This window comes from Antechinus flavipes, chromosome 3 (genome assembly GCF_016432865.1).
Source record: "Antechinus flavipes isolate AdamAnt ecotype Samford, QLD, Australia chromosome 3, AdamAnt_v2, whole genome shotgun sequence".
NCBI classification, from domain to species: domain Eukaryota; kingdom Metazoa; phylum Chordata; class Mammalia; order Dasyuromorphia; family Dasyuridae; genus Antechinus; species Antechinus flavipes.
Genome location: NC_067400.1, coordinates 119,680,057 through 119,752,145, shown reverse-complemented (window position 1 = coordinate 119,752,145; position 72,089 = coordinate 119,680,057). Strand labels below are relative to the sequence as shown.

At 35.0% G+C, this 72,089-nt stretch overlaps 1 long non-coding RNA gene across 1 annotated transcript; it reads right to left on the bottom strand.

The window, feature by feature from the left end:
* Window positions 1-28,014: 28,014 nt before the first annotated feature.
* On the bottom strand, window positions 28,015-52,563 carry LOC127553313 (uncharacterized). Its single transcript, XR_007951720.1, has 2 exons — window positions 52,299-52,563; window positions 28,015-28,161 (listed from the first exon to the last, which is right to left on the bottom strand). It is a non-coding gene; the product is annotated as an uncharacterized LOC127553313 (long non-coding RNA).
* Between the last annotated feature and the right edge of the window lie 19,526 nt (window positions 52,564-72,089).

Genomic DNA, 72,089 nt, shown 5'->3' with positions numbered 1-72,089 from the left:
ACTTATAAGAAAGCCTTTTCACTATATTTTACAAATCTAGAATATAATGCTAAATAAAAAGATATTTTTCTTAAAAGACAGGAGTTACAGAATATCATTGCAGATTATAACTTGTAACCATCTTCTTAGCATAAGGATTCACTGAACTTGGAAGAATTAAAAACACACTATTATATTTTTGTTGGTGAACTGCTAACCTATATAGTCCTAAAGCAGCTGCTCTTTTTAAGTTTTTTTTTTTTTAACTTCTAAGTTTAGTTAACAAGAACATAGAATAAAAGGATTTAGAGCTGGAAGAGACATTAGAGATTATCTAGTTCAACCCCTTCATTTTACAGATGAGGAAACCAGGGTCCAGACAATTTAAGTGACTTTTTCAAGGTTATTTCAGTTCTCCCAAAGTAGACTTTCCCTACATGACAGATCTTTTGATTAAAGATCAGCCTTAAGATAGCGTCTTCTTTTAAAATACAATCAAATGAAAAGAAAAAGACAAAGAAAGAACATGATGTTTTGTTGTTGTTGTTATAAGGAGAATGATGCTGTTTGGAACCAACTTCCAACTTGGGTCAAGGAAAGCAGTTTTCCCATTTTTAAAGATTAACAAAGAATTTTAAAAATAGCTTGGGTGTGTGGGAGTATGCAAAGTAGTATATTTTAAGCAAACAATGAGAGACCAAATATTGTGAAGGAACCATTCATTCATGCATGAGTTTCAATGTTTGTTAAGCATCTACCATGTTCAGGATCACTGTACTAGGTCCAATGGAAGTTTGAAGTTAAAGAATATGGCTTCAAAACTTATCTCACATGCTTTGGACAACCCTTGAACAACTTCCTCACCTATAAAAATGAGGGATATGTGTTTTCTGTCATCTCTTCCAGGATCTTAAAGTATAGAACTAATTCTTGCACTCTCTGAGTTAAAATATATGCTTTTTATGTAGCTGAATAAAAGTATTGGAATAAAAGTCCATTTTCTGTAGACTATTGAAAAGCATTTTTGAGACAACTCCAGTAGCAGGTAGGACAACAAGGATCATATGTATTATCATTCTATTCCTATGTAGTTTTGATTTTTTTTTTTGCTATTTGAATTTTTTTCATTGCCCATAGCTTGAGAACTGTGAGTATTTGGTGTGGTGACAACTCTTAAAATGCCTTTCTTATCTTTTTTATGGATTAATGTTATGTCCAAGCAGTTATGAATAACTATTCTTTCTGTCATGATTCTCTTGTTTTTTGGAAAATTGACTTGTTGAATTTATAAGAAGATTTTGAGGTCTGTATTTGAAGCATGGGGATTTGTCATCAGTTTATGGTTTATGAAAAACAGCTTTTGAAGTATTAATCTGGCCATCGGGCTGTATCTTGTTAGGTATTTGGTTATGGTTGTTGCTATTATTCTTGGTTAACATTCATGTAATACTTTACAACATACAAAACATTTTTTACAAGCATTACCTTTTTACAAGTTAGGAAACATAGGCACAGAGAGATGAATGACTTGCATATAATGGAAAGTCTTGGTTTGGGGACATGAAGGATTGTAGGATGGTGACTTATAAATCATTAAAGAGAAGGTCAAGGTTAGGTATGGAGGCAAGTAAAACCAAAGTGGGAAAAGGGGATTGAGAGATTAATCAACACATATTTATTTAGTGCTTCAAAATATGAAAAGTATCTTCTTTTTTCTAAATTAATTTTTTTAATTTATGGACTAAAACAAGCATTTCTGTAACATAGTCCAATAAGAAAGATGATTGTATATGAAACTGCAAAACTGCCATGTATAATTTGCTATTCCTTTCAAATATACAACAAAATTAACCATGTATATTTATTCTTTTATTCTTTCCTTCTCCTTTTTTTCTTCTCCCTGCTTTAGAGAAAGCTACCATTAGATACAAATAGGTGTTAGTCAACTACAAGAATTATCAAATGAGTAAGTATATATGTATGCATATTTGTATAGATATTATATATATACACACACATATATATATATTTATATATATAGCTACACATACATATCAATAAATATACTTATTTTTATCTTGTGTTACATATATATACATATATACAAATTATTTTATTCATACTTCTATTTATCAGTTCTTTCTATGGATGTAAATAGCATCTTTCTAAATATGTCATTATTGGTATTTTGGGTATTTATAAGTCAAAATAACTTATTTGTTCAATGTTGTTCTTAAAACAATATTGCTATAAGTGGTATAGAATGTTTTCTTAGTTCTGCTCATTTCACTCTTGATTATTTCATGCAAGTCTTTCCATGTTTGTCTAATATCTTTGACAAGTGTCTTCTTTGCAACAATTTTGAAATGTAGGTCACACAAATATTATTGCTATTTTACAACTGAGAAAACTGCGGTTATATTAAGGGGAAAGACAATGGCAATAAGTGATGTTTTAATTGTACTAAGCTCTTTACATACAACATTTAGGTTCTATAGCTTTGTGATTCTTATTTTACATTTTGCGTTTCATAACACAAGAAAATAAAGATATGATGAATCTTCATATTGCTTGTGGTAACATAGCAAAGGATAATGTTCAAACCTGGGTCTCTTCTGACTCGAAGTTCCCTTGGGTTTTTGATTACACTAAGTTGTCCATGAGATTATATTTTCTTATTTGAGTTTCACTGGATTTTTTGCATAATTAGCTGCCCAACCAGTTGGCCATTCAGTAAACATTTATTAAACACTTAATTTATGCCAGGCACTGTGCTAAGTGCTATGGATACAAAAAAAGGAAAGATAATGGCTGCTCTAAGTCAAATGATAGAGAATATATTCAAATAATTATGTACAAAAAAATCCATGTGCAAACAAGATAAATTATTAGAAATAATCAATAGAGGGAAACCACTGGCATTAAGGGGAATTAGGAAAAGTTTCCTGTAGGCATTATTATTATTTCTTTTTTACAGGTGAGGACACTGAAGTTGATAAAGGTTAAATAGAGTTGCCCAAGTCACACTGATAATAAATATCTAAGAAAGTATTTGAACTTAGGGTTCCTTAACTTTAGATCCAGGAATCTCTTCTTTATTGCAGTAGCCTAGGTGTGGATTGATTCTTATTCTCAAATGTCCAATTGATGAGACCTCAAAAACATGAAATTCTGCATTTATATTTCTTGCATGCTCCCCTTCTCATGTGTCTGATGAATTATTAAATATTCTGATTCTGTTTCTAGCCATCTCCAACTCATGATTATATTTGTGACCTTGGACACATCATTCACTTTCTTTGCAGAAGCATCTCCAGTTATTAAGAGAGAAGGACAACTACCTTTAAAATCTTCAGAGGAGGATACTTATAGCTATTTGTGAAATATTGACAAGATGCCTAAAGAGCTATAACATACAAAGAAGGTAGTTTAATTCTGAGTGTGTAGGATTGAGATTCTCTGTTGAATTTTATGCATCTTGAAAGCTTAGCAATTATTTGAAACAGGTCCAGAAAGAATAATTTTTGTCAACCTGAATCTGGTAATGAGCTCTGTCTTGACTGTTGTGAATTAGAATTGGTCCTTGTCCATTAAGAGTTTAAAAGCAGAGACAGATAATGATGATGATGATATGACAGAGATATATTAAGGACTTAGTTGATTCAATTAAATTCAACAAACATTTTAAATGTACCTTCTTGTTCAAAATAAAGCACTATGTTAGGTGGGAGCCATTTATTCATGTTCATACATGTTCAAGGTATTGTACTTTCTGATATTATTTCCTTTTAATGGGATAGGAGCTCAAGTTATAGTTCTTGCAGGAAAAAGAAACATCATTAAATTAAATTAATACATCATTAAATAAAATTCAGTTCATATATCTATTCAATAACATAAAATGCAAACTTTTATATAACAAAAACTTTACCAGTTTTCTGCCCATAAGCCAATAATATTTAAATCAAATTAATGAATATTTCCTGTATGCCTAATATATTTAAAGTACTAAGAAATGTGCAAAAATTAAGACACTATGGCTCTAAAGCTCAACACTTCCATGGATATCATTTGACCAAATTTCTCATGAATTTCTCAAGGTTCAGATGAATAGATACGGACTGATAGTACAATTTAGGTGAATTTAATATAAATGGTTGCATTGCCAAACTCAAAGAATAGTCACTAATATGACAGTATTTCAGTAAGATATTTCTAATGGAATGACTCTGATCTATGTTCTAGGCTCAGAGCTTTTTAATATTTTTATCAATGATTATTTAAAGACATAGATGACCCTCTGTAAAATATGCAGATGTGAGTCGCCGAGGAGTTTAAGTAACACACTGCATGATAAAATCAGGATCCACAAACATCTTGACAAGCTAGAACATTGAATTGAAATCTTATAAAATTAAATTTAGGGAAAGGGATTAGGCCTATGATTTCATAGGTATAGAAAACTCCAACAATCATATATATTGAAAGTCCTTTCCAATGTATAATAATAATAGTTAACATTGAAGTAATGCAATTTAAGTATGTATTAAAACCTTTGGTAATTTTATACATTTTAAATATATTTTATATATTATTTTTATACATTAGCACTACCACTAGCAATCATAGTGGTAGCTACAAGTGGTAGTATAGTTTAAGACAAACAGTCAGAGACAGAGACTATCAGAGAGAGAAAGAGAGAGAGAGAGAGAGAGAGAGAGAGAGAGAGAGAGAGACAGAGAGAGACAGAGAGATAGATGGAGAGACAGAGACAGAAAGAGAGAGAGAAAGAGAGAGAGAGATTTGTATATTTGTATAATTTGTATATTTGTATAATTTTATAATTATCCCATTTATTCCTCAAAACAACCATGGGAGGTAGCTGCCATTTTATTTTGACTTGACATTTGAGGAAACTAAGAAAAACAGAGGTTGACTTGCCTAGGTCATACAATTAGGAATTATCTGAAGTCATATTTGTAGTCAAAATTACTGACATCAGACCTGATGCTTTATCTATTGTGGCAGCTGGGTACCCAACTTATGGTCTTAGGAAGTTGTCTAAGCTACTAAGTAACTTGGCCAGATTCATGTACCCAGTATGTGTCAGAGGAAAGACTTGAACCTGTTTCTTGCTCTGCAGCATGAGCTCTCTTTCTCTGTCTCTCTCTGTCTCTGTCTCTCTGTCTCTCTGTCTCTGTCTCTCTCTCTCTCTCTTTCTGTCTCTGTCTCTCCGTCTATCTCTCTGTCTCTGTCTCTGTCTCTGTCTCTCTCTCTCTCTTTCTGTCTCTGTCTCTCTGTCTCTGTCTCTGTCTCTGTCTCTGTCTCTCTCTCTCTCTCTCTCTCTCTCTCTAATAGTCTCTGTCTCTGACTGTTTGTCTTAAACTATACTACCACTTGTAGCTACCACTATGATTGCTAGTTAGGGAGGCCTTCCAAGAAGAAATGGCAGCCTTGGAAGAGTCAAGCTTGGTGAAATGGGATGCAGAGGGCATTCCAAGTCCTGAGATAATTTTCAGAGGCAAGAGTAGCATGAAAAACAGCTGAGCTTCCATATTATCCTACATTTTCTAAGTCCAAAAGAAACAATCCTCTTGGGCCACAGTAATTTCACTATTGTTTTCTTATATGACCCATCACTCCTCTCCTAAGCTTGTGTTTTTGTGAGCTAAAATTAACAATCTCTCTTGCATGGTGAATTCATCCAGTTAATCTTTTGCCTTTCTCTCTTCCCCTTCCTACTTTGCTTTTCTATCCCCAGCTGTGACTGTTTGCTGCCTCAATTAGTACAGTAGGAGATTGGGGACTAGGAAATCAGGAAGGGGAAGAAAGTACACAACAGTGAAGGTCAAAGTGGAAGAAAACAAGCTCCTTAGGGAAGAGTCTGAGAGAAAAGGCAAGTCAGAAAGGTTGAAGAGAAAGAGAATGTGAAAGAAAATGGGAAAGAGAAAGCAATAAAGACCTATCATGAAAAGGGGGCAAGGGGTGGAAAAACTGTGCGTCCAGAGAAATCTCTGAGGGGCATTCTCAATCCTCTAAAGGTTATTCTCTTTACTATGTGTTACAAAAGGGAATGGATGCTCTGCATTTGTCCTCTGCTAGGATACTTATTCATGGAATAGAATTGTAACAAAAAATAGAATTGTAAAAAATAATATTAGGGAGGAGATAGTCCATACAGTATTTGTGTATTTTTCTCTCTGTATCCCCTAGCTTAGAACAGTGCAGTGACCAGGACATTTTCCCAGAGTCCTTGTTCTTGTTCCTTCCACATGTTCGATTGGTTACCAAACCTTTCCATTTATACATGCACAACAGTTCTCCAATCCCTTTTCTCTACTCATATAGCTCAGTTCCTTATTGCCTCTCACCTTATTTCAACAGTCTCCCAATTGGTCACCTTACCTCAAGACCCTTATCATTCTAATCCATCTTCCACATAGCTGCTGAAGTAATTTTCTTTAAGCTCAGATCTGCTATGTCACTCTCCTATTCAATCAACTCTAGTGGCTTTCTACTGCCCCTGGGATCAAATACAAAGTCCTCTTTTTAATTTTGGAAGCCCTTTAAAACCTGACTTCAACTTTCCTATCTTCACTGGGTGTCATTCCTCTCCCACATTCTGTGAAAATTCCAAACCATCATTCTCTTGTTCTTCATACATGGTATATCATCTCTATCCCTATACCTTCTGTTGGTCATCCCTCATACCTAAAAAGCACTCCCTTGACTTATGCGATTTTAAAAGGGGCAGCTAAGTGTTGCAATGGTACAGTGCTTGGAGTCAGGAAAACCCATCTTCCTAAGTTCAACTCAGGTCTCATACTTAAAAGCTGTATGACCCCAGTTAGTCACTTAATTGCTTGTTTCAGTAAAATGTATAATGAGCTGGAGAAGGAAAAGGAAAACTACTCCAGTTTCTTTGCCAAGGAAACCACAAATAATGAAGAGTAGGACATGACTGAAAAATGACTGAACTTCCTCTAAGAGGCAGCTCAAGCATTTCCCACATTAAGTCTTTAGGGATTCTCCAACAGCTAATGTCCTCCCTCCCAAACTATCTTGTATTTAACTATTTTGTATATATTTGGGTTGCTCACTTTACATTTAGGCTTGGTATATCTACATGGATATCTATTAGAATAGAAATTTTTTCTTTGTGTTGTTTAGTACATTGAGATACACATGCTGTTGTTCAGTTTTGTCTGACTCTTCTCATGACCCCATTTGGAGTTTTCTTGGCAAAGATAATGAAGTGATTTCCCCATTTTCTTGTTCAGTGAATTAAGGAAAGTGATAGCAGGAGACAAAGCCTGAGGTCACATTTGAACTCAAGGCTTCAGACTCCAGACCTAGCATTCTATCCCCTGAGCCACCTAGCTGCCTTTATTGGCACATAGTAGGTATTTAATAAATAATTGTTATGTGATTGATTAAACAGGAAAAAAAAAAAAAAAACCTTAACTAATACTTATTGAATTTAATTGAAGCCCAGGTAAATAGCCCTGGGCTGCATTATAAGATAATGCTGAAAGGAAATTTTGTAAAAAGACAGACTTTTACTTCCTTCCCCATCCCCAAATCTTTTGAATCCAGAGTTTCTTTTACAGATTTAGGCCATATCACTCCTCTGAATGACATCTTTTGTGACAGGGATAAGTCTGCCTGGTCTGACTTCTGACAGTTTGGGTAACTCCAGGGTGATCTATGTATCAGAGGACTCTTGACAATTTCTAAAGATATCAGAGTCAGTTCAGTGGAGAAGTTTGGAAAGGGAGGGAACAGGAGACAAAGGATCATTGTGATAACATGTTAAGTACAAATATTTCTTATCTCCATTATCTTGGTATTGGTTTGTCTGAAAAATAATCACTCTAGTCTAAGCAGAAGCAAGATCTGGTGAAAAGAAATTCTAGGTAGCATCAGCTTTTTTCCTAGTCTGAGTAGGAGGTGTTGTTTGTTGTAATTTGAGAGCTACCCAGAATACTCTCCCCTTCCTGCCCAAAAACCTCACCTGCTTTATGGTATCTGAAATGGCATCATCATTAGACAAAGATTCTGTTGTTTTGAATTTTGAATTTTTAGTTTTCAAGAAGATTTTGTTAGTGGATGGATAACATCTTAAACCCTTTTCAACTAGTAGAGTAAGCTACAGAAATATTTATACTTTGAAGTTGTATAGTTCTCTTTAAAATTTTAAAAGCTTTATTAACCTTATATAAGTTAATTTTCACATCAACCTTGTGAGATTTTTCTTTTTTCTTTTTTTTCTGCCTTTATATCTTGCCTCACATGTGATAGATGCTTAATAAATGCTTATAAATGACTTCAAATAGGACAAATATTATTATTTCTAACTTACATATTGAGAAACTGAGGCTCAGAAGTATTCACTGATTTTCCCATGGTCATCTGGTTGGTACCTAGGTAAGCCAGGACCAGAACTCAAGGTTTCTAATTATGAGGTTAGTGATTTTTTTCACCAAATTGTCCCAAAAGGATTTTTTTCATTAAATTGTCCCCAAGGATTTCACTAAGTTGTCCCTAAGCAGAGTCATAAACAAAACCGGATGAAAAAGACTTTGTCCTAGGATGCTCACATTTGGAAAGTATATGTTTCCTTCCTGGCACATATGTCTTCATTCCTCTGATGACCATTGTCACCTTATGAATGTGGGACTTACCTGTACCAACCAACCCCTGAGGAAGTGAGATCTTGATTGTCTTGGAGATAAATTAGCTCTTCTATTCCAGAATGACTATCCCATAAGACTCTCTTCTGTACCCCTGTTCCTCTGCTTCCTTGTCCTGTATCACATCACATACCTTCCCTCAAATATTTTTGTCCAAGAAGAAAAAAGTTCTTAGTTATGGGTCTATGGAATGGTATATAGAAAAAAAAATCCAACCAAGGATCCTTAAAAAAAAAAAAAGCATATAAGGGAAAGTATAAGGCACAAATGATCCAGCTCATGATTTTTCTTAGGGTAGATCTTGACTAGTACCAGTAATCATGCAGCTCATGCTCAATAAGACCCAGCAGTGAGATGTGACAGTCAAAAAGCTTATGTAACTTTAAGTTATACAATCATAGAAATAGAGTGCTCAGGACTAGAAAGATTATAGTCCCACTGTTTTCTGCACTAGTCAAACCACTTTGGTAGTATTGTGTCTCTTTCCAGATTCTATTTTAATACACTGAAAGCACCCTGGGGATCTGTTTCTAAAGCAAGAGAGGTGCATCAGACCAGTGGGGGAGGGAAAAGGTGAGAAGTGGTGGACATTTATGATTCTAGTCCCTGTTTGATCCTGAAGGGTGTGTGTGTGTGTGTGTGTGTGTGTGTGTGTGTGTGTGTGTGTTAAAGAAACGAGTCTGGGAGAAGATTGATTCTGGCACATGTACAAGAGAGCAAGCGAGTGAGCAGCAGTAGTCACCTCCAGGGGAGATATTGATGTACACGCATGGGGAGCATGGGCTGCTTTCGTTTTCCTCTGCAGCTTGTTTGATGTGAGGTAAACAAGGAGAAAAGATCCATTTTAAATAGATTTCAAATTAAAGAGTTAAAGAAGCTTCAAATTGCAGTTATTGAAATCACCTATCAAATGACCATATCTAACTGAGGAAAGAAAGAACAAATATGATTATAGGAAAAATGAAGACCAAGATAAGTAAAGTGATAGTAAGAGACAACACAAATGCTTGCTTTAAAAAATAAATATTGATATTTTTTGTTTTTACATTACTTACATTTTCCATTGTCACGCTTTTCCTAAGAACCATTGTTTATAATAATTTTTTAGAAGAAGAGGATAAAAATTTCACAAACTAGACTATGCATCTAAAATGTTGATATGGTATATTTTTTGTTCTACACTTATGGTCCATAACTTTGTTTAGAGGAGGAAAGGGAAAAGAAAGGGGAGGAAATGAGCTAGAGGAGTCTGGGAAAATGGCAGAACAGATCAGAAAATTCTAAACTCTCCAGATTTCCTCCACAAACAAGACACATACAGCTCCTCAGAGTGAGTGTAGAGTGATTAAAAAAAAAAAAGATATACAGCTCTGCATGTAATGTATGATATAAGCTTTCTTGAAATTGGAAATTTATTATTTCATATTTTGTTTTTTTTAATTTTAATTCAATTTTATTTAATAATAACTTTGTATTGACAGAATCCATGCCAGGGTAATTTTTTACAACATTATCTCTTGCACTCGCTTATGTTTCGATTTTTCCCCTCCCTCCCTCCACCCCCCGCCAAGATGGCAAGCAGTCCTATATATGTTAAATATGTTGCAGCATATCCTAGATACAATACATATTTGCAGAACCGAACAGTTCTCCTGTTGCACAGGGAGAATTGGATTCAGAAGGTAAAAATAACTCGGGAAGCAAATCAAAAATGCAAATAGTTCATATTCATTTCCCAGTGTTCCTTCTTTGGGTGTAGCTGTTTCCATCCATCATTTATCCATTGAAACTCAGTTAGGTCTCTTTGTCATAGAAATCAACTTCCATACGAATACATCCTCATACAATATCGTTGTCGAAGTGTATAATGATCTCCTGGTTCTGCTCATCTCACTCAGCATCAGTCTATGTAGGTCTCTCCAAGCCTCTCTGTATTCATCCTGCTGGTCATTTCTTACAGAACAATAATATTCCATAACATTCATATACCACAATTTACCCAGCCATTCTCCAATTGATGGGCATCCATTCATTTTCCAGTTTCTAGCCACTACAAACAGGGCTGCTACAAACATTATTATTTCATATTTTGAATCCTTTCTTATATTTTGCTATGCACATAGAAATTAATTTTTTTCTTTTCTTCTTTTGGTATTTAAGTTCAAATAAATAAATAAAAACAGGAGAAAGCACCTTTTCTTACTTTTTCTCTTAGGCCAAACTTGTAATCATAATTTTACAGTATTCAGTTTCAATTGAGTTGTTATTATTCTTTCCACTTACATTGTTGCATTTAGTGTGTTTATTGTTTGCCTGATCCTGCTTGCTTCACTTTGTATTAATTTGTATAGTAATCCAAGAATTCTTAATCTTTTCTATGTCAAAAAAAAAGATGAGAACAATATTTTTAAACAAAAGAAAGTTCTGCTAAATTTCAGTTAGAAAGTAGTGAAAGTGAAGATATAATTTTTCCCTAACTTCACAAACTACTTGAATCTGTATTAATCATTTGTCTTCAGTTTTTCCACCCAGTAACTACCACCCTGAATCCCTTCCCCATTTTAGTAGTAAAGTTACTAAAACTCCAGCTGGGTCAAACTTAGAGATGGCCTCTTTTATCAGCTTTTATAAAATCATAACAATAGTGCATGTGCTATTTCATTAGGTACACACACACACACACACACACACACACACACACACACACACTCATCTCGTAGGAGCGTTGCCTTACAAGGAGTATTAAACAAAATACCCAACAATATCGCATATGTTGTAAGCTTTCCTTACAACATCTATGTTTTCCTTACAACATCTATAACATGAGTAATGTGGATTTTTTTTTTTGACTGGACATTTGACTTAATTATTATAAGAAATCCTCTGATGAGGAAACTCCCTCTATTAATACAAATTGTCATTGACTCAGAAGTTTATAATCTTGGGAAATTGAAAGTTTATAATCTTGGGAAATTGGAACAAACTTGAGGACCCAAGAACAGATATTTCTGATTCAGAGATTGGCTTTCTATTCACTATGTCATACTACTTCTCTAATGCAAATTTTATCATTCCTATTGTTTTTTATATGAAGAAACTGAGACACAAAGTGATCAAGAGGTTACAAGTCATATAGCTAGTTAGAACCAGAATCCAAATATAGTTCCGGTTGCCAAGTACAGAGTTTTGTTTTTTCCCTGACTCATAATTATAGCTTATATACAAATATTTGTTGCAAATTATTAATCAATTGAGAAATTCTAAGAACTTGGCAAGATATATACAAAAAGACAGTATGTTCTTTAAAAATGGTTGAGATAATTGTGAAAGTAGATATTGAGAAAGTGAATGTTTTAAAATATAATTTAACCTGAAAAAAACTTGTACAAACTGATGCAAAGTTGAAAGAGCAGAACCAGGAAAACAATGTACACGATATCAGCAACATTGTATGGTGATCAGCTTAATGGCCCAGGAATGATCCCAGACAATTACAAAAGACTCAGAGAGGAAAATGTTCTCCATGTTCAGATAGAGAAAAGATGGACTCTGAATGCAGATCAAAGCTTTTTTTTCCCCATTTACTTTATTCTTTTTTGTGATTTTTTTCCTTGTGATCTATTTCTTCTTTCACAGTTGTGATTAATATGAAAACTTTTTATATAATAATACATAAATAATCTATATCAAAGGAAAAGGGGAGTGAGGAGAGGGAGAAAAACTTGGAACTCAAAATCTTGAAAAAATAGAATACTAAAAATTGTCTTGACCTGTAATTAGTGCAAAAAATAAAATACTATTAAAATATATGATTTAAGACTAGATAATAGAAGAAGACAAAAGTTTATGTTCTATTTAGAAACCTCATGTTAGCATAATGTAAATATTTTCTTCAAGGAAAGAACTAAAAGATATTGGATTTGGCCAACAAAGAACTACTAGTAAAAAAATGAAATCCTAACCAATCCATGATTAGTTATGTAGACAGGGAAGCCATTACTGAATCAGCTACTCCTGAAAAGTTGGGTCATCAGCTAATTAGAGTAAAGATTAAAACAATACTAAAAAGATTAGAGATAAAAAGAAGATACTAAGATTAGAACAGCTCCAAATTGGCCTGGTTAAATGATTTGCTAATGCCTAAAATAGGCAGTGGACAAAAAGCAAGAACATTAACTATAGCTATCATCATTTCTTTTACTTTTCTGTTTTTTAATCTATTCTGCTATTCACTTCTGTTTTATGGGAGAATCCATCCCATTCACATTCACAGTTATGATTACCAGCTCTGTATTTCCCTCCACCCTATTTTCTCCCCAAAGTATACTTTTGTTCTCTCTTTCCACCTTGCCCTTAGTAGTGTTTTTTTTTTTTTACCCACCCCATCCACTACCTAATCTCCCATCACCCCTTTTCCTCTTCTCTTACCTTTTTCCCCAGTGTTTCTGCCTTCCCTTCTATCCTGCCCTTCCCTTTTCTTTCCTCTTTCTCTTCCTACTTCTTTATAGGATTAGATAAATTTCTTTCCCAACTGAATGATTAAGTTATTCCTTCTTATGTCCAAAACTGATGAGATCAAATTCAGCCAATGTGCATCCTCCTCCTTTCTTTCCTTCCATTGTAATAGGTCTTTTGTGCTTCTTCATATAATATAATTTCCCCATTCCTCTTTTTCTGGTACAGACCTTTTTCCAAGCCTTAATGTCTTTTTCATTGATGTCATCCAATCAGAGTCCATTCATAGCCACACTCTCTGTCCATGTGATGTCCCCCTCTATTTGTCCCAGTGACAGATACAGTTCCCATGAGTTATAGATATTCTTTTCCCATCCAGAGATGTAAAGGGATTTAAATAATATATATTTTTCTCTTTTTTACTTTTTTATTCTTTTCTTGAGTCCTTTGTTTGTTGATTAAATTTTGTTTTTTTCAATAGAAATGATTGAATGTCTCTTACTTCATTGAAGATCCATTGCCTCCCCCGAAAGATGTTGCTGAGTCTTTCTGGATAGTTAATTCTTAGTTATAACACTAGGTCCTTCGCCTTCTGGAATATGGTATTCCAAGCCCTTCAATCATTTACTGGACAAACTGCCAGATTCTGCATAATCCTGACTGTTGCTTCTTGATATCTGAATTGCTTATCTGGCAGCTTGCAGTACTTTTTCCTTGAGATTGTAGTTATGAAGTTTCACAACAATATTCCTTGCATAATCTGTTTCTGAAGATGATCGATGGATTCTTTCAATGAGCACTCCCTCCTCTGTTTCTAAAATATTGAGCTGTTGTCCTTAATGATCTCTTGAAGGAAGCCATCTAGGCTCTTTTTTCAGTCATGACCTTCAAATAGTCCAATAATTTTTAAATTGTTTTTTCTGTATGTATTTCCTAGGTCAGCTGTTTTTCCAATGAGGTATTTCACATTTTCTTCCATTTTTTCATTCTTTTTAGTTTGTTTAACTGATTCTTATGTCTCACAAAGTCATTAGCTTCATTTGCCCTGTTCTAGTTTTTAATGTGTGATTTTCTTCAATTAGCTTTTGCATTTCTTTTTCCATTTAGTTAATCCTACCTTTGAAGGTGGTGCTTTCTTCAGTGGATTTTTTCTTTTGCATTTTGCCAATTGTATTTTTTAAGGAGTTTTTTTTTTTCAGCCAATTTTCTTTTTCTAAGCTATTGATTCTTTCTTGTATACCTCTCATTTTTTCCCATTTTTTTCATTTACTTCTCTTATTTGCTTTTTAAAGTCTTTTATGAGCACTTTCAAGAAGCCTCTTTGAGCTTGAGACAAATTCATATCACTCTTTGAGATTTCCTATGTGAACATTTTGTCCTCATTTGAGTTGGTGTTTTGGTCTTCCTTGTCACCATAGTAGTTTTCTATGGTCAAGATTCTTTTCTATCTCTTGCTCATTTTCTTTCCTTTTCTTTTGGTATTTCCAATTTTTTTTTTTTTTACTTTTATGGTTGAGCTCTGCTCCTGGAGTAAAGGGGGCACTATTCCAGACTTCCTGTTCAGCTCTGAGCCTTGACTTTGAGCATAGGGTCCCCTTGTGTTTTCAGGGGTAGCTTTGCTTGCTCTTTTCAAGAAACAACCTGGTTTCCCAGAGTTTGCTTTCTGAGCTGCAAATGGAGGCTTTCCCACTTGTCAGCTGCTCTACTGAGCAGACTGAGGGTCTCAGTTGCTGATTTGTTGTTGTTAAAACCCTTTCTTGGCTTTCCTAGAGTCTGTCTGAGCTGGGCTGAGCACCCTTTTCACCTAAGTGAGAATGACCTTTCCTGAAATTTCCCCAGTCTATCTTGAATTAGAGAGTGATTTCATTCTGTCAGACTCTGTTTAGAGGCTTGGTTTCATGGGATTTTCAGGGAAACTATCATTATTTCTCAGAAAAGTTTAACTGAGACTAGATGGCTCCACAATGAGCACAAAAAAGGAGTCCAGAAAATATGTTAGCCAATTCACAATCTCCTTGCCACAGAGAAAGATATGAAAGCCAGGGACAACCATTAATAAGCTCATTTGGAAAATGTTATTGGGAAGTACAATGAAAAAATGCAAGCAACAGAATCATCTAAAACAGTGAAAAAATGTTGAAGAGAAGACAAACCTCTGGAGAGAGTTTCATATAGAACCCAATTACAATAGATTTTCCTGAAAGCATTTTGAAATCATTTAAAACTTTCAGGGTGATTTGTTATTACTTAGGACGTTCTCACTAATGGAACTTGGGAATTTGTGTTTCAATATCTTAATGTGTTATTAATTTTGTGAAGTGTAATGGATTAATAAGGGGAAATCACCATATTAATTTGATGAGCTTCCTGAGTGGTAAGCTTTTGTTTGGAACTTTTGAAAGCACCTCCCCAAAAGGGTGTGGGCTTACTCACTGGGACCTTGTTGGGAAGATAAAAGGCAACTCCAAATAAATCCTTAGTGATTGGGACTACTCCAATATGAGTTGGTTGGATTGGTGCTGCTCCAAGATGAATTGGTTGTGTTGCTGCTGCTCTCCCTGTGCATTTCCTAACGGATGGTTATAATGACTGTAGCTGCCCCAACAGTGAATTGGTTTTCTTAAACTCTTAGGAAGACAAAGTCTTATTAAAGAAAGAGATACCAATATTTTTTATTCTTATGAAAGAAGTCTGTCAACACCTTACATTTCACTTTGTTTCTCTTCTTACTTCCAGAGAGATCAGGAGCACCTCAAATGTGTGTGTGTGTGTGTGTGTGTGTGTGTGTGTGTGTGTTGTGTGTGTAAATAAGTGTACCTATATATATGTTGGAGGAGTGGATTTATCTCCCATTCACCATTGTCCCAAAAGCTATTAATGATTGTCTTGGAGAGAAATACAGAGAAACTATCTTTATCCATGTATCCTTGGAGGAAGTTCATGAATGATGTCATTCTTAAACCCTTGTTTCCTATTTGAAGAAGGAAGTTTTGGGGCATGTGATAATAAAAAGGTTCAAGAACCATAATTTCTGGGCAATTTAACAATTTTATTAATAAGTCCAGCACTTTTATTAATAAAAAGATGGTCATTTGGCCATCCCTCTTGAAAAAGACAATCATGGAACTGCGCTCGTAGTTTATATACTGTCAAAGAGTAAATGAGAATGGGAATCAACACTAATTGGTTAATAATTAATGAGAGAATGAGTATTGCAATGAGGGATTGGATCTTTGATTATATCGATTTCTAAATTCCCCCCAGCCTTAGCACAACACACTGATTACTCTACCTGAGTGGAGTCTGAACAAGGAAGTTAGTCTGAAATCATTAACAGCAATGTTCTTCAAGAGACCAAAATTTTTAAAATCAGAAGTTTAGAAAAAGGAGGGGAACTCTGGATCTTTCCAAATTATTGGTTATTAGTAATCATTTCTTTTAGGCAGCATGACCTTACTTTACCTAAGGGAAGGAAGTAAAGATTTTTTTAGAAGAATAATAGCTTTGGGGTGGCCTCAATTAAAATCAAGTATAAAAATTTGGTGATTTAGTCTTCTATTTACAGAATGAGATTTTGCTGAGCAATATGTTTCTTGGAAAAAAGAGATTTGCTTCTGTAGCTAGAATATTTGGGAAAATGGAAGCTATAACATAGAGGAATACAACAGTGTTGTATATGAGTCTGGAGGACTGGTATAGGATTTTGTAAGAAAGAAGGATTCACCAGGATATCATGATGTTGTCCTTCTAGGTACTATCCTAAGGTCAGTTCTCTCTAAAGCAAAAATACACAGTGTTTTTGAATCTAAAGGAAGATTGTGTAAAAGTACAATTCATTTTAAAAAGAGAATTATGTTGATTATTTATGGGCCATGGAGAATTCCTTTAGAGGCTTTCTTCTCTTGTTTATAAGTATCTTTGAATTTTGAATATTTTCTCTAAAGATGAAATAAAGGCTGTCCTTCATGCAATGCTGTTTGCTATCTAGAGCTCTCATGCCGGAATATGTTATCAACAACTGTGACACCTAAACAGGAACTATACATATGTGTTATTTGGAAATATCTAATGTAAATTATGGGCCAGGAAAAAGAAAATAAAAACTCAATGAGAGAGTAGTCTTTTGGAAGTAACAATCAGGATGGAACCCAGATCATGTGAGCCCAGAACCAGGAGTTCCTGTGTTATGGATTGTAAAGAAAATGGTGATGACTCTTAAGAATCGAAGTTAAATGAAATAGATAGACTTGAGTGAATAGTTACAGAAGAAAGAGGTAATGCAATTTTAAAATCAGGTACCCAGGAAATGATTCCTAAGAGGAAGATCCTAAAAAAAAATTACAGATGGTGTACCAGCTATCTTTTCATAGTTCTCACTGAAATTACAATTGAACCATTGATAGTTTTTTTAAATGTATTTGAACAGAATCTGATGTATTGATTATAGTTACATTTTAAATTGAGAAAGAGAGGGAGAAAGACAGAGAGAGAGAGAGAGAGAGAGAGAGAGAGAGAGAGAGAGAGAGAGAGAGAGATGAATATAGAAGTTCATGTTTTCTGGCTGTCACATTAATTTTTTTTTTTTTTTTTTACGTACTGTATATCCCAATAGAATAAAAGCTCTTTGAGGTTAGGATCTTTTTGTAATTTTTTTGGAGAGATTGGGGAGAACCACAATGCCGTGGATATTGTAGATGATTAAGAATTGCCTAATTGAATTTAAAGCTCCTGAGATTCACTCCATTGTAGGTAAGATATACCTTTCTTTCAAAAAAAAAACAACCAAACAAAAAGAGATTCAAGCCTTTTCCCCATTTTTACTATGCTTTCTTCCATAAAAACAATCAATACTGAACCACTTCATTATCAACTGAAAAAGAGTATCCTCTGGCATTACTTGTTAGCATAAGAAGAGTTTCTGGAATATTAAGTAGTTATTGACTTCTGTGCTGCCTCTATATCACGAATGCTTCACTTGAACATGTCAGAACTGTGCTTATTCACAAAGAACCTGAAGGTACTGAGATAACAATTGCTTACTATTCCAGAACATTAACATGCACAGAAAGGAACTATAAATTAAAAATTAATCTTAAAAGACGGTATGTGCAAATAGGGTTAGTATTTCTAGATCATGATTTAAAATATAAGAATAATGAGTTCTTAACAGGGATGGACTGTACATACTGAGGGCCAGCAAATATACATTTATTTGGATGCTTAAGGATTTGAGAAGGCTTTAACCTTAAAAACAAAAAAAAATTAAGAACAAATTTTAATGGCAAATATGATTTTACACAGGCTTACTCTGATAACACATTCTGTCATTCAGATGATCCTAGGTTCTCAAAAGTCAGGCCAGTGGAATGTAAGGACTGTCACCTTGTATCTGTCAAGGATGACTTCAAGTGTGGTGCTGGCAAAAAGCTGTTTCTGCTTTCTGAGGACCAGTCTCATTATGTGTGCAGAGGCTAATCACCTGTTGGCTGTTCATTTCATGATGAATTCTTTGAGCATGACATCCCATGAAAAGGCAAATATACCAAATGTTCCTGAGTCTAGTGTGATCTCCTTTTTCTACCATGTTGATGATAGAAGGGCAGAAAGCACTAAGAAGTCAGATAGAATTTAATCCATCTATAAATATCAAATTAGCTGCTTGTATTCTAAATGTGGGATCTTTATAAAGTGACCAATGAATCTATACATATTTGAACTGAATCACTTCAGTTGACATTCTTCTTATAAATGAAATCATTAAAGTAAAAGGAAATTATAGTTAAATATAAAGATGGCTCATAGGTTTCTCTGGGAGAGACAAGGGAGGAGTTGGTGAAACTGGTTTTGTTTTGTATCCAAAAGAAATCAAGAAATATCCTTTAATGGAATATTTGATCATCTCATCTTTCAGTTCATGGTAAATATTAGCAAAAAGCTGAAAATAATTTTGAATAATATTGGATAAAATGAAGAGCAATAGATGATCAAGTTGAAGAAGCATAGTCTCAGGGAGTTCAGAATTCCAATATTTTGGTTTGATATTTTCATATTTAAGAAGTGTATGAACACATATATCCATATGATTATATGTACAGATATACAATGCAGCACAATTAGAACTGCAAGATATAAAAAATGATAAAAGCTAAATGTCCAATAATAAGAGAATAGATGAAGAAAGTTATAATGTATTAGTGTATTAGAATATTATAATTCAATTAAGATTTGTATATATATGTGTGTATACACACACACACACACACACACACACACATATATATATAAAATTGTTAGCACTTCAAAGTTTGCAAAGAATTAGTTATATACAATACAATTCTAGGAATGAACTTTATAAAACAATGCAAAGTGTATGAAATAGAAGAACTTGGGATCATTAAACTAACTAGGAGTCTTAAAAAAGGAGAGCTATGTAGATATGAATGAACAAAGGAAACTGATGAAGTCTCAAGGAGACTGACAGGTTGTTATGAAGATCTGATAAATTGAAATTCATATATTCAAATGTTAATAGTCATAAAGAAAGCATAATTTATTTTCTTGATATTTAAAAAAAATTTTTCCAAGAAAAAGAAAAGATCTCTAAACTGAAAATGAAGCAAGAATAAGAAAGTTGTCAATATATTTGTTAAATCTGATGCTATACCTAAGAAAAAGAATATAAAAATATGTGAAACAATTTCAAAGAAGAGAGCCAGAAATAAAATCCATGACCCCACATATCTATATAAAGATACACAAAACTTGGGCAAAAAATAACGTGAAATAAAAAAGCTTAACACAGAATGATAAATTTAACCTTATGTATTTTTATGAGATAGACTCCTGATTGAAATATGACTGTGCGTCAAATTTCTTGTACAAAACGAAAGGCTAGAATAGATAAAAGGCTAGTGGAATTGTTTTGTAGATTAAGTAAATAAATTCTTATGAAGAAACCCAGGATATTGAAGGTGGATACCACTTGGCTGTGGATATAAGGAGATAGAAGAAATATTGTGGTAGAAATATACCACAGACACCAAGCCAGGAGGGATTTGATGATGAGTTCAAGAAATAGATCACAAATCCAGCCACAAGATAGTATATGACCATGGTGAAGAATTTCAGCTGTCTGGACATCTGCTAGAGCTTCCTCTTTGCCAAAAGAAGAGTGGCTAATAAATTTTTACTTGCCTTAATGATAATTTCATTTTTCTAAAAATAGAAGAAACTGAAAGGAATTGCTATTCTAGATCTGCTTCTGTTGAAAAGGAAGCACTGGTTGCTGAAGCACTGAGAATATTGGGTTTATGTGACTCTCTCTTGTACATGATGGAGAAGAGGAAAGTTGAGAGTTGTATGCACACTCTGTTTTGGATTTCAAGAAATCAGAGAAAGAAAAGGTAAGATCTAAGGGTCTAATTTCTAGTGGAGTTCTGCTACAGAGATATGAGAAGTCATCAAGAATAAAATTCTGATGACATGAATAGAAATGGTTTTAATGAGGACTTAAAGGAGAGTGTTTAACTGCAGATGATTATAAGAAAGCAACATAGTCTTAGAAGAGTAGTATTTGAAGGGCTAAAATTTATAATGATCTGATGTTGGCACTAATTGCTAAGGATAATTTTTTTTGTTGCTATTTTAATGAACTGGGGATTAAGATCATTGAAAAGGTTAGAATCACTGTTTGACATGGATTATAGTTGGTGAAGAGAAGATAGAACTAGTTTAATTTTGCTTCTGTTTTCCATGGGAAAAAAAATTGATTTTTGTATAAGAAACTTGTTAAAAGGGAATTGAGATGGGAAACCAAGAGAGCAAAAAAACAGGAAATAACTCATTTACTCCCATATACCGTCGCCACAACGTTCTAGAAAATAAACCAGACCAAGTCCTGATTGGGAAATCTAAGAAAAAAATCACAGGGAGGCATTTTTTCCAGTTCAGATTGAATTAGGGAAACAGAAAAGTGTGTGAAGATTGGCAATGAAGAATGACAAGAAAGTTCAGCATAGAATGAGGTGGCACCTGGGAACTGAAAAACAACAACAACAGGAAGCTGTATACTTGGACAAAATAAGATCCCATAATCCGAAGCAGGGAGTCATGATTTCTTTCAGGGTAAGGATGCCAATTGGCAGCTGGCATTCCCTATGGGGATATGGTGGTAAATGTTTAACAGTTGGGTCTCTCTCCAACAGCAGAGCATACTTCTAAGCTTAATTTGCATTATTAACATTTTTTTCACATCATTTTCTTCAACCACAAGTAACAGACAACCACAAAATAATAAATCAAACCCTGATTTGTATTTTACTGATTTCTGAGGTATAAATGCTCACTCTGAAAAATTAACCTTCAACATTTAAGGAATTAGTTTCAGTACATCCTAGGAATCTTCTGAGCAGTTCAGAAGGATCCAGCAACTGTGTGACTTTAACCTCAGGAGCAGAGTGGAATGTCTCTGGCTTCCAGCCTAATCTGAAGTATACAATAGAATGACTAGGACAAGAATCTCAAACCAAAGAGGAGCCTTGTTCTATAGAAGACTTATAAAGCTTCCCTTTATAGGGATAGTAACTGCATGCAGAGGTAGTCTACCAAAATGTCTAATCAGGGACAGGCCCCATAAGAACTTTGCTCAGATTCAAATTTGTATCAGGGATTTGCTGAGCTCTTATCAGTAAGGCAGTATTCAGATTTTGCCTCTAAATACTATGCCTCCAAGAAATATTACCACCAAAATCCAGAGTTTCCAGATCAAAGCAAAAAATTGATGAAATCTGCCAGACAGAAAAGAATTCAAGTATTGAGGAGCCATAATTAGAATTATACAAGTTTAGCAGACAGAATAAAGGAATGGAGAGCTTGTAATGTGACATTTACAGGGGCCTCTAGGAGGATTTAGACTCACAATAATAATATATCCAGAAAGACTGAGTATAATATTATACGGGATAAAATGGATTTTTAATGAAAAAGAGGACATTCAAGCATTCCTGATGAAAACATCAGAGATAAGCACAAAATGTGAATCAGAAAAACTATGATCAAGAGAAACATAAAATGGAGAATATGACAGCAATCATAAGAGACTAAACAAAGATAACTGTTTATATTCTTCTATAAGTAGAATGCTACATGTATCCCCTCAGAACTCTACCATCATCAGGAGTCAAAGAGGCAGTCTAATTAGACAAAAAGTCTTGGGAATAGTTCTAGTATATGTTGATGATCATTGAAAAATGGAAAGGAATGGGCAGAGGAATATACTAAAGAGAAGGGAGGGAAAGGAAAGATGAGGAAAATTATTTTATATAAATGGAATATGCACACAAAAATTTATGCAAATAAGAAGGAAAGGGTGTGACTTAAGAAGAACTAGCCTAGTTGAACAGGTTAATAAGGATATTCTGGAGAAAAAAAAGTATATTAAGACTTTATAGTTCCAAAGCTGTGAGTTTTTTTGGCCAAGTATATTCCCTACACATGTGCCTCACTACTATAGTACTTTAAAATTTGTGATCACTTTTTCTCCAGGATGCTGAGTGCATTTGTCGAAAATTACGTCCCTAAATATAGAAATATGTTTAGAATGATTGTTGGCATATCAGATTTCTTACTGTGTTGGAGAGGGGGAAAGTAAGACTGAGAGGTAGAAAAAAATTTGAAAACCAAAATCTTACAAAGATGAATGTTGAAAATCATCTTTACATGTAATCCAAAAAATAAAATACTATTGAGAAAAAAATATATCCCTGGTACTAGGAAAATTCTTTCCTCCAGCTATTGTCTGGGAAGAGAGTAACTTCTGTTTTTTTCTATACCTGATCTGGATTGAAATTATGTTTTTCATATTTTGAGGATCCCTAGAAATATTATCTACCTGGGACTTAGAATTTTTAACATCCTAATTTTGGAGATACTAGTGAAATTGACTGTTTTTTTTTTTTTTAACTGACTTTATTTTAGGCTGTAACTATATAATGATCTTTCCAGAATTTCTTTTACTTATAGGTCAGCTCCACATGAAATAATTTTTAACTTTTACATTTGTCAATTTGGTCAAAACTTAAGTACTAATACTGTATTACTGAATCCTGCCAACTACTGATATTGAAGCCAATATGAGTCAATTATTCAGTCAATAAACATTTATTTAGCACTTTCTAAGCGTAAAACATTTGTGCTAAGTGCTAGGGATAAAAAGAAAGACAAAGGACAGTCCCTGATTCAAAGAATTTAAAATTGTATAGGTGAAGAAAGTCACAAAGTCACAAAGAAGCTGAAAAACCAGGGAGAAGGGACATGGAAAGGAGTATAAAGAGGAGGTTCAAAGAAGTCCAAAAGGAATACTGGACTCTTTTTAAAGATAGAAGTTTTTGAGCTCATGACTTTGTCCTTTAGTCAAAAGTTGAATCAGAGGCTTAGAGGATACAGATGAGATGGGAGTACCGAGGTCAATTCAGTTTTTTAAAATAAATTTTTATAGATGTTTTCTGTTTCTTACATCACTGTAGGTTTTCCCCCCATATATCTCTTTTATTCCCCTCCTCAATTGTGACTCTATAAGACAGATAGAATTGTTTTAGAGAGGGAAAAAAAATCAGCACAACTGATCAATACTATAAATGAAAGAGTTTAAAAACATACCTATGTATATAGGTATATAATACCTATGAACCTATAAGGTTCATAAAGTGGTAGATTGAAGATATCTTCTTTATTCATTCAAGTCCCATTTGATCTTTATAATTTTATTACATTTACTTTTTTTTTTTGCTTCAGCTAAAGCATAATAGATTCTGCTCCATTCCCTTACTTTTATTCTGTATGTGTCTCTCTGTTTAAAGTGTGTTTCTTGTAAACCACATATTGTAGATTTCTGGGTTTTGATCCATGTTGCTATCCACTTCCATTTTACAGGAGAATTCATCCCATTTATATTCATAGTCAGCATTAATATTTTTTATTTCTCTTCATCCTATTTTTTCTCCTGTCTGTCCTCTCTATCCTTTCAAACTTTTCTTCCTCACCAGTATTGTGCTTTTATCATCTCTCCCAATCTATCCTCCCTTTTGTCAGTATCCACTTCTACACTACTTTACTCTCTTCCTACTTTTCTATCAGGTAAGATTTATTTCTGTATTCAATTGGTTGTGCATAGTATTCCCTCTTTGAGCCAATATTGATGAGAGTAAAGTTCAAGTGATGTCTACCGCCTTCCCATCTTCCCATCACTGTAATGGGTCTTTCTTGCCTCTTCATGTGAAATAATTTATACAATTCTACCTCTCCCTTTTTTCTGCACTCAGGATACTCCTGTTTCTCATCCTTTAATTTTTTTAAATGTTATTCCTCAAATTCACTTATATTCATAACATCTGTCTATATATATTCCTTCTATTAGTGATAGTTTTTTTTTTAAAGAATTATAGATATCATTCTTCTGCATGGGGATAGTTTTGTTCTATTGAGTCTCTTATGTTTTCTTTTTCCTTTTTACTTGTTTGTGTTTCTCTTGAATCTTGATATTAGAAATCAATTTTTGGTTTAATTTTGGTCTTCTTATGAAACCCTGAAATTCATCTATGTCATTGAATGGTTATTTCCCCCCAGATGTATTATGCTTAATTTTGCTGGGTAAGTGATTATTTATTGTAATCCTAGTTCTTTGTCTTCTGGATATCATATTCCATGACCTCTGATTCTTTAATGTGGAAAGTGACAAATCTTGTATAATCCTGATTGTGACTCCCTGATATTTGATTTACTTCTCTCTGGCCACTTGTAGTATTTTTTTTTTCTTGACCTGATAGTTCTGAAATTTTTCTATAATGTTCCTTGGAGTTTTTATTTTGTGATCTCTTTTCCAAAGAGGTGAGTGATGGATTCTTTCAATATCTATTTTGCCCTCTGATTTTAGGATATCAGGACAGTTTTCCTTGATAATTTCTTGAAAGATGCTGTCCAGATCTTCCTTTTGATTATGGCTTTCAGGTAATCCAATGATTCTAATATTGTTTCTCATGGATCTATTTTCCAGTCAGTTGTTTTCCCTATGAGATATTTTGAATTTTCTTCTACTTTTCTGCATTCATTTGAATTTGTTTCTTGATTCTTGATGTCTCATAGAATCATTGTCTTCCATTTGCCCAATTCTAACTTTTAAGAAGTTGCTTTGCTCAATTAGTTTTTGTACTTTCTTTTCCATTTGGCCAATTGTATTCTTAAAGGAATTGTTTTCTTCAGCAGATTTTTTTTGCATTTCTTTTTCCATTTGGTCAATTCTACTTTTTAAGGAGTTTTCCAAGCTGTTGATTTCTTTTCATAATTCTTTTGCATCACTCTCATTTTTCTCCCAATTTTTCTTCTACCTCTCATGTTATTTTTAAGCTGTTTTTTAAACTCTTCTATGAGTTCTTTCTGGTCTTGAGACTGCTTCTTCTTTACCTTTGAGTTTTTGTCCAGAGGAGATTGAATTGTTGTACTCTTCTGAGTTTATGTCTTTGCCTTCCCTATCACCTTAACAACTTCCTATCATCAGATTTTGTTGTTGTTTTCTCTCTTTTTTGCCCATTTTTTTTCTTTTAAATTTCGGCTCTCATCCCAGGGCAGAAAGAATACTGTCTCAGACTTCTTGTGCCAGATACTACAGGTCCTGGCTATTTGCCTGGTGATGCATTGATGTTGCTCTGAAATCCACACTAACCCTTGCGTCTGGTGCTGCACTGAGAGATTGGTGAGAAGGTGACTAGTGCTACTGAAGGTGTAAAAGTCTGGCAGCTTATGCAGCAATGAGGTGGGGTCCTAGTAGTATTGTTTAATGTGTGCTGAGGTCCAGTGTTGTATTTTTGCACATGCCTGGTGTAGAGGGCTGAAACTCTTGAATCATTGCACTGAGATAGGTTCAAGTACTTAGGGCTAATCACCAATTGGACAATACTCTATAGGCGTGTGTTTGGGGAATGGCCCTTCCCACTATCCTGTGCTAGCTCGATAATTGGTGTATACTGAGAATTGTAGGAGGGACTAGGGGGTGAAGTAAGACTAGCCAGGATCACCCTCTGGGCGGGAGATGAAGAAGGAAGGTTGTGGTGATTCTGCTTCCATCCAATTCAATCCTACCCCTAAAGACCAAGAAAAAAGACTAAGGACTTTTGCTTATCTTGACTCCGGCTGATTCTAAGGTATCCAAGGTGCTAACGTGGTCATCACAGCCTGGGACTACACTGAAGTACATGATAGTCCAGTCATTGGATTTGCCTGTTTAGCTCAGGGTTATCTCAAAACATCATGGTGGTTCCTGGAGCTGGACTCTGCCAGTTCCAAGGCACTTGTGGGTTCATCATTTTTACCACACTGGCTCAAGATTTCCTGCTGGTTTGTTGAGATGGGGCTTGTTGCCAGCATGCTAGGAAGCTTCCTGTGCTAAACTGCATCCTTTACCTGAATGAAATGGACTTCTCCTGATGATCTTCCAAGTTTCTGTCTAAAAAGATTGTTTCACTCTTTCTCCTTGATGGTTCTGCTATTTCAGGACCTGTGTTGAGACACTACTATATGTTGGCTGGAAGCGAACATGGGAGTGTGCCAGCATCATTGCTCACTCAGTCATCTTGGCTCTTGGAGGTAGTCTCAGTAGTCTTATACTTATAATTATAAATAAATACATTTATTATAAAAATAAAACTTTTATTTTAGTGTTATAGTATTGACAATCATAATCATTGTTATGTTGGTATTTTTAAAAAAAGGTTTTTTTGTTTGTGTGTTTCAGGGAATAGTTTGGAAACACTGAAGCATTATATAATTTCTATAGGATAATATAACCAGTTTTCTACTTTTTATTCAAATATGGGACCCGAGTATTGTCCATCTTCAGTGCTTATATCAGAAACTGACACACATGTATACCTGTTTATATGTATATCTCTCTATATATACATATATCTAAAACATACATGTATTTACAGATGTGTATATTTACATACAGGTGTATTTACTGATATTGAAGATATACATGCACATATATAGGTGTATATGTATACATATATGTTTATATGTGTGTATATACATATGTATGTGTGTATACACACATCCCTTTATCTCTCTATTTCTCAATCTATCCTGATGTTGTCATTCAACTACATGTAATAGTCTGGACAATAGGCATATTTTAGCCATTAACTTTTTTCTTGTAGACAATCTCTTTTGAGTAATCACAGATAACATGGAGGAGGTCCAGAAATATTCTCAGACTTAATTCAATCAGTGTAATATCATCTAGAAAGACAAGAAAACCCTGGAAAGCCTTACCATTTATAGGGAATACCTTATTCATTTAGAATCTGTGCAGGAATATTTTATGACAATCAGTGGTCAATGTCTTGATGAATCTGCCTCACCTTGTTTTATCCCCCACCTAATGTTCATATTGTAATCAGAGAATTGTTAAATTCTCCCCAATTGTATTCATTTTATGATCTTAACATATGCACAAGATACTCCTTGCTTCAGGAGGGCATTGCCTAAGGCTGTGCTCTGTGAAGTCAAATACTTTGTGACAATCAACAAACAGTAAAGGCAGCTGTTTCTTGTTTCCTTGCACCTTCCAGTCAATTATCTGACTGTAAAGATGATGCAAAATATAACTTGTGAAAATTTGCTTGTTCCTTTTCATTCTTTATTATATCATGTATATCTTCAGTAGCCATGTAGCATGAACCAAAAGATTTGGTAGATTGACCAAAGAATGCATTTATTACTGTCATAAAGTAATTTCATAAAGATTTAATATAAATGAAAAAGTAAGCCTATGTTTTGGGAGTTAATGACCTTTTGTATATCTAGACAGCACAGTGATAGAACATGGGACCAGAAGTCAAGAAATTATTCATTTATTTCAATTGTACTTGATTTTTTGTGACCACATTTGGGTTTTTCTTGGCAAATAGTGGAGTGGTTTGGAGTTCAAATCCAATCTCAGACAGTTGATAGTTGTGTGATTCTTTTTTGACAGTTTCCTTATCTGTAAAATGTAAAAAAAAGTTAATAGCAAATAATTTCCTTATCTGTAAAAGATGAAAAGTAATAGCATCTACCTCCTAGGGTTGTTCTGAGAAGAAAATAAGATAATATTTATAAACTGCTTTATAAATCTTAAAGTGCTCTATATAATGTATATTATACATACTGGTAACCTGGTTTGTGAGGGCAGGGGTGGATAATAATTCTATTGATATGTTTTTTTTCCAATTCTTTTAACACCTTTTCCTCCCTGAAATAGCTCATAAAATAATCCCTAAATGTTTTCTAAATTATATCTAGTACCGATTTCCATGGTGTGTGCTTGGTCAATATCTCTTTCCAGCTTCATCTTCTCAAGTGTCTTTGAACTTCTGTGTAAAGCACTTTGGGAATTAATTAGAGTCCAAAAATGATGGTTCTCAATCCTGAAATCAGGAGGACTTGAGTTCAAATTTGCCCTCAGACACTTGTGTAACTCTGGGCAAGTCACTTAACCTCAAATGCCTCAGTGGGGAAAAACCCCCCAAAAGGATGGCTCTGCTTTTTTGAATGATGAAAACAGATCACCACAGAAATGCTGATAATCCCTCCTCATTCCCTTTGCCCCCTCCACCACACACATTCCATACTTTTTTGTCTCATTGCTGCTAAGGTCTTCAACAGGTCTCAATTTGACTATGGGCCTGCCCTTTCAGTAATTAAGGTCAGGGGGCAATTGAGGCAAAGAATCACCTAGTAAAAAAAAAAAAAAAAAATCTAAATAAATAAATAAATAAATAACATTGGGAGGGGAAGATCTTCATTGTTTCTGGCCAAAATAGAAATTATTGCAGTTAACATTTACTTCCTTTCTTCTTTACTTTCCCTTCCTTCCTTCCTTCCTTCCTTCCTTCCTTCCTTCCTTCCTTCCTTCCTTCCTTCCTTCCTTCCTTCCTCTTTCCTCCCTTTGTCCACATATGGTATCATACCTTTAGCTACAGATGCTCTTAAAAAGTTTTAGCTGTTGTTTTGGATCCTCTCCAAAAGGCAAAGAGAGGTTTATTGGCTAAATCTCTTTCTTATGGACCATACCTTAAGCCAAACCACTCTGACTCTCATTGATTGGCCAACAGTAAGTTTCAGGCCCAACCCAATTGATCATTTTTTGGGGTCCTGTTGCTACTTTATCTATGAATGCTCTGTAAATGATGTAATTTATTTTGATTCCCACCAAAGTCTGTATAAGTTCTTTTCACTTTGATTGTCTTTTTTAAAAAATAAAATAAGATGATACGGTTTATGACCTTCTGCTCTCATATTGTTTTGAAAATACATTTTCTTATTCACTGTTGATATGTCTTTTCATTTGGTGAGGAGATTAAATGTTTTCTGGCTAAGATGAGTTTTGTGTTCTTAATTTGATTCTTATGGTAACTGCTTTATATTGGTTAAACTTTTGTAGGAAATGATGATTTTCAAGCTTAGTATCTTTGTCTTTTTCCATTTTTGTGCATTGGTGGCTTGTTTGAAAGAATCAGATTGAAATTGTAATTATTCACAATTCCTTTCTCATATCCTTTCTTCTAATTTGATTTTGATCTTTGCTGTAACTAGTCAATAATTTAACTGAACAGTTGATTCAGATATGACTCTCAGACCAGTAACTCCGGGGTGAAGGGAGGAAGGGAGGGAGAAACCAACTTCAGCCTCAGACTGATTTATGAAGAAATTATACCAAAATAAGCACAATGTTATATTAAACCACTAAAAACTAGTGTTTGCAGGTCTCTGCCAAAATCCTTCTATGAATAGAACAAACTTCTATAAAATAAATGCAGTACAAACACCTAAACCAGGGAATTATAAAGCAGAGAAAAAGAATAATAAACCAATAATATTAATAAAAAATTACAAATTAAATACTATGAAATAGACTCTAGCAATATATTGGCCAAATAATTCATTGTGGCCATAAATTTTTATCAGAAATGTAAGGGTTTCCAAATCAGTAAAATAATTAACATAATCTATTATATTCATAACAAAAACCCAACACTCCCCCCCACCAAAGGAATACAATAATAAAGGTCATGACAACTTAACTTTAATTTCCTCTTTTGATAGCACTATTAAACTAGTAGATCAGTTGAATGCTATAGAAGTCATGCATATTTTAGCATTTAATGAAGTATCTTATGTCCTAAGTCAAAGGGAAAAGGGAAGGATGAGCTGGGAATTCATCTCTCACAATGTCAGAGAATTAGCTTATTGGACTCTAACTTTCCTTAGACTTATGATGACTGGCACAGAGTCATTATGGACCAATGGTGTTGGTTTTCTGGCTGTTCATTCCAAATAGAGGGATGTGATGGATAGAGACAATATGGAACTCTGAATGTGTAGGTCACTAAGTAACTGAGGTCCCAACATTTCACCACCTCATTGCTAGCCTTACTCATTCTAAAATGTGGGGCAGGAATGATGAGACACACCAAAATGATAGACAATCTCAGTCCCTAAAGTTGTACAAACTACTATTGCCTGGTAATTTAATGATGTGGAGTTCATGCACTTTTCATGCAAGTTCATGAGATCTTAGTCTTCTTCAGAGCAGTCCCTCCCTTGGTGCTTTGGGCCTCAGATATTTTGTAGAAAATTCTATAAGTGAAATAAATAAATAGAAAATACATAAATTATAGTTGCTATTATTACTATTATACTAATGATTTAATTGTGATGGATTTCATTAATATATTAAAATCTTAAGTTCCCATCTAGCCACACACACAAAAAAAAAAAAAAGAAAAAAAGAAAAATTCATCAGTCCTATGCATAGATAGTGATTTCATTTCTTCTGGGGTCTTTCCTTGTTTAGTCTTCCTGTAGTTTGCTTCCAGTACAGCTTTTGATTTGTCTGTCAACTGCCAGGTCTGTCAGTTATGCTTAGACAGCTGTATGCTCTTCCTGAGATGCTTATATTTCCTTGTATCTTTTCTTTTCTTTCATTATTTTTGCAGGTGCTATCGATGAACATTGTGTTATATATCAGAAGCACTGGAAATGCTATTTCCAGTTCTCAGAGCATATACCTGTCACTCATCTAAATAGTTCCTAATGTCCTCCTGCCCTTCACTGACTCTCAAATAATTTCTCTAAAATATTTCCCTAAATAGGTTTTAGTCTTTCCTAGGGTTAGCATCTCCCCAGTGATATGGCTAGTAGGCACTCAATAAATACCTTACTGAGTGAATGAATATAAGAAAAAATTATAGGACTAAAGCACTACATCTTTGAATGGTAGGAATACAGGAACATTGGGTTCCTTGATAAGCATCTAAGTCTGCCTTTTATGGCCATACTAGATAGACAGGAAGAATTCTATTTTTTGAGAATCTTGGAGTGACCCAGAAGTTCAGGAACAGAAGGAAACTACTTTTTTGTGTGATTTTGGAACTTCAAATAATCCCTTTCTCCAATACATGTTTCATCATTAGTTTTAATTCTTTCAGGCCAAGAAATTACTATCTTGCAAATGACTGCCATTTTCACTAAGTTGGGCTGAAATCATTAAGGCTTTTTCCAGATTCTGAACAGACATCTGGCTCAATGTTTGCCTTTTTCTAGGCAGCAGGAATCAAACATTCAGCAATATTGGTTTTTTGGTTTCTCTAGGGAAGTGGTTCTTTCTACAATTGTCATTGTATGCTTTCTTGTTTGCCTTGTTTGGAAATTGGACCTCTTGGACAGGCAGTAGAATTTCTATTTCTCATGGCTGTGGGTCAGGGATCTGACCTCCATGTGTTTAAAATTCTTCAATTTTGAATAAAATACATTTACACAATTCTTCTGACACTGCATTGCCTAGACTGTGCAAAGGCTAAATCTGGAAAGGTTTAACAGATCAAAATCAGTTCTTCCACTTATGCACAAGGGATTAACACAGGCAACTCCCATTAATGTTAATCATCCAAACCTCTCAACTATTAAAGTTTCACCGCTCTCAGGGAAAGAAATCACACATTAGAAGGAAGTGGATAGGAAAGTAAATTATTCCCATACATTTTAGTGCATAGGGATGGAGTTAGGGGAGAGGAAAGGTATATGTATAGAAGACACATTGGGGAAATTCAGATGTTTTCAGTAAAGAATAGTGAAGAGAAACTTTCTCACCAGGTCTTTCTGCCTCCTTTTGGCTGAACAATCCTACCATCTGTGTTGGCAGGAAGTTTGCCCTTAGCTGTCTGGTGTCATGGGGTTTCTCAGTTCTTGAGTACCTGCCCTGGTCCTGGCATTGGCCAAGCTGCCTTTCTGGACTGAATTGGCTGAGGGTCCTTGGAGGGAGAATTGGACCAATAAAGACCCAGATTCTGTATATCAGCTCCCACTGGCCTACCATAAAGCCCTGGGCAAAGCATTTAGCCTCCGTGTACCCACTTCTTCTTCCCCAAGTGGGATTGAGGATCATTTCCCTCACAGGATGGGTGGGATCCCCAGATCATATTTCAGCACTTGGGGGATACATGGCACTTTGACTAGGCGAAGGGAAGGATAAATCATTGGAGGATATGTTTGCCAAGAGAAAGAGTTGTGCAAATGTGAAATAACATGGTCTGTCAAATCTGTTTGGGCCTCCTTTAGGATGGATGATTAACACATAAATCACCACAGTGGAAAATTAAAGGCTTCCATGGTTATGGATCGATTGGTATAAAAACTGGCAGTAGTATTTAAAGAACACAGACGGAGCTGTTGCCCATCCCACATCCCATTTTCTCTATTCACTCACCCAAGGTCTGATGAATCCCTCTCTATAATTAAATTCTCCTGGTACTGAAATCCTTTGGATTTAATTTTTCTTTGTTGTGATTATTTTGTTTCTCTTTAATAGAGTGTAAGCTCCTTCAGGCAGGGACCGTGTCCCTTTTTCTTTGTATCTTCCTTGCCTAGCACATAATATATACTCAATAAATTCTTATTAAATTGAACTCCTCAAATTCTAAACAGTACAAATTCTACTCTACTCTAATTTTGGTATTCATTCAAGATAGTTAGGGACTATCATTTTATTGGTATGAATTCCCTAAACTCTTTCTACTAACAAGATTTGTTATTTTTGCTACTATTTATTGGTGTAGAGAGGTGTCTAGAGCATTAAGAGGTTATATGGATTCCCCAGAGTGAGAGGTGGGACTTGAACCCAGTTTTTTTTTTTTTTTTGACTATGTTTTAACTCAGACAACTTAACCTGTAATATATGTTGTATGTATTTCTACATTCTATGATAGATGTATTCTATATATAAACATTTCTACATGTTCTATGTTGTCCCCCCTTCTGGTGATAGGAATTTCAGTTTACCCAACTAGGATAGGTAGAGAAGAGTAGAGAGGGCATTCCAGGTCAGAGAAGTCCCCTCTAAAACCTTCCTCTCCACTCTGTCTAGTTCTATCTTTCCCAAGTCCCAAATCTAGGTACTTGACACTGAGCTAGGAAGCATCTGTATTTGTTTCAGTAGATTTAGGATTTTTTTTTTCTACTTTAAATACTTTCATCTCTATTTTTTAACCTATTTTGACCAACTAAAGAGGTAAGCAGACTATTTTTACATTTCTCTGTGCCAATACCACAACTTCTTATGAAATATTGATGTGATTTCATAGGAAGGGAATGAGGTGGATCAGAGTAAATGCTAATTGCTAGAGGATAATCCCAGGTAATATTTCAAACTCGTGGGGACCCATCCAGTCTTTTGAAAGCATATACAGTTCTGTGGGTCACTGGTGACTATGGTAATCTATATGTAGGAATAGTCTGTATTCCTGACATGAATAAAATGAAAAACTTGGTTTGGTGCTTCTGCCAAGATTTCCTCCTGAAAGCAATTATCAGAATTCACCATATGATTTTAATTCTTTGTGGATTTCAGAGGAAGAGTTCCACCATTTATTTTTGAGCAGGGATCCAGGTATGAAGATGGGTAGCTTGTATGCATTATTTAGAGACTGTCATATCTCCATCTCCGCTGGCAAAGAAGAACAAAGTTGTCACAGTGGCCTTCAACACTGGAAATGGAGAAAATAGAGAAAAATCGCTCCTCTAAATATAGGCAATCTAGGAAGTTGTATTTGGATTACTATGAGTTTAAATGTTTTTCCACCCCTCATCCATGATAGATGTCTGGTATGGAATTTAATGTTTAAATTTCAGTCAAATTTGAGAATCTTATAATGAAAATACAAACACTTTGGTGTAGTTTTGTCCTTGGTTGTGCACATGCAACTTCAAAGGACACTGTATGAACAAAGCTGACAGCAGGATTTGCCTCATTGTTATTCTGAGTACCACATAGCACTATTTGGCTTGGCCTTGAGAAAAGTTTCCAGTGTAGTGTATGGGGATTTGTCAGCAAGGCTCTATGTCTAGGCATGTGTTAAGGAACTATATACAAAAGAATTAGTATTGCCATATGGGTGGTGAAGAGGGATAGAGTTCAACACTTAACCATTGATGTAGCCTTGGGCATATCAATTTTTTTCTGTCTGGGTTTTGCCTTACTTTACAGATTGTTTTTAAAGATTAAACACTATATTTTTTAAATACTTGGTTTTTAAAGCAGTGTTCTCTAAACATTTTGATAAGAAATCCTATAAATAAAATTTTTTGAATGTATATGTATTTTTTATTTATTTTCTAATTTATAAATTATATAATAAAAACACCATAATTTATAATTATATTATCTATTATAAATTATATATTTATTATAATTTATATGTGTATATATAAAATATATATACATGTATGTATATACAAATGTGCATATACACACATACCTATATGTGTATATATATATATATATATATATATATATATATACATACACACACATTCTATCTGTCTGTCTATCTATCTGTCTATCTATCTATCTATCAGTATCTATCCCAAAGCTTTGGCTTTGGGAACTGGGGATCACTGAATTAATGGCAGCACTGGGAAATGCCTTATATCAACCTTGGACAAGTTGTGTGCAAGGGACTTCTTTGCTATTTTAATTCAAATGGTTGAAACTTATGACTGGGATCTATGGTGAAGATAGAAATATTGTCATGTATTTGGTGCAACTGATGTTCCTAGTTACTCCTGGCCATCATCATTAAAAGATTAAATCCCAAAAGATTATCGTGAACTGCTCCTGCCATCACTCTCTATTTTAAGAAGGTTGAATATTCTGTTTTGCATTTTTTATCATTTTTTTCATATGTTTTAACCTGATTCCCACATCAGTTTTTTTAGAGTTGCTTTATGATTATTTTATGAGGATGGAAGATCCCCTAGAGAATTTTTAGGATCTTTTCAGCAAGGGGTGGAATACGGTAGGTGCTTCCCATAATTGGGCAAGGGCAGCTGGTCCTTTTCCACCACATAAGACATTGAAGGCAATCTCCCCAAACTGTTGCAGCTGTAGCTGATTATCTGACCCCACCCCTTGGCTCAATCCCACCTGGCATCTTATATACCTGGCAACCTGAATTTTAAAGGGCTTAATTTCTGGTGACTACAAGAGCTATATTTTATATCCATTTTATTCTTGAATTATACACTTTTAATGCTTAAATAGTAGAGTTGTGTTTTAATTGGATTTTATGGTCCATAACAGCTTATTGCATTTTGCACATTTTAAATATAGAACCTGATGGACTAGCCTAATTTAAGGAATACAATAGAAGGAAGACTTTAAAATCACTTGTGCATTTTGTAGGGTAAGTTCAGTTAGAACCAGATAATATAATTCACAAATCTACTTAACTGGGTCCATGTAAACTGTAATATGTTGCAATAGATTGAAAATTATTAATTACTTTATATTGTGTAACTTTCACTCATTTCTCAAGAGACCTTTCATTCTTTATGTGACATAGGATCATACAACAAACTGAGTGAGAATATAAGTTTACATATTAAAGCTTAATTTTTTCTTACTTTTAGATAAAAGAAAATAGAAATTTTAATATTTTCTTTGGGTACCCCAATGGATTAGCTTACTTGAATACCCCCTTGGTTGTATGCATCCCACTTGGGAGATTTCCTTCATAGTAAACAAAAATCACATATCACATCAATTATAATCACAAATCACATTTTTTATGCCTCAAAGCTTATACAAAACTCTCTCTTCACAACAATATTGTGGAACAAAGATAGTTCTTCCCATGTGGAAAAGATGTTCAAAGGAACTTTTTTGTTTTGTTATACAACTAATGAATGTTCAAGTCAGGATTTGAAATCAGGATTTGTAATTTGATGATCTTTGATATTTTTTTCTCTCCCCCCACAGTTCCACATTATACTCTATATCATTTTCTTACTTTATTGTATAAATAGGGATAAGGATGAGACCAGTGATTTTATTAGAATAGAGAGCTCCAAGGAGAGGGATTTTTTTTCTACCAAGTCAGGTTGGCACTTTCCCTATAATTTATAATCTTACAAATTTTACTCCTAATTTACTGAGTTAGTTGCTTAGAGTATTGAGAGGTTAAGTGATCTGACCAGGGCCACAAACCCAGTATGTTCTAGGAGGACTTAAACCCAAGTGTTACTGATATCAAGTTGTTCTATATGGACATATTGCTTTTCTTTCCATAAATATTTTACCAATATGTATTGTGTAATTTTTGAAAGACACTGTGAAGGATTCAATCCTGCACAGGGACATAGTTCACTTCCTCAAGAGGCTTATAGTCTACGGTTAGCCAAACTCTTTTTAGGGCTGCTTATCGACCTCTGGTATCCATCTTTCATCCAACTCTCATTGTGGCTCCAAGATGCTATAGCGTGTATAGCAGCCACACTCTGGTCAAATCGTCTCAGTAGTTGGATTAAACCAGATTGAGAGTAACTTGACAGGTCTCAAACCCATTAATAATTTAGGGGATGTGATAGAAGTAGCAGATGAGAACAATGTTTTCCAGTGATGATAAAGGCAACTAAAATAAGTGCTCTGAAGTGCTTAAAGGTTGTTCAGACATCAAAGACACTAAGGACATCTATTGCCTCTGGTCCTTCTCAACTCTGCCTAATTTAAGTCTAATTCACACATAAGTAAAGACATTACCTTGTGATGTCATGGATCCTTTGAAAAATTGAAAAACAAACAATAATCCCTTTAGTTTATCACAATGTTTAGAGCATTTGTTGTAGACACTTAATAAATGCTTGAATTGAATTCAATGAAAGGCTTCTAAAGTGGGGCCAGAATGTGGATTCCTGTGAATGCCTGGCGAAGGATTTGGGAATTTATTTAGTAAGCAATGAGAAACAGGGGAGATTCATTTGGCAGTGGAGAGAAGAACATCGGAAACCAGAGAGCCAAGTCTGCAAGTTTTTGCAGTGGTTCAAGTAATAAAGTGATCATGGCATAGGAGATAAAGTGCTTGACCTCCAGTGAGGAAGACCCGAGTTAGCATCCCAAATCAAATACTTAACAGTAATGTGACACTAGAGAAAGTACTTAATATTTCTGAGATGACCCTCAGTTTCCTTGTCTGCAAAACTAGGATCTCTAAAGTCCTTCCCAATACTAAATCTATGATATTTAGGCAAGGGTGGTAGTAAATTGTAATCTAAAAGAAGGAATGTATCCAAGAGACTTCACAAAGATTTCAGAAGGGACTCCAAAAGGTTGGGGTCACAGACAAGTGTCTTAAGGAGTCTCAAAAGAATTTGAATCTATCTCCAAGTCAAGGAGCAAAGTTTATTGTAATTTTAACACCAATTGAAGTGGGCTAAGTTCCAAAATAATTTAACAAAGAACCCAGAGCAAGAAAGCAAATTTATCCAGTTCTTCACTGATATGCTAATTTTATGGCCTAGAGATAGAATTGAGGAGGGGTCTCAGAAATTTGATTATCACTGACAACCAGATTATGTTTCTGACAGTCAGCAATATTTGTAGGATTATCCTAAGGCCAAGAAGACTTTAGAATCATTAACAGATTGTTAGAACGATAGCACTCTAAGGTTAGAAGACCTCAGGATCCATAATATATCTTCCCTGAAGTCTAAAGGGAGAATTATTCTTATATTCCTAGGCCAGACGATTTTTACAGTCATTGAAGGACAGGTTGTTAGAACACTAAGATCAGGGGACCTCAGGATTACTGATTATAAAGTCAGAGGACTTTAGAATCATTGACAGATGTTAGAATAGAAGCACTCTAAAGTCAGGGGACCTTAAAATTATTGCTATATTTCCCCTCGAAGATGTGCATTATCAATATCACTTGGAATTGATTGGGTGAGTGTGAAATCAAAGATGATTTTGAAATTTTGAGACTAATAGGAACCATTATCAGAAAGTTCATTCACCTCAAGTATTTCCCCACTCCATGTAACTTCCTCTATTCAGCTACCAAAGTTATTTTCCTAAAGTACATGTTTGTTATATCCTCTGCTCAATAATTTCCAATAGCTCCCTATTGCCTCCAGCATCAAATACAAAATGCTTTGTTTGATTTTCAAATTCTTTATAGCCTTACCCCTTCTACTTTTTTTAGTCTTCTTATATTTTATTCCCTTATTCCCTACTCTTTGATGCAATGGAACTGATCTCTTTTCCTTCCCATGAACAAATCCCTCCATCTCTTAGTGTGCTGGACATTATCTTTGGCTGATTCCCAAGCCTGGAATTCTCTTCTTCTTCATCTTCTCCTACTGACTTTCTTCAAGACATATAAATTTTCTACAGGAAACTTTTTCTAAACCCCTTTTATTCTAATGTTTCCTTCCTTTAATTGTTTCCTGTTTGCTGATTGTTTGTAAAACATCTGTTTTCTTGCTGTCTCCCCATTAGATAGTAAACTTCTTGAGGGCAGGGACTTTTTGCCCTTTTTTGTATCCCCAGCACTCAGCACAGTGCCTAGTATTTAGTAGGTGCTAAACATATATTTATTGACTGACTGAAGTTAAAAGCAGGGGCAAATTTGGGAGAAAGATGATGAGTTTGGGGTTAGATATTGATCTTTTGGGGGTGCCTGGATCCCCTTCAGGAAATTCCAAAATTGGGGAAAAAAACCTTCAAAATGATTCCCTTCAATTGAAGATCTTGGTCTGATAATCAGCTCAAACTGCCCCCAGCTGGCCAAGATTTGCTCATAAAATAGATTTCTGTTTACATGCTCTTTGCAAATCTCCTCATTAGGGATTTGTCAGCTTAGAGAGCTTTTTAGTGAACAATAAAATTTCCTTTTTGCCACAGATTTCAGGGTTTGAGAATTCTTTCCCTTTTGGACCTGCAGCTGACCAGAGGGGATTCCCTGCCCCAATTCTCACCACTATCTGCTCAGCCACTAACCATATCAGTGTGAGTCTGCAGAGTTGCTTATTTATTTCTATATTCAACAAGACAATCTCAGACTGATACTGCTGAAGTATGTATAGAGTCATCAGATCTTAGGGTTTTATATATATACAAAATATATAAATTAACTATATGTTACATATAATATAAATATTTATATGTTTGTATGTATTATATATACACACATATATACATATATGTGTATATATGTGTGTGTATATAAGTTATTATATATATAATAGCTTGGTGCCCATTACAACCTGGAAATGCTTAATTGTGTGTGTCTGGCTTACTGGCACCGACCATGGATGAATAAAGAAACATGTTTCTGGCCTTAGTGTTTTGCCTGTTTTTCCTGGAACTCAGATAATTAACATCACATCATTGGGTTCTGAATTCTATAAAAGTAAACCCTAAGGAGTTATACAACTCACATTCAAGAATAAGCTGGGTTGTAAACTCATACTTCCATGGTCATGTGATATTACTTGATTCTGCAATTCTGTCTTGATCTGAGATATAAACATTTCATCCCAGTGGTAATGCATCCTTGTTCTGATTTCTCCAAATGGCAGCTTCTAGGTTAATAATAATAATAGCTAACATTGATATAGTGCTTTAAGGTCAGTAAAATTCAATGGCATTTACTTCAGGGTCACACAGCTAGTAAGTGTTTGAGGCTGGATTTGAATTCAACTTTTCCTGACTCTAGGCTCGGTGCTCAATCCACTAGACTGACTAGTTACCTTGCTCTATCTTATATTCCAGCAATATAGTTTTTTTGGGCAAATAGAGTTATTTTCTGGAAATGCTGAATAAAGATATTATTTATAATGTTTTTATTTTTCTCATGATTAAATGTTTATGTTGTACACTGCTCTGGTGCTTATGTAATCTGTAGAAAGTTAAGTCAAATATTCTGTTAATTGGATTATATTTATTTTAAACCAACACTACTAAATTTTATCCTAGGTTTGTAGTTTTGCATAGGAAGGGATGTTAAAGAACACCAAGTCCAGTCCCCTTATATTACAAATGAGGAAACTGTACCAAAATTCATGATTACTCAAAGGTAAGAAAGGTAATAAATGACAAGAATCATAAATGACTCCAGATAAATCTATTGAGCTTTCACTGTGTCTTGCCACCCATCAACTTACCACCATAGTAACTAAACTCTTTTGATAAAGAAAATAAGAAACTAGTATATGCATTAATTATTTGATGGCCTTAAAATTTTAATTTAATTTAAAATATAAAAACATTTTTTCTATTGCTAAAAATCACTAAGACTTCTGAACTCTTAGGCTCAGCTTTTAAAATCAGAATCTGTGATTCACAACCCAGCATAGGGTCTTGTAACTGAATGTGGGAATGACAAGATTATAATTTATTATCAGTAAATGCTTGGTTTGTAGATCTGTTTTACATACCTATATACCCAGGATCATGTAAAAATTTCTCAGGTGAAAATGAGTCACAAATGGAATAAGTTTAAGAAGTTCTATTCTAAAATAGTTCATTTAAAAATCTTTATATCAGGCAGGAAGATGCATTTAGTAGATTCATCTTCGAGGGGAGATATGCAATGTATACACCCAACAATAGTATTAGGAAAGAAGACAAAGGAGTTGAAAATAATCCTTTATCTCATGATGAAATTACCGGTCAGAAACCAAACAGTCCATTTAATTTTAGATTCATTTTCAAATAGATATTGCCCAAAATAATGATTGCTAAAATAAGAGATAATGGGACGAGGGGTTATTCTGATTATTAAACTGAATAATTATGAGGAAAATTTATAATCATTTCTCTTTTCTCTACATAGATTTATAGGACTTTAACACTGGAAGAAATCTTGGCAATCCTCTACCAAGGGAAATAAACTCACATAGTAGGCCAAGTCCTATTCATTGTCTACCAGCTAAAAGTGTTTTTTTATATTTAAAAAATAAGTGTTATTGTATGTAAAAATATAAAAATTATTTTAAGCTCACCATTACACAGAATCAGACCTCAGAATGTGGCTCTTCATTTAATCCAATCTTTTTTATTTTATAAATTAGGAAATGGAGGCCAAGAAAACTGAAAAAATTTGTCCAGAGTTTCAGTCAATGACAGTTTGATTCCCAATACTTTCTCCCCACATCTCCAGGGGAAAAAACATTATTTCTGAGATATTGTGGTATCCACTCTCTTGCTGCCATTTCAGCAGTGCTGTGAGCCATCCATGTGGCTACAAAGGTCAGGGGAACAGGTAAAACTCCCATTGCAAGAGACTATATCCCTGGATCCTGAGGTCTCCATTTTTTCTTTTTCTTTTTTTAGTTCTCACTATTCTAGTTCCTGGAGTATAAAAGATGCCTTTTATTTACCCTCAAACTACCTAGCCATCAAAGCGTTCTTCTCACTAGTCAGCCAAGGGCAAGTCAGACATTCTTACTCTAGCATTTTTATGTCTGCACAAAAGTAAAGAGATTAAAAGGAGGAAACTTGCTGAACTAAGAGAAAAACTAGGGGGATTTAGGCAGGGAGATCAGGAAGTGACTGTTAATATCAGGGAAAAGAAGAAAGGCAGAAAAAGACATCAGGAGAGAGAGGATGGTGGAAGACAGAAGGTATGTGGATAAATGAATATTTTAGTGTGTCTGTGAAATGTTGGCCTGTTGTATTCAGATCATAGGATTTTAGAACTGGGAGGGTCCATGGAGATGACCTAGAGTTCAATAGTTAATAAGTAGCAGATCTAGGATTTGAACACATATCTTATGATTTTAAATGATTATGATCTAATGATTATGATTCTAAATTCTAATCTTTTCAATTAGCCTCTAGATTTCTTCCTCTGATCTGGAAGCTTATCTCACTACTTCAGTGGTCCCTACTGAGGCACAACTGGAACTCAATACTGATTGACCAGCAGAAACTGTGGTCTATAACCCCAGATAGGCTATTTTGAGCCCTAAGATTTTTTCTTCCTTTAACAAATATGAAGAATATCATGAGTCTAGTAACTAGTGCCAGAGCTAGCAAGAAGTGAAATCAGGATTTGAACCAGTTATGAGAAAAATACTTTGTAAATCATAAAGTGTTAAGTATTAATTATTGTTATTGCCTGGGCAATCAATTGATCAGCAGGTACTTATTAAGCATTTATTTTGCATTAAGTACGTGCAGAAAAACTGAATAATCCCTGATTTCTATTTATATTCTATTGACAGAGTGGGTTTGGAAACCATCTCTCTCTCTCTCTCTCTCCATATATAAATATGTATATACACACATACATATGCAGAGTACATATATGTAATAATATATTGAAATAAATATAAAGTATTTAGGGCCAGATAAACACACACACACACACACACACACACACACACACACACACACATATATATATATATATATATATAAAATTAAAGATGAATATAAAGTCATTTAGGACCAGAGGAAAATTACATTTGGAGAGATCAGGAAAAACTTCTGTGTAGAAGGTGATGCTTGAGTTATCTTGAAGAAGTAAGGACTGGGTTTAGACCCTATAGTTACTGGAGTAGAATGTCAATTGATCCTTGAATATATATTTTTGGATATAACCAGAGATTTTGTCCAATTTGATTATGTCTATTACTTGTATTGTGGGGAACATTTGCTCTGAATGGCACCTTAAGGTGATTATCTTGTGTACTAGGTTAACCATTCTTATTCTGTGCTATTGTGTATTTTAATGCTGAACTATTTAATTTCAGATATAAAGTGTTTTGCAGTTAATTTTGTAAAATATTCAAAACTTTGGGGAGAAATATAATAGGTTCTTGAAATGAGTTTAAGTTTACACATTATTGTAAATAATGTAAATGTGTAAATAATTACACATAAATTTATAAATATGAAAACTCATATTTAGATGAATTTTCCATGGGAAGAGTAAAATCTGAAACCTAAATGATCAGAATTCTGGAATTTGTATTTCAGATGGATAGTGTGCTCTTGAAACCTAGGAGAGAGATTGTACTATTATGTTCTATGAGCTGTTTGTGGGTATAGGGGAAAAGAAGGGCTGGACTTTGATTGTAACCAGGAGTAAGGAAATGACCTAGGCAAAGTGCCCCATGCTGAAGGAATGGTCATTATAAGGGGCCATTAGAGATACCTGCTGGTGTCCTAGAACAAAGAATTCAGATTAAAGCTGCTCATTATAACTACCCCTTTAAGAATTAAGGGAGGCACTGAAAGATTTTTTTTTTTTTACTCTTAAAATTCTCATCTCTGTACTTATTGCTAACAGTTAATTTTTATAATTTCTCCTTGCTCTTTATTTAACCTTTTTCTTTACTGTGTATTATGCTTAGTATAAAAATCCATCTTGAATACTGGAGTTGAATTTATGCATTGCATTTTGGGCTAAAAAAAGAGAAATGGAAAATTCCAGTAATTACATGGGGATATATAGAACTAAAAAAAAAAAAAAATAGGTCAGAAAACTAAATCCTGTCCTACTGACAACCTATCAATTGTGATCTAGGAGCTCAAGAGCTATCTATGATTTTAAAATTGATAACCTATATTTAAGCTCCCTAAAATAGCAGAGAAAGGGATTTATGGGGAATTGAAGAAATTTGCCTTTAGGCTAGAAAGAGAACTCTTTGTTGTAGTTGGGAATAGCTTGGTAGGAATTAGTTTTACAAAAATTCTTGCCAGGTGAGGGAGTAAAAAGATGTGTACTCAATCAACTTTGCTCTCCAATGACACCTGGTGAGTATCCAAGAATGAAAGATAGAACAAAACCATGGAGATGTGATATGGAGGGCCTTGTGGAAAAAAGAGAAAGATAGCCAAGTTGGCTGGATTGTAGAGTACAGGAAAGGGAATGATACATAAAGAGGCTAGAAAGGCAAGTCACAACCAAGTTTTTTCTCTTCTTCCTCCTTTTTAAAGTTGTGAGGAACTTTAAAAACTAAATGGAGGACAAACATACACACTCATGTATACATACATACATACATATATTTCTCTGGTTTTAAAATATATATTTTAAAATTTATATAATATAAATTAGATATATTTTATAAATTTTGCATAATGCAAAGTATATATTTATATATTAATAATATTTTATATTATAATATATTATATTATACATTTTAAATATATATATATATATATACACACACATTATAGAGGTAATAGGCAGTTGGGGCAAGTTATTGAGTATATATTGAGATATGCTAAAGAAAACCAGTTTGACAGAAGAGAGAGAGAAAAGTTTCTTAATTTATCATTAGAAGATCTGAGTTCAGATCTTTCCCTTGTCACTCACTTTTTTGGCTTTAGTTTACTCTTATGAAACAATGTGGTGGACTTGATCACTGTAAGATTTCTTCCTGTTCTAGATGTGTTGTGGAATCATATGGCCATCCATCCTAAACATGGCTTCACGTGATTTAAGAGAAAGCAGAGTTGATGTGAACATTTGGGTTGCCTTTAAAGCTGACACACTCTGTTAGAGAAAATAAAATTTGTGCTTTGATGCTTTTGCATTAAAAAATAAACACCTCATACCATCTCATACCTCTCAGATTGGCTAAGGTGACAGAAAAGATAATGATAAATGTTGGAGGCGATGTGGGAAAACCGGGACACTGATACATTGTTGGTGGAGTTGTGAAATGATCCAACCATTCTGGAGAACAATCTGGAATTATGCCCAACAGGCTATCACACTGTGCATACCCTTTTACCCATCAGTGCCCCTATGCGGTCTGTATCCCAAGGAAGTCATAAAGGAAGGAAAAGGGTCCACATGTGCAAAAATGTTTGTAGCAGCAATTTTTGTAGTGACAAAGAATTGGAAAATGAGTAGATGCCCATCAGTTGGGAAATGGCTGAATAAGTTGTGGTATATGAAGGCAATGAAATATTATTATTCTATGAAAATGATGAGCAAGCTGATTTTAGACAGGCCTGGAAAAATTTACATGAACTGATCCTGAGTGAAACAAGAAGAACCAGGAAAACATTGTACACAATAATAGCAAGAATATGCGATGATCAACTTCCGGTTAAGATGGCGGAGAGGAGGCTCACAGCTGCATGAGCTCCGCGCTTTCTCTCACTATCCACTTAATTACAAGCCTCTGAATCAATGCTTGACTGAAAAAAACCCACATATAGTTACCAAGAGAAGCCATCCTTGAGATCCGCCAAAAAAGGTCTGTCTTTACTGGAGGGCTGGGGCGGTTTTAGATCGGGCGCAGGCTGAGGGCAGCGGCAGTGAGGGCACAGGAGCAGACTGGAGAGGGGGTGGGGAGTGATCGCAGCCGTCTCTGCGGGGAGAGCTTCGCTACAGGTTTGGAACCTGCAGCAAGTCAACAGCCCAGCAGAGAAGCTAAAAACACCGGGGCTGAAGAATACAACCCCAAACAGCTGGAGTCTCTCGGGACCTGGCCGCCCCCCTCCTTCCCCCCCCCCAGTGACTCAGCACGCTTTGGGATCTCAGAGCGCAGGCGCAGCACAGTCCTGCTAGTGCCTCACTGCTGCCCCCTGCAGTCTGTAGAGGAAGCTCGATAACACACCCAGCCCCTCCCCAAAGAAAGACTCCAGTTTTTTCTGTTTTTCTTTGGTAGTTTATCTCTGATTAATAGACAGAATGAGCAAGAAGCTGAAGAGGACTTTAACCCTTGACAGCTTCTACACAGATAGAGAGCAGACTCTAAATCCTGAGGAGACTAAAAACAGGCAGTCCCCAGGTGAATCCCCAAAGGAGGAGATCATCTGTTCCTCAGCACAGATGAACCTCATAGAAGTGATTAAAAAGGCTCTCACAAGGGAGCTAGAAGAAAAATGGGGAAAGCAGAGTGAGGCTTGGCAAAAGGAGAAGGAAACTTGGGAAAAGGAGAGGGAGGCTTGGCAAAAGAGCCTGGAGAAAGTTAAAGAGAGAGTGGATAAAGAAGTAAAATCCTTGAAAAATAGGATTAGTGAACTGGAAACAGAAAACAGCTCTCTAAAAAACAAAATTGGCGAAATGGAAAAAAATTCCACAGAACAAAAGAACTCAATTGGACAATTAGAAAAAGATTTTAAAAAAGTGAGTGAAGAAAATACTTCACTGAAAATCAGAATTGAACAAGTGGAATTGAATGACTCGAGGAGACAAGAAGAATCAGTCAAGCAAATCCAAAAAAATCAAACAATGGAGAAAAATGTGAAATACCTTCTGGGGAAGACAACAGACCTGGAAAACAGATCCAGGAGAGACAATCTGAGAATCATTGGACTTCCAGAAAAACATGATGAAAAAAAGAGCCTGGACACTATTTTCCAGGAAATTATCAAAGAGAACTGCCCAGAAGTCATAGGAACAGAGGAAAAAATAAACATTGAAAGGATTCATCGATCACCCACTGAAAGGGATCCTAAAATCAAAACACCAAGGAATATAGTGGCCAAATGCCAGAACCCTCAGATGAAAGAAAAAATATTGCAAGCGGCTAGAAAAACCCAATTCAAGTATCAAGGAGCCACAATAAGGATCACCCAGGATCTGGCAGCATCCACATTAAAAGATCGAAGGGCCTGGAATATGATATTCCGAAAGGCTAAGGAACTTGGTATGCAACCAAAAATAACTTACCCAGCGAGAATGAGCATCTTTTTCCAGGGAAGAAGATGGACATTCAACGAAGTAAGCGAATTTCATCTATTTCTGATGAAAAAACCAGAACTTAACAAAAAGTTTGATCTACAAATATAGAACTCAAGAGAAATCTAAAAAGGTAAAGATTAATCTTGGGAACTATATTTTGACTATATAGATGTATAAAGAATACATGTATACCTTGTTCTAGAAATTGATGTGGAAAGGACATTGTACCAGAAAAAGGGTAAAGTGGGGGTAGTACATCTCATGAAGAGGCATAGGAAACCTATTATATCTGAGAGAAAGAATGGAGGGGGATGAATATAGTAGGTATCTTACTGCCTTCAGAATTGGCTTTAAGTGAAAAATCTTAAGACATATTCAATCTATGGTGAAACTTCTCCCATCTCATTGAAAAGTGAGAAGGGAAAAGTGGAAAGGGAAGGAATAAGCTAAGCAGAAGGGAATACGGGAACTGGGAGGGAAAGGGGTAAGATAGGGGGAGGAACTCTAAGGGGGGGGGAGGGATACTAAAAAGGGAGGGCTGTGAGAAGCAAGTGGTGCTCACAAGCTTAATACTGGGAAGGGGGGGAAAGAGGAAAGAAGGGAGAAAAGCATAATCCGGGGTTAACAAGATGGCAAGCAATACAGAATTGGTCATTCTAACCATAAACGTGAACGGGGTAAACTCCCCCATAAAGAGGAAGCGGTTAGCAGAATGGATTAAAAGCCAGAATCCTACAATATGTTGTTTACAGGAAACACACCTGAAGCGGGGAGATACATGCAGGTTTAAAGGTAAAAGGTTGGAGCAAAATCTACTATGCTTCAGGTGAAGTCAAAAAAGCAGGGGTAGCCATCCCGATCTCAGATCAAGCTAAAGCAAAAATTGATCTAATTAAAAGAGATAAGGAAGGGCACTATATCTTGCTAAAGGGCAGCATGGATAATGAAGCACTATCTATATTAAACATATATGCATCAAGTGGGGTAGCATCTAAATTCTTAAAAGAGAAACTAAGAGAGCTGCAAGAAGAAATAGACAGTAAAACTATAATAGTGGGAGACCTTAACCTTGCACTCTCAGAATTAGATAAATCAAACCACAAAATAAATAAGAAAGAAGTCAAAGAGGTAAATAGAATACTAGAAAAGTTAGATATGATAGATCTCTGGAGAAAATGTAATGGAGACAGAAAGGAATACACTTTCTTTTCAGCAGTTCATGGAACCTATACAAAAATTGACCATATATTAGGACATAAAAACCTCAAACTCAAATGCAGTAAGGCAGAAATAGTAAATGCATCCTTTTCAGACCACGATGCAATGAAAATTACATTCAACAAAAAACCAGGGGGAAGTAGACCAAAAAGTAATTGGAAACTAAATAATCTCATACTAAAGAATGATTGGGTGAAACAGCAAATCATAGACATAATTAATAACTTCACACAAGAAAACGATAATAATGAGACATCATACCAAAATGTATGGGATGCAGCCAAAGCGGTAATAAGGGGAAATTTCATATCTCTAGAGGCCTATTTGTATAAAATAGAGAAAGAGAAGATCAATGAATTGGGTTTGCAACTAAAAATGCTAGAAAAGGAACAAATTAAAAACCCCCAGTCAAACACTAAACTTGAAATTCTAAAAATAAAAGGAGAGATCAATAAAATTGAAAGTAAAAAAAAACTATTGAAATGATTAATAAAACTAAGAGTTGGTTCTATGAAAAAACCAACAAAATAGACAAACCCTTAATAAATCTGATTAAAAAAAGGAAAGAGGAAAATCAAAGTTTAAAACTCACCAGTAACGAAGAGGAAATTAGAGCAATAATTAGGAGTTACTTTGCTCAACTTTATGCCAATAAATTCGACAACTTAAATGAAATAGAAAAATACCTCCAAAAATATAGCTTGCCCAAACTAACAGAGGAAGAAGTAAATATCCTAAACAGTCCCATCTCAGAAAAAGAAATAGAACAAACTATCAATCAACTCCCTAAGAAAAAATCCCCAGGACCAGATGGATTTACATGTGAATTCTACCAAACATTTAAAGAACAATTAACTCCAATGCTAAATAAACTATTTGAAAAAATAGGGATTGAAGGAGTCCTACCAAACTCCTTTTATGACACAGACATGGTACTGATACCTAAACCAGGTAGGCTGAAAACAGAGAAAGAAAATTATAGACCAATCTCCCTAATGAATATTGATGCTAAAATCTTAAATAAAATATTAGCAAAAAGATTACAGAAAATCATCCCCAGGATAATACACTATGACCAAGTAGGATTTATACCAGGAATGCAGGGCTGGTTCAATATTAGGAAAACTATTAGCATAATTGACTATATCAATAACCAAACAAACAAAAACCATATGATCATCTCAATAGATGCAGAAAAAGCATTTGATAAAATCCAATATCCATTCCTAATAAAAACACTTGAGAGCATAGGAATAAATGGACTTTTCCTTAAAATAGTCAGGAGCATATATTTAAAACCATCAGTAAGCATCATATGCAATGGAGAAAAACTGGAACCTTTCCCAGTAAGATCTGGAGTGAAGCAAGGTTGCCCTCTATCACCATTATTATTTAATATCGTATTAGAAACACTAGCCTCGGCAATAAGAGTCGAGAAAGATATTAAAGGAATTAGAGTAGGCAATGAAGAAACCAAACTATCACTCTTTGCAGATGATATGATGGTATACCTAGAGAACCCCAGAGATTCTACTAAAAAGCTATTGGAAATAATTCATAATTTTAGCAAAGTAGCTGGCTACAAAATAAATCCCCATAAATCCTCAGCATTTTTATACATCTCCAACAAAACCCAACAGCAAGAGATACAAAGAGAAATTCCATTCAGAATAACTGTTGATACCATAAAATATTTGGGAATCTATCTACCAAAGGATAAGTCAGGAATTATATGAGCAAAATTATAAAAAAGTCTCCACACAAATAAAGTCAGACTTAAATAATTGGAAAAATATTAAGTGCTCTTGGATCGGCCGAGCGAACATAATAAAGATGACAATATTCCCTAAACTAATCTATTTATTTAGTGCTATACCAATCAGACTTCCAAGAAAATATTTTAATGATCTAGAAAAAATAACAACAAAATTCATATGGAACAATAAAAAGTCGAGAATCTCAAGGGAATTAATGAAAAAAAAATCAAATGAAGGTGGCCTAGCTGTACCTGATCTAAAATTATATTATAAAGCAGCAGTCACCAAAACCATTTGGTATTGGCTAAGAAATAGATTAGTGGATCAGTGGAAAAGGTTAGGTTCACAAGACAGAATAGTCAACTATAGCAATCTAGTGTTTGACAAACCCAAAGCCCCTACCTTCTGGGAAAAGAATTCATTATTTGATAAAAACTGCTGGGATAATTGGAAATTAGTATGGCAGAAATTAGGCATGGACCCATACCTAACACCATATACCAAGATAAGATCAAAATGGGTCCATGACCTAGGCATAAAGAACGAGATTATAAATAAATTAGAGGAACATAGAATAGTTTATCTCTCAGACTTGTGGAAGAGAAAGAAATTTGTGACCAAAGATGAACTAGAGACCATTACTGATCACAAAATAGAAAATTTTGATTACATCAAATTAAAAAGCCTTTGTACAAACCAAACTAATGCAAACAAGATTAGAAGGGAAGCAACAAACTGGGAAAACATCTTCACAGTTAAAGGTTCTGATAAAGGCCTCATTTCCAAAATATATAGAGAACTGACTCAAATTTATAAGAAATCAAGCCATTCTCCAATTGATAAATGGTCAAAGGATATGAACAGACAATTTTCAGAGGATGAAATTGAAACTATTACCACTCATATGAAAGAGTGTTCCAAATCATTATTGATCAGAGAAATGCAAATTAAGACAACTCTGAGATACCACTACACACCTGTCATATTGGCTAAGATGACAGGAAAAAATAATGATGAATGTTGGAGGGGATGAGGGAAAACTGGGACACTAATGCATTGTTGGTGGAGTTGTGAACGAATCCAACCATTCTGGAGAGCAATCTGGAATTATGCCCAAAAAATTATCAAATTGTGTATACCCTTTGATCCAGCAGTGTTTCTATTGGCTTATATCCCAAAGAAATACTAAAGAAGGGAAAGGGACCTGTATGTGCCAAAATGTTTGTAGCAGCCCTATTTGTATTGGCTAGAAACTGGAAAATGAATGGATGCCCATCAATTGGAGAATGGCTGGGTAAATTGTGGTATATGAATGTTATGGAATATTATTGTTCTGTAAGAAATGACCAGCAGGATGAATACAGAGAGGACTGGCAAGACTTACATGAACTGATGCTAAGTGAAATGAGCAGAACCAGGAGATCATTATACACTTCGACAACAATATTGTATGAGGACATATTTTGATGGAAGTGGATTTCTTTGACAAAGAGACCTAACTGAGTTTCAATTGATAAATGACGGACAAAAGCAGCTACACCCAAAGAAAGAACACTGGGAAATGAATGTGAACTATCTGCATTTTTGTTTTTCTTCCTGGGTTATTTATACCTTCTGAATCCAATTCTCCCTATGCAACAAGAGAACTGTTCGGTTCTGCAAACATATATTGTATCTAGGATATACTGTAACATATCCAACATATAAAGGACTGCTTGCCATCTAGGGGAGGGGTGGAGGGAGGGAGGGGGAAAAAAATCGGAAAAGAAACGAGTGCAAGGAATAATGTTGTCAATATAAAGTAATCATTAAATAAAAAATAAAAATTAAAAAAAAAAGAATATGCGATGATCAACTATGAAAAATTTGGTTCTTCTCAGTGATTCAATGATCCAAAAACAATCCCAATAGATTTTGAACAGAAAATGCCATCTGCATCCAGAAAAAGAACTATGGAGATTGAATGTAAAGGAACACATGCTATGTTCAATTCTTTTTTTTTTTTTTTTTTTTTTTCTGTTCTTTTTCTCTCTCTTGGTTTATACCCTTTTTTCTGACTTATCTCTCCCAACATGATTCATAAAGCAAAGTCTATTAAATAAATAAATAAACACTTCAGTTACGTTCTTGTAACGTGACTCCTTTCACGAGCGGAGTATCTGCCCTCTACTTACCCATCTTCTGGGTCTTCGGTCGTCACCGGCTTCCGAGGAAGAACTAGACACTGAGCCGAGTTACCAGAGGTCAAACGGACTTTATTCTTACACAGCTACATCAGGTCAAAGAGAGCGTGCTCCAGGAAGTACATTGTATTTATAGCCTTTTTGGTTTTTACAGCACCAATCAGGATGTCTGATATAGCTTTATCCTTAAAAGGTAATCCTGAGTTTAGCAAATCTGTGCTCTTTTGGCGGTTACTAAGTCCTAATCCCTATCCCAGCCCCCAACACGTTCTCAGAAGAGATAAGGAAAAAAAAAGGAAGAAAAAAGAGGACTTTTCAAAGACTAATAATGTAGGAAAATCTGACGTTCAGATTAGGGAGTTTAATACTTTGCCAGGTAGTGAATGATTGATCTAAGAAGATATGGAATTTTATTTTATTTATTTTATTAAAATGACCTATAGATTACAATGCTTTGTGATACTTTGGGCAAATAAATGTTTTGAAGTTCTTTAGACTAGAGAATCAATAAAATGCCAGTCCATAAAAATAACAGAATCTAAGGCAGGACTTGAAAAGCCTAGAGAAGTCTTTGTCAGGGGAATGCTTCATCTGTACCATTTCAGACTGATGGATGTTTTAACTGTCCTTAAAGTTCTCCAGAGAAAGAGATAATATGGTCCTCCACAGTGAATCATTCTTAACAATTTTAGTTTTCCTCTCAATTCTTTCCCTATCCTCCTGGATAGTTCCCAAATAGATGCTGTCCCTGGACAGTTGGAGTATCACTGCCACTCTCTAATTATAGAAAAATACATACATATATACAAACATATATATATTATACATATATATATGTGTGTGTGTGTGTGTGTGTGTGTGTGTGTGTGTGTAGCTCACTTCTGCAACTGAACTGTAAGGTTCTTGAGGACAGGTGTCAAGTTTTTACCTTCTTATTTCTCCATCATTTACCTCATCTCTTGGCACTCAGTAAATGGGGTTATATTAATAATGTCTACCTTGATTGTCTTTTTTGTTGTTATAATCTAGAACCTGAGATCAAAAAGCAAAGTATTTCTTTTCCAAAGCTTATGCCTCTGTCTTTGTATTCCTTTTTTTCTCTCCATCAGTGATAGCTTTACCCTTTTTATTCCCCTGCAACATGCCATGCTCATATTTCTTTCAATTCATGTAATGATTAAAGATAATAGACTCACAGAGAAAAGCTATGTAGAACTAAATTAACTTGCACAATGGAACACTTTTGTGCCATGAGAAATGATGAAAGGGACATTTCAAATGAGACCTGGGAAGACTTGCATGAATTGGAGCAGAGTAAAATGAACAGAACCAGGAGAACAATTTATGCAATAAAAACAAGCAACCTTGAAAAACTTAAGAACTCTGATCAACAAAATATTTAAGCATAATTCCAGAGGGATGGGAATGAAGCATGCTACTCATCTCTTGATAGGATATCAAGGTGCAGAATAGATTTATATTTTTAGATAAGGCCAAAGCCAAAGTAGGAACTTGTTTTGCTTGACTATATATATTCCTTATATGAGGTTTTTTTTTTTTTTAATTGCCATGGTGGGATTGTTGGAGGAAGAGAAAAATCTACTTTTGTTCATTAAAAAATAAAATTTAATTGAAAAAAAAATTAAATCACATATGCATAGTATCATGCTACTCAAATTTGTACTTCCAAGTCTTCCTTGTTGTCATTTCTTTTTTTAATCAGAAGACTCTTCTTTAAGCCCCTTCCCCTGTAGTCACTGTGTTTTTCTTCTTAATACCGTAATACCTTTACTATCATGATGATGATATACTCTAAAGTAGAACCCTGGCAGTTATGGAGTTAACTCCAAATTCAATCAATGCATTATTATATAAGATCCAGTAGAGGTTGACAGAATCCTCACCAGTGGTAGTAACACTCAACACGTAAATAAAGTTTTTAAGTTTACACAGTGCTTTTCTTATGACAACCTTGGGAAGTAATTGATACCAGTATTGTTCCCATTTTACAGGTAAAAGCAAAGGCTCATAAGATAAGTGATCTGCTCATAGTTACCCAACTAGAAAATTTCAGTTAGATTTAGAACTCAGCTCTTTAATTCCAATACTTTGGTTCTTTCCACTATATTATATTGTCTTCCATTGTATTTTCACAAGTAGGAGAGCTATTGAGCTAATCTTAATTGCTTATAACTGGAATGTTAGTTCATTCAAAGGAGAGAGGAACCTTAGTCAAGTATAGACATTTTATTGGGAAAGTTTGACTGAGGTGCCAAAGGAATGAAGCACGAGACTTCAGAGAAGTCAGGCCGAAATATGGGAAGGAAATAGGATCAAGGATTTAGGAGATGAGGTAAAAAATTAAGGATCAACTGAGTCCAAGGGTATGGAGGCTGTAAGATCATGGACAAAAAGTCAAGAGTTCTGAGTTAAAAATCAACATAATAATCATCAGTCAGCTGAGACCAAAGCAGCAGAAGAGATCTGAGAAGACCTACCATCTTTGATTGTATCTGTATGTTTTCCATATGTGTTATATGGAGAATAAGATTCATAAAGCTTCCATTTATCAACCATCCATTCTCATCTCAATTTCTTGCTTCCATCACCACTTATTGAAATTAATCTCTCAAATTTCCCCAGCTGACCTTTTGGGGGTCTTAATCATCCTTAATCTCTGCACATCATCTGACACCTTTGACCACCTCGTCCCTCTGGCTAGCCTCTTCTCCCTCAGCTCTTGATAAATTTTGCTTTCTTGGTTCTCCTGTTTCATAACTTTTTAGACTTCTTTGCTGTTTTTTGAATTTTTAGACTCAGATCACAGAACACTGAGCTGGAATGGATCTTAGGATCATATAATTCTATCTTCCTTCATTTTATAGATGTAGAAATTGAATCTCAGGGATTAGAAGGTTCCTGTCCAACGTCATACAACTAGTAAATGGCATGGTCAACAAAAGAGATATATACATTTAAAGCAATAAAATTTAATCATAAATCTTCTTATTCCAAATTGTTGCTCTATCAACAGAACCATGGCTGTTTAAATAACCTTTTCCTGATTCCGTTCTTCTCCCTTCTTAGAATTGTAATATTATTGGTATCCTATCCCTTATACTTTTTGTACAGTTTCTTTTTCTACTTCCATCTTCCTCCTCAGGTACCAGAATACCTACTCCCACTCTCCCACTGGTGTCTTTCCTTTATCTGAGTCTTAGATCTCAAGATATTCTCTCCCCATCCCTCAGGATCTCCTCTCTTTTGTGTTCCTATACTATCTTCCTTGGCAATCTTAATCATTTTTGTGACTTAGCTATCACTTCTTTTTTTATAGCTTTTATTTACAAGATATATACATGGATAATTTTTCAGCACTGACCCTTCAAAACTTTGTCTTTCAACTTTTCCCCTCCTTTCCCCCATCCCCTTCCCCAGATGGCAGGTAGATCAATACATGTTAAATATATTAAAGTATATGCTAAATACAATATATGTATACATATCCGTATAGTTATTTTGCTGCATAAGAAGAATTGGACTTTGAAACAAGGTAATGAGAAGGAAATCAAAAATGGAAGTGGATAAAAACAGAGGGATTGGAAATTCTATGTAGTGGTTCACATTCATTTCCCATAGTTCTTTCTCTGGGTGTAGCTAGTTCTCTTCATTGTTGAACAAATGGAACTTATTTGGTTCATTTCATTATTGAAGAGAGCCACGTTCATCAGAATTGATCATCATACAGTATTGTTGTTTAAGTAAATGATGCTGTTCTGTCCTCATTTCACTTAGCATCAGTTCATGTAAGTCTCTCCAACCCTCTCTGTATTCATTTTACTAGTCATTTCTTAAAGAACAATAATATTCCATAACATTCATATACCACAATTTATTCAGCCATTCTCCAATTGATGGGCATCCACTCAATTTCCAGTTTTTAGCCACTACAAAAAGGGCTGCCACGAACATTTTTTCACATACAAGTTCCTTTCCCTTCTTTAAGATCTCTTTTGGTAGTAACACTGCTGGATCAAAGGATATGCAGTTTGACAACTTTTTGAGCATCGTTACAAATTGCTCTCCAGAATGGCTGGGTATATTCACAATTCCACCAACAATGTATCAGTGTCCCAGTTTTCCCACATCCCCTTCAACATTCAGCATTATCTTTTCCTGTCTTCCTAGCCAATCTGAGAGGTATGTAGTGGTATCTCAGAGTTGTCTTAATTTGCATTTTTCTGATTAATAATGACTTGGAGCATCTTTTCATATGGCTAGAAATAATTTCAGTTTCTTCATCTGAGAATTGTCTGTTCATATCCTTTGACCATTTATCAATTGGAGAATGGCTTAATTTCTTGTAAATTAGAATCAGTTCTCTATATATTTTGGAAATGAGGTCTTTATCAGAATCTTTGACTGTAAAAATGTTTTCCCAGTTTACTGTTTCCCTTCTAATCATGTCTGAATTAATTTTGTTTGTACAAAAGCTTTTTAATTTGATGTAATCAAAATTTTCTATTTTGTGATCAATAATGATCTCTAGTTCTTCTTTGGTCACAAATTCCTTCCTCCTCCACAGGTCTGAGAAGTAAACTATCCTATGTTCTTCTAATTTATTTATAATCTTATTCTCTATGCCTAGATTATGAACCCATTTTGACCTTATCTTGGTGTACGATGTTAAGTGTGGGTCAGTGCCTAGTTTCTGCCATACTAATTTCCAATTTTCCCAGCAGTTTTTGTCAAACGGTGAATTCTTATCCCAAAAGCTGGGGTCTTTGGGTTTGTCAAACACTACATTATTAAAGTTATTGACTATTTTGTCCTGTGAACCTAATCTATTCCACCAATCAACTAGTCTATTTCTTAGCCAATACCAAATGGTTTTGGTGACTGCTGCTTTATAATATAATTTTAGATCTGATACAGCTAGGCCACCTTCATTTGATTTTTTTTTCATTAGTTCCCTTGAAAGTCTTGACCTTTTGTTCTTCCAGATGAATTTTGTTGTTATTTTTTATAGGTGATTAAACTAGTTTTTGGGAGTCTGATTGGTTCAGCACTAAATAAATAGATTAGTTTAGGTAGAATTGTCATCTTTATTATATTTGCTTGCCCTATCCAAAAGCACTTAATATTTTTCCAATTGGTTAGATCTGACTTTATTTGTGTGGAAAGTGTTTTGTAGTTTTGCTCATATAGTTCCTGACTTTTCCTTGGCAGATAGATTATTTTGTTAGTGATATATAAGAATGCTGATGATTTATGTGGGTCTATTTTGTATCCTGCAACTTTGCTAAAGTTGTGGATTATTTCTAATACCATGTTTCCCCGATAATAAGACCTATCCCAAAAATAAGCCCTCCCCTGTTCTTCCCCAGTGATTTGCTTGTTGGTGCCATTGAGAGCAGTGCCGTGGAGGAGAGCTGAGGTAGGACAACATAAAAACCTGGTATGTAGGCAGGAGTGAGGGGACATGATGGAGGATAAAAGGGGCATGATGGAGGATAAAAGAAGAATTCAGGGGGCATCATGGATGATAGAAGGAGCACTCAGGGAGCATGATGGAGTTAAAACATTATTGAATAAAGGTACATTTTTTTTGTTAACATTTACCTGTTTATTAAAATTGCTGTCAATGTTCATTAAAATAAGCCTTCCCCTGAAAATAAGCTCTCTGGTGTTTTTCTGTCCAAAAAAATAATAAGACAGTGTCTTATTATTGGGGAAACACGGTAGTTTTTTAGTAGAATTTCTGGGATTCTCTAAGTATACCATCATATCATCAGCAAAGAGTAACAATTTGGTTTCCTCATTACCTACTCTAATTCTTTTAATCTTTTCCTCAACTCTTATTGCCAAAGCTCACATTTCTAATACAATATTGAATAGTAATGGTGATATTGGGCAATCTTGTTTCACTCCTGATTTTATTGGGAATGGTTCCAACTTATCCTCATTACATATGATGCTTATTGTTGGTTTTAAATAGATGATACTGACTATTTTAAGGAAAAGTTCATTTATTCCTATACTCTCAAGTGTTTGTAATAGGAATGTAATTTTTTTTTTGGGGGGGTTTATTAGATGCTTTTTCTGCATCTATTGTGATGATCATGATCATATGGTTTTAGTTAATTTTGTTATTGATACAGTCAATTATGCTACTAGTTTTCCTAATATTGAACCAGCCCTTCATTCCTGGTATAAATCCCATTTGGTCATGATATATTATCCTGGGGATAATTTTCTGTAATCTTTTTGCTAATATTTTATTTAAGATTTTAGCATCAATATTCATTAGGGAGATTGGTCTATAATTTTCTTTCTCTGTTTTCAATCTACCTGGTTTAGGTATCAGTACCATGTCTCTGTCTTAAAAGGAATTTGGTAGGAGTCCTTTATTCCCTATTTTTTTCAAATAGTTTGTATAACATTGGAGCTAATTGTTCTTTAAATGTTTGTAGAATTCACATGTAAATCCATCTGGTCCTGGGGATTTTTTCTTAGAGAGTTGATTAATAGCTTGTTCTATTTCTTTTTCTAAAATGGGACTATTTAAGCAATTTACTTCCTCCTCTGTTAATCTGGGGAAACTCTATTTTTGAAAGTAGTCATCCACTTCACTTAGGTTATCAAATTTATTGGCATAAAGTTGGGCAAAGTAACTCTTAATTTTTGCTCTAATTTCCTCTTCTTTGATGAAAAATTCTCCCTTTTCATTTTTAAGACTAACAATTTGATTTTCCTCTTTCCTTTTTCTAATCAGATTTACCAAAGGTTTATCTATTTTGTTGTGTTTTTTCATAAAACCAACTCTTAGTTTTATTTATTAATTCAATAGTTTTTTACTTTTAATTTTATCAATTTCTCCTTTTAATTTTAGAATTTCAAGTTTAGCATTTGGGGGTTTTTAATTTGCTCTTTTTTCTAGCTTTTTAAGTTGCAAGCCCAATTCATTGATCTTCTCTTTCTCTATTTTATTCAAGTAAACCTCTAAAGATATTAAATTTCCCCTTATTATTGCTTTGTCTGTGCCCTGCAAATTTTGGTATGTTGTCTCATTGTTGTCATTCTCTTGGGTGAAATTATATTAATTGTGTCTATGATTTACTGTTTCACCCTTTCATTCTTTTGGATGAGATTATTTATTTTCCAATTACTTTTTGGTCTATTTACCCCTAACTTTTTGTTGAATGTACTTTTTATTGCATCGTGATCTGAAAAGAATGCATTTACTATTTCTGCCTTTCTGCAGCTGATTTTGAGGTCTTTATGTCCTAATCAATGCTCATTTTTGGTATAGGTTCCATGAACTGCTGAGAAGAAAGTATACTCCTTTCTTTCTGTCTCCATTAACTTTTCTCCAAAGATATATTATACCTAACTTTGCTAATATTCTATTTACCTCTTTAATTTCTTTCTTACTTGTTTTGTGGTTTGATTTATCTAATTCTGGGAGTGCAAGGTTGAGATCTCCCACTATTCTAGTTTTGCTGCCTATTTCTTCTTGCAACTCTCTTAACTTCTCCTTTAGGAAGTTAGATGTTATACCACTTGGTGCATATATATTTAGTATTGATATTGTTTCATTGTCTATGCTACCCTTTAGCAAGATATAGTTTCCTCCCTTATCTCTTTTAATTAGATCCATTTTTGCTTTTGCTTGATCTGAGTTAAGGATGGCTACCCCTGCTTTTTTTACTTCAACTGAAGCATAATAAATTCTGCTTTTACCTTTACTCTGTATGTATCACCATGCTTTAAATGTGTTTCCTGTAAACCACATAGTATAGGATTCTGACTTTTGATCCAGTCTGCTATCCACTTCCACTTCATGGGAAAGTTCATTTCACTCATATTTACAGTTAAAACTACTAATTCTGTATTTCCTGTTATCTTATTATCCTCAGATTATGCTTTTCTTTTTCTTTCCCCCATTGTCTCCTCCCCAGTATTAAACTTATGGGCACCACTTGCCTCATGCAGCTCTCCCTCTTTAGAATCCCTCACACTCCCTTTGAATCCTTTGCCCTTTTTTATACCTTTCTCTTACTACACTTTTCCTTTTTCTTTTTCCTCTCCCACTTTTTAATGAACTGAGAGAAGTTTCTCTATAAACCAAATATGTCTAATATTTTGTCTTTGATCCAAATCTGATGAGAGTAAGATTCACACAATGTTCCTCCCCCTACCTAAATTCCCTTAGAGATGATAGGTTCCTTTGCCTCTTTGTGGGTTGTAATTTCCCTCTTTTTATCTCCCCTTTTCCCTTTTTTCTGATACTATTCCTTTTCCACTTCTACTTCCTTTTTTTGTATTATAACAGTAAAATTAAACTCCATACGCACTCTTTATGTATGTCCATGACAGAAATACAGTTCTCAAGAGTTCTTTTTATCTTTTATGCTTCTCTTGAGTCCTATATTTAGAGGTTAAAGTTTTGTTTAGCTCTGGTTTTTTCATTAGGAATAAATGGAATTCACCTGTTTCATTGAATGTCCATCTTCTTCCCTGGAAGAAAATGCTCAGCTTAGCTGGGTAGTTTATTTTTGTCTGCATTCCAAGTTCTTTTGCCTTTTGATTATCATATTCCAGGCCTTTTGATCCTTTAATGTGGAAACAGCTAGATCCCGAGTGATCCTTATTGTGACTCCTCAGTATTTGAATTGTTTTTTACTGGCTCCTTGTAATAATTTTTTCATTAGTCTGATAGATCTAAAATTTAGCCACAATATTCCTCAGAGTTTTTATTTTGGGGTCTCTTTCAGAAGGTGTTCAAGGAATTCTTTCAATGCCTATTTTAACTCCTGATTCTATTAAATCTGGGCAGTTATCTTTGATGATTTCCTGTAAAATAATGTCTAGGCTCTTTTTTTCATCATAATTTTCAGGAAGTCCAATAATCCTCAGATTATCTCTCCTAGATCTATTTTCCAGGTCTGTTGTTTTTCCAAGTAGGTATTTGACATTTTTTTCTATGTTTTCATTTTTTTGGTTTTGCTTGACTGATTCTTGATGTCTCAACAAATCATTCCTTTCTATTTGTTCAGTTCTGTTTTTTAATGAGTTATTTTCTTCATTAGCTTTTTTACTTCTTTTTGTATATGCTCAATTGAGTTTTTAATTGAGTTGCTTTGCTCTATGGAATTTTTTTCCATCTCACTTTTTTTTTTTTTTCCAGTTCACAAATCCTACTTTCCTGGGGGTTCTTTATCTTTTCCAATTCACAAATTCTGTTTCCCTGCACTCCATGGGAATTATTTACCTTTTCCAATTTACATTTCAGGAAGTTGTTTTCTTTTCCACTTCATCAAATTTTTCTTTTAATGAGTATGGAAAAGGCATACTCTTTTGCAGAGCTTCTCTTTCCTTTTTCCATTTTTCTTCTAGCTCTCTTTTAAGATCTTATAATTTCTTCTAGGAGAGCCTTGCATGATGGGGACTAGGTTACATCCCCCTTTGGGGTTTTGTTGGGAGACTGTCTGCTATTAGTCTCCTTGAGGTTGAAAATCTACTCTTTTTCTATATAAAAGCTATCAATGGTTAGCATATGTTTGGCTTTTTTACTCATTTTTAAAATCTCCCTTCAGGGCAAGGGGGTTACCAGCTTCCTCTGCAGAGCAGGGATAGATATATGGACAGTAGCTGCCCTGCAAATGGGCTGCTAAGAATGGCTGAGCTGTGGAAGTGCCCTGTGAAGAGCCCCTCAGCAGAAGTGTCACTGCCCTGGGAAGCATGGCTGTGCTGTGGAAGTTCCACAGCCCTGGGCAGAGGTTCCCCACTTTCCACTCCTACCCCTTGCTGTGCAAATTTGTGGCTGCCCTGGGCCAAAGCCCCAAGCTGCAGAATGTAGCTGCACAGTTGTGCTGTGGTCCATGCTGAGTCACTCCCAGTGCTGGGTGGGTGTGGCTAGGTCTTGTTAAATTCTGGCATTTTTTGGAGTGACATTTAGATTATTTGGCTTTTGTGTAACTTCTCTGCTGATCTAATGCTTTGCAACCAAAGCAGAGCAGCCAGCCTGTGGTAGAGTCCTTCCTGCAAATTCTCTACCCTTGGCGATCTCCCTGCCTCCCTGCCTGTGTTGGCCTGCTCCCCCTGATCAGGACAAACCTTTTTCTGGTGATCTTCCAGATTATCTTTGTTTGCAAATATTGTGGATTTTACCAATCAAGCACTATTTCAGAGGCTGAATTTGGTAGTGATGGTAGAAGAAAAGCTTAGAATGAAGTGTGTATCCTCTCTGCCATCTTGGGTCTGCCCCCCTTAGCTATCACTTCTAAATGTAGGATTCCCAGATCTAAGTTTCTAGCACTGACCTCTCTCTTAAGCTCTTGACTCACATCTTTGATTCCTATGTGACATTTTTACCTGGTTTCCTCCCAGACATCCTGAAGTCAAATTTCCCCAAAATGGGTTATCTTTCCTCCAAACCTGCTTTTTCTTGTGATTTCATTACTTGTGTCACACACCCAACAACTCACATAATCTTCCATTTTGGGAAACCTTGGTAATATCTTTGACTTTTCCTTTTCCCCCTCACCTTTCATATTTACTTGGTGACCAAATCTTGCTGGTTCTGCTTCTGGAATATTTTGTTCATCTTTTCTCTTCTTGCAACCTTTATCTTAGTTTAGTCTTTCTCCACAATATATCCAGAAGTAGCATCCTAAGAAGGCCTTTCCATCTCTACTTTATTTCCTGTTTTATAATATCTTCTGTATCATGGCCAAAATTATATTTCTTTTATATTAATATAAAATATCACTCCTCTGTCTGGCACTTCTCACAGGATGTCCTTTAAATACAGAGTAAAGTTTCAATTATTTAGACTGACATTTAGATTATTTTGCAATTTTCATGAGGAAAAAGGCTGTGATTTATGAATGAATGAAATCCATTTATTTAACACTATAATGTTGCAAACGCTGTGCTAAGTGCTGGAAATTAAAATAAGACAATCCTTACTCTCAAGAAGCTCTCACTCTAATCAAAGACTGTTGTTATTGTTTACCCTTAGTTCTTGAAAAGGACCAAAGACATCAGGAAGAGGATGCTTTGACTTCCAAGTGAATTGGATTTAAGTGAGACAGGACTGTATCAGAGAAGACAATCCATGTAAGAGAGTTCAGTGTCAGAGAAGATGGAAAGGCCTGGAATTTCTAGGGGTGCAGAAGCAGAAAATATGGCAGACCCCTGTGTCTTTATGATACATTAACAGACCAGATGGTAGATATAGTGGCAAGACAGATGGTAAGGTCTAGTGATTCTCCTTTTCACCAGCAGAATTGTAGTTGGTGAGTTCCAGCTTCTCCAGGTATGGGCAGCTCTGTTGATATTCTGGTGGGGAAAAGAGAATGTAAAGGGGAAGGGTCTTCCTTCTTGGTCAGCTGAGAACTCAGGTTTGTATTTCTCTGAGCACCTAGCACAGTGATTTGTATTCACTAGGAACTTAATAAATGGTTGTGGAATTGCACTGACTCAAAACTTGGCCCCCTTGGTCTTTTATAGAACAAGTTGAACTTGCTGAACTCTTTCTGGACTTAATCCTTATAGAAGTGTGATTCTGAACCTAGATGATCCTATTTTATTCTGGTTTTTGTTTCAGGATGAAATCATTCTCTTAGCAGTTATCTGCATGACCCTGGAATCTTCTGACTAGCCATTTTACTTTTTAAGGGAACTTAGCCATTTACTCAATTTTCTTGAGTTTTGTTCATTTGATCAATATGTTCTGGATTCCCTTTCACTTTATTTCCTGGTTTTCCAGCCTTTTCTTCTTAGCAGATTGTCCCTGATACTTCACATTAGATCAGCTTAATCTTAAATTCATTTTCTCTATTTTTAAAATTTTTCCTAGTTCCAGCTACTGGTTTTATTTGCTCATTGGGTCAAGCCCAAAAATCTCATTCTGTACTTCAAATTCACCAAAGACATAATTAGCAAAAAAATGGATTTCTTTCAACCTTATCTTTCATCTTGCATTTAAGCTGTTGATTTTTAAAGCCCAAATATAAATTCTTTTTGCATGTTTTAACTCTTGAAAAGGAGTGGGGAATAATGAAAAGAGTGTTAGGTTTGGAGGCATAAGTTCTTGTTGGTCAATTCTATCTAATTCTTTGTAACCCCATTTGAGATTTTCTTGGCAAAGATACTAGATTAGTTTGTCATTTTCTTCTCCAGATCATTTTATAGTTGAGGAAACTGAGGCAAATAGGGTTAAGTGACTTGTCCAGGATCACACAGCTAGAAAATGTCTGAGACAGGATTTGAACTCCTGTCTTCTAGACTACAGACCTGGCCCTGTATCCATTATGCCATCTAGCTGCCAAAGGAGGCATAAGATTATGGATTTAAATCTTAGTACCGTTACTTGTTACCTGTATGAATTTGGATAAGTCACTTAAAATCATTGTGATCCAGCAAATGAATAATTTGGACCAGATGATTTCCAGTATTCCTTGCAGTTGTAGAGCTACCATTCCTGAAGTGCTATTTATTCTAGCTGCATTTTCATTTCATTTCATTCATTCCAGGTCCTTGACCAAAGTCAACTCAAAGACTCCTAATCTAGGAGGATATTCTTTGCCAAGGAGAACACCAAGTGATTTGCATTGGAATAGGTCTAAAAGGACTGTTGTGATCTATGGAAAATATCAGACAATGAGGCTAGCTTCCAAATTATATCTACCCAAAGGGTTCTAGGATGGCCCATATCTGAATGGTTCCAAATTTCCAAAGCAATCTAAAAGCCAACATAACTTTTGGTAGCTTCAAAGCTTGGAACTAGTTTGGTCTCTGGAGATGCAAGAATATGGAGACAGTTAATCTCCAATTTATCTGTTGGCATTTTTCCTCTATGGGGAATCCAGTACTGTGCCAGTGGCCATGGGGATTATGTTTACTGTGTCCTTTTATCAGTATTTTGTGATTTTTTTTTCCAACGGATGGGATACAATTAGTAAGATAGATCTATGAAAATATTCTACTCATAATATTTAAAAGGCTTTATTCACATAATCACAGAAACATATCGAACTCCAGAAATGTATTTATATCTTTCTTAGAAACACAGATGTAGTCTAGGTAAATAACACAAAACAGTTATTCTTCTGCCAAGGGGAAATGCTGTGTTTGTATTAATCTATTTTTTATAAAGGCAAAACAGAACCACTCATATCACAGAATGATACAAGGAAGATCAAGATTTTAACCATATTGGCTTCTTATTAGTGTGTATCATTAGTCATCTCTAGCAGTTAAAGTTTATATCTTTTTAATCTCTCTGTAAAATGCTATAGGAAGGCCTCCATACTTTTAAGTCACCATGGCTAAAACACCCAATTATCATGTTATCTTGGCTGATACTCCAATTAACTTCTATCTTCCATTTTTTCTCCCCCACTATCAGTATGCAACAAAATGACATTTTGAAGATAGTGACTTGCAGTTTTGTGTGAATTACAGAAAAGAAGATATCTGGATTAAGGATTGTTCTTTCTTTGGCAATGCTTTAGGATTATTTAGGATATTGAAATTATACTGATGGTGAATTTGAACTGCAATGGAGAGGGCAAGTAAATACAGATATCTGCAGTAGGCAAGAGAGAGCAAAACTCTTTCTCCTTTTCTAACCAGATTATGCAAGAACTTTCTAAACCCTGGCTCCCATTCATGGAAAGAGTACACTGATTTCCTGAAGTCATGTCCAAATGAGATGGTAATTTCTTATTGTGACCCTACTATACACTAAGGAAAAATAGAAAATTTTCATTATAGAATTCTAGGAGTAGGGACATAATATATACACATATGTATATATGTAGGTTTATACATATATGTGTATTATGCACAATAAATATATGCAGTATATATGTATGTGTATGTATGTATCTATATATCTCCTGCTCACAGAATGTGTGGTTTTAGAGCTGGAATGAATGGATGAATGAATAAAAAACCATTTATTATGTGTCAGGCTCTGTGCTAAATGCTAAGGATACAAATCCCAAAGGCAAGGCAGTCTCTACTCTCAAGATACTTATGTACTAAGAAGGGAGATGATGCATATAAGGGAGGAGTGGCCAGGGAAGGGTAGTTTGCATTAGGAAATTACTGAGATGGTAAATGGAGTTAAAAGTCAATAATTTGACCATTATTCTTTCAAGAAATGGGTATCTAACCCCCTTCCTTTTACAAATGAGGAAACTGAAACCCAGGAATTTTAATGACTTTCATGATATTGCAAAGTTAGTAAATGGAAATCAGGTTTGAAATACAAATGATCCAATATCAAATTCCAGGTTCTTTTTACTGTATCATGTAGAATCACAAATATGTGATTTAAGAAGACCGTATATTTTTGTCACTTAAACTAATACATGATGCTGATTTTAATTTACCAGAATTACTTCATCATTTGAGTCCTCACTACTTAACCATCCTATTTGCTTTACTGAATAGTTCTTGAGTACTCATCCCTCACAGGATCTCTATAGTAGACTTGCAAAAGAATACTGATGCAAATTGAATAATCCAGCCATGATGGGGAGGAGTGATATTTCTAGAGAAGTCTCTCCTGATGGAGGTCAGTGAAAAAAACTCCTAGCTATAGGAGTTCCATGGCTCTACAATGAAATGTTTCCCCCCTCTTATTCATAGGTCCACAATTTGTAATGGCCCAAGGATGTGGAACTGAAACCAGCATGTTGACTCCTGAGCCTCAGGCAGTTTCTTGTTGTGCTCTGCAGTCTCATGGAGGCCATCCAAGTATGATTCAAGCTTCTGAGGCAAACAGGGATACCATGCCTGGATTAACTATGTAAAAGTGTAGAGCTAGATGAGTGGCTAGCAACCTGACAGGTGTGATGTCCATGTATTGTATATTCTCTGACATCGTGCTCCTGGAATGCCCCTAATGGTTTCTTTTTTTTTTCTTCCTTTTCCTTCCTTTCTTCCTTTCTTTCTTTCTTCCTTCCTTCCTTCCTACCCTCCCTTCCCTCCTCCTTCCCCCTCCTTCCTCTTTTTTCCTTTCTTCCTTCCCTCCCTCCCCTCACTCCCTTCCTCCTCCTTCCTTCCTTCCTCCTTCTTCCTTCCTTCCTCCTCCTTTCCTTCCCTCCTCCTTCCTTCCTTCCGTCCTTCCTTCCTTCCTTCCTTCCTCCCTCCTTCCTTCCCTCCTTCCTTCCCTGCTTCTTGCCTTCCCTTCCTCCCTTCCTCCCTCCCTCTCTCAATCTCTATCTCTTCATTTATCTTTCTCTTTTATTAAAATAATTCATATAATTTACACAATGAAACAGAAAACTCAGAACCAAATGAAATATCTATTAATCCTCCTTATGAAGAGCTGAACTCATGCAATCTTAAAATCAGAAGTTAAGAAATATGAACACTCTCAAAGGATCATTAATCTCTCTTTTTGCATAACTATTTTATATTACATGAGCATTCAAGAGAAAAGTAGGTCTTTACAGACCCAAATTTTTGTGGGTTAAATGCCTCTTCTTGTGTGTGTCTAAGCACTCTATTCTGGGAAGTTCAGAGTTTCCCTAGTGCTCATTAATTCTTATTGCATTTCTGTGCATTAGAACTTCCTCCTTTGCTACAGCTGAGAGTCTGACAGGAAGCATAAGGTGAAACCAAAAGTAGAATTTTCTCTTTTCTAGTATAAATCTCTTCCCTTTGGATATTAATGTGCCAAAACTTCAAAAATCTGACAGTTATATACTTTTCTAAATGGTAGGCAGTTTGGTTCATCTTTTATAGGCATGCACTTTATTAAGGAATCACATTTGATATATGTTTAGGATTATTACTTATCATTAACCAAGTATGAAAATATAGTCTAATTTACAGTAGAACTAGTAATTATAGTTAATGTTGTCCATGAGATGTTCTCTGGCCTTAGGATTGTAAATATTTTTATAGTGAAGGAATCATAAGAAATAATGAACTTGAGGATTACTCAAGAGCATGAGAAAGTTTATTTGAATTGATACAAAGTGAAGGAAGCAGTATCAGAGCAATAGGAAGGGGTAAACTTATGGAATTGAAGGTGAGATAAAAGCAAATTACCATTTAAAAATGAAGGGCAATAGAAACTCTTTAGTGTGGATTCCTTATTAATTTATTTTTTGGTTCAAAACAGTGGCTTCCTAAGTGTGAGAAGCTTTGGATATGGAAGCTTCTTCCACTAATGCATGCCACTAATTTGTTTTTACTTTACAATTGTAGAGAGTTGAAAAGATCAGTGGCTTACGGGGCTTATACCCCAAAGAGATACTAAAGAAGGGAAACGGACCTGTATGTGCCAACATGTTTGTGGCAGCCCTGTTTGTAGTGGCCAGAAACTGGAAAATGAATGGATGCCCATCAATTGGACAATTGTTAGGTAAATTGTGGTATATGAATATTATGAAATATTATTGTTCTGAAAGAAATGACCAGCAGGTTGATTTCAGAAAGGCCTGGAGAGACTTACAGAGGGCAAGTGCCCACCAGGTGGTGAGAAAAGGTGATACAAGGACACTCTCAAGGTCTCCCTTGAGAACTTTAGAATTGATTGTGTGACATGGAAGACACTGTTACAGGGATTGCCCAGCATGGCGTGCCCTCATCAGAGAAGGTGCTGTGCTCTATGAGCAAAGCAGAGGTGAATTAGTTCAAAAGAAACATGAGATGTGCAGTTAAAGAAAAGGAGAATTGAATTAACTTAGAAGAAACATGAGATAGCAGTTAGAGAAGCCCCTGAATGTTCATAGGGACTATTTGTGTCCAAACCTATGGCAGAGCCTTCATATTGGTCTGATTAGTTACAGTCAGATACACTGTAACTCTACTCTTAACATAGTAATGTTGTTTTGGTTCTCTGAGAATGAAGAAGAGCAACTAACCACGTGCAGAGACTCATGTACAATACACACACACACAAACACACAAATATATATATATATATATATATATATATATATATATATATATATATATATATATATATATATGTATATGTATATGTACAGATGTGGGTACACGCACATACATATACTCACGCCCATATACATATATACACTCCTTGCTGTTGTGTTACTCACTTCTCCAGCCTTTATTGCCTTTTTTGCTTATGAAATTTCTAACTTAATGAGGTTTTCCTAATAATTTCCAAAACTGAAAAAACTGCTTTTTGATGAATACTAGACATAGATCTGTTGAAAAGGAACAATTGAATATGCGTTTGTTTTAGAAATTTAGTTGCATACTGAATTCCCATGTTCAGTCCTTTCAATAAGAATAAGCTTTCTTTGCTTTATGTAATTTCTAAGTGAATGAGGTTTTCCTAATCATTTCCAAAACTGAAAAAACTGCTTTTTGATGAATACTAGACATAGATCTCCCATGTTTAGTCCCTTCAATAGGAAAAGTAACTGATTTATTGGTCCCAAATGTCACTTGATAATTTTGCCCTGATTTGAGTTATAAGATTGCAAATTTAGTCCTATTATACATCATATTATTTGTTAGTTCTAACAAGAGAAATAGAAATATCAAAATCTTGGACCAAAACATATTTGTTATTCTGTATATTTGGAGCACAAAACTCTTCAGAAGCTCTCAGCACAAGCAAGCAATGTCTATTTTAATTTATATTAGTCTGGGAGCTGGAAATTTGCTGCAAATCAGCGTTCTTAATGTGATGTTCTGCCTTAAACCTTGACCTTGCCTTTTGTTTCCTGAGAGTATTGGAGCATATGACTTAGAGTGGCCAAATTCCCCTTTCCACACTAAAAACCTTTCTTACTAAACTTCTACTAATTTTTCTATGTCTAAAAACATTCTGCTATTTTAAAAAGCCTAATACTCTCTCTTTAATAAGCTTGCTTTTCTTTCAAGCTGCTCTTCCATTCCTCTTGTCCTCCTCACTGTCAGACTTCTAAGAGAAGTTGACATTCACTGGCTTCACTTCCCCATTTACACTTCAACTTATAAACTTTTAAAACAAGTCTTCCCTGAGTACCCAACTGAACTGCCCTCTTGGAGATCACCATTAGCACTATGACCATTTGGTAAATTAAAATAATGAACTTTTCTCAGTCTTCATCCTCCTTTATATTTCTGGAGCAGACACTGTTCCTATCTTATAGGATCATATACCTAGAGATGGAAGGGACATCAAGGTCATTTAGTCAACTCCTCAGTATACATATACACAAACATATACAATTTGTCTTTCCCTTTTTGATGCTTTCCCTGGCTTCCATAAAATTATAATCTCATAATTTCACAGATTTTTCTTTCTTTCTTTCTTTCTTTCTTTCTTTCTTTCTTTCTTTCTTTCTTTCTTTCTTTCTTTCTTTCTTTCTTTCTTTCTTTCTTTCTTTCTTTCTTTTTTCTTTCTTTCTCTTTCTTTCTTTCTTTCTTTCTTTCTTTTTCTCTTCTTCTTCTTCTTCTTCTTCTTCTTCTTCTTCTTCTTCTTCTTCTTCTTCTTCTTCTTCTTCTTTTCCTCCTCCTCCTCCTCCTCTTCTTCCTTCTCCTCCTCCTCCTCCTCCTCTCCTCTTCCTCCTCCTCCTCTTCTCCTCCTCCTTCCCTCTCCTTCCTCTCCTTCCCTCTCCTTCCTCTCCTTCCCTCTCCTTCCTCTCCTTCCTTCTCCTTCCCTCTCCTTCCTTTCCTTCCCTCTCCTTGCTCTCCTTCCCTCTCCTTCCTTCTCCTTCCTCTCTTTCCCTCTCCTTCCCTCTCCTTCCCTCTCCTTCCTCTCCTTCCCTCTCCTTCCCTCTCCTTCCCTCTCTTTCCTCTCCTTCCCTCTCCTTCCTCTCCTTCCCTCTCCTTCCCTCTCCTTCCCTCTCCTTCCCTCTCCTTCCCTCTCCTTCCCTCTCCTTCCCTCTCCTTTCCTCTTCTTCCTCTCCTTCCCTCTCCTTCCCGTCCCCTAAATGTGCTTACTCCTTCAAGTTTCCATCCTCAGATTTCTTCTACTCTCTATGTCTTCTTTTTCTTAGGGCCAGAAATTAGTAATTCTTCTCCTTAGAGAGAGAGAACAGTGAGTTAGGATTATAGCTATCTTTTTCCTTAAATATTGTTAGAATAGGGGTGTTATTTTTTAGATTCAAGTTGCACTCCTGATCATGATCTCTTAGCAAACAAGAAGTGCCCCAAGTAATATATCTAAGGCATGATTCTCTTGCCACCAATTATGAGTTCCACAATGAACACATATGGCAAATAGGGAATAAATCCATTAATGCAATTTGAGAGCAAAACAGAATTCAGAGAAAGTATACATAGGAGGCTATATATGAGACAATAAACAAGGGGAAATGAACTTTTCCATTGAGAATGGGTTAATTCATCTCAGAGAGTTTCAGATCTCACCTAAGGGGAAATTCTCTAAAGTGCCTTGGAGACTCTCTTACATGTTGGCTTCTTTCTAGAGTCTTTCTGTCCTTTTAAAGACTTAAAGAGAGTATTGATCTATATGTCTAATCTCTTAAAGCTAGAAGCTGGACAACCAGGCACTTTTCTCTCAAGCTCTCTCATCAATTCCAGTTCTCATTCAGGCATGGAACATTGTTATCATTCTTCATCAATGAAGAGAGTCATACAAATGGTTCTAATTGTTTGGACTATGTACACTACCAAGATTTTCAACTTAATGTATCCATAGCTGAAGTTGATGTCTTTTATCTTCAAATATGTCCCACCATTTGGAATTTCTAATGTGGATTTTTGCCTGTTTTCTCTGCCTCCAGATTCTTTCTTTTTCTAATCTATTACACAATTCATGTCAAATAA